This window comes from Salmo trutta, chromosome 34 (genome assembly GCF_901001165.1).
Source record: "Salmo trutta chromosome 34, fSalTru1.1, whole genome shotgun sequence".
Classification (NCBI taxonomy): Eukaryota; Metazoa; Chordata; class Actinopteri; order Salmoniformes; family Salmonidae; genus Salmo; species Salmo trutta.
In genome coordinates, this window is record NC_042990.1 from 11,031,228 (window position 1) to 11,081,869 (window position 50,642).

General features: G+C 41.7%; 1 protein-coding gene, 1 long non-coding RNA gene and 1 pseudogene across 2 annotated transcripts; 2 read left to right on the top strand and 1 right to left on the bottom strand.

Annotated features, from left to right (window-relative positions):
* The first annotated feature begins 12,842 nt into the window (after positions 1-12,842).
* On the top strand, positions 12,843-19,751 carry LOC115173567 (major histocompatibility complex class I-related gene protein). The gene is made up of 8 exons (XM_029731794.1): positions 12,843-13,056; positions 14,374-14,646; positions 14,777-15,070; positions 15,166-15,450; positions 15,648-15,770; positions 15,915-15,938; positions 16,291-16,338; positions 18,659-19,751. The coding sequence occupies exons 1-7, from the start codon at positions 12,987-12,989 to the stop codon at positions 16,332-16,334; spliced, it is 1,113 nt and encodes a 370-aa protein (XP_029587654.1). The 5' UTR covers positions 12,843-12,986; the 3' UTR covers positions 16,335-16,338; positions 18,659-19,751.
* A 100-nt stretch (positions 19,752-19,851) lies between these two features.
* LOC115173151 (major histocompatibility complex class I-related gene protein-like) lies at positions 19,852-26,979 on the top strand (annotated as a pseudogene).
* An 11,022-nt stretch (positions 26,980-38,001) lies between these two features.
* Positions 38,002-43,460, bottom strand: LOC115173578 (uncharacterized). The gene is made up of 2 exons (XR_003871626.1): positions 43,334-43,460; positions 38,002-38,294 (listed from the first exon to the last, which is right to left on the bottom strand). It is a non-coding gene; the product is annotated as an uncharacterized LOC115173578 (long non-coding RNA).
* Between the last annotated feature and the right edge of the window lie 7,182 nt (positions 43,461-50,642).

A 50,642-nucleotide genomic window follows, 5' to 3' on the forward strand; every position in this document is an offset into this window, starting at 1 on the left:
ATTTTTTATACATATAAAAATATATATTTTTTAAGTACATTTCTGACTTTAATAACCGATAGAGAGAGAAAGGATTACAGTGGGGAAAGATAGAGAGACATGACAGTAATATGATGTCATATTCTTCTTTATTATTTGTGATAATATAAGCATGATTGTCACGTTCGTTGGAATGAATGTCAGACCAAGGTGCAGCGAATGTTGAGTTCCACATTATTTATTAGAAAGTGGAACTAAGCAAAGACAAAAACAAATAAACTGTAAACTAACGGTGACTACAGCAAATGCTACGTGCACTAACTCAAATCAATATCCCATAACACACAGGTGGAAAAATGCTACTTAAGTATGATCCCCAATTAGAGACAACGATAGCCAGCTGCCTCTAATTGGGAATCATGCCAAAACACCAACATAGAAAAAACAAACTACAACCCCACATAGAAAATATAAACTAGACTAAACCCCTAGTCACGCCCTGACCTACTCTACCATAGAAAATAAAGGCTTTCTATGGTCAGGACGTGACAATAATAAGTTTATCACACTCTCTTTTTCAGGGAAGACCAATGAAAACCCCTCTCCTCTTGACTCAGGTAATGTTTAAAATGATTACCTCATTATGTTTTTTATAACATTGGTTTTGACTAGGTCTAACACGTAAACTGTGTAGGTGATGTGGTTGGACTGTTTTGCTGTTATTTTTTCAGGTCAGGGTTCTAGTGAAAGTTCTAGTGAAGGTTCTAGTCAGGAGGGATCTCCAACTGGCAGCCGTGAAGATATTGATGTGAACCAACAACTGTTACCTGGTTAAGGTCTGTATATATCAACCTTCCTCTCTGCATCAATTGCACCCTTTCAGGTTTGGGTCATCTAAATAATTAACTGATAAATAACTTTTCATTCAAAAGTAATTATCAATTGGATTTAGAATAAATGTATACATTAAAGTCTCTAGTTAATCTCTAGCACAGATGCAGGGCCTCTTTGTTGCCTATTAATAGTGTAAGTATATGTATGTAAACTGATGGTTTTATACAGGAAACTCTAAAGCAGGGGTGTTTAACATATGGCGTGTCCAATCCTGCCCCTGGGTGGTTTGAGTAAAAACAACATTTGTATCAATTATTTTTGGGGGGAGGCGGGGAAACAAACTCAATATACAATGCTCAAAAAAATAAAGGGAACACTAAAATAACACATCCTAGATCTGAATGAATGAAATTATCTTATTAAATACTTTTTTCTTTACATAGTTGAATGTGCTGACAACAAAATCACACAAAAATAATCAATGGAAATCCAATTTATCAACCCATGGAGGTCTGGATTTGGAGTCACACTCAAAATTAAAGTGGAAAACCACACTACAGGCTGATCCAACTTTGATGTAATGTCCTTAAAACAAGTCAAAATGAGGCTCAGTAGTGTGTGTGGCCTCCACGTGCCTGTATGACCTCCCTACAATGCCTGGGCATGCTCCTGATGAGGTGGTGGATGGTCTCCTGAGGGATCTCCTCCCAGACCTGGACTAAAGCATCCGCCAACTCCTGGACAGTCTGTGGTGCAACGTGGCGTTGGTGGATGGAGCGAGACATGATGTCCCAGATGTGCTCAATTGGATTCAGGTCTGGGGAACGGGTGGACCAGTCCATAGCATCAATGCCTTCCTCTTGCAGGAACTGCTGACACACTCCAGCCACATGAGGTCTAGCATTGTCTTGCATTATAGGAGCAACCCAGGGCCAACCGCACCAGCATATGGTCTCACAAGGGGTCTGAGGATCTCATCTCGGTACCTAATGGCAGTCAGGCTACCTCTGGCGAGCACATGGAGGGCTGTGCGGCCCCCCAAAGAAATGCCACCCCACACCATGACTGACCCACCGCCAAACCGGTCATGCTGGAGGATGTTGCAGGCAGCAGAACGTTCTCCACAGCGTCTCCAGACTCTGTCACGTCTGTCACATGTGCTCAGTGTGAACCTGCTTTCATCTGTGAAGAGCACAGGGCGCCAGTGGCGAATTTGCCAATCTTGGTGTTCTCTGGCAAATGCCAAACGTCCTGCACGGTGTTGGGCTGTAAGCACAACCCCCACCTGTGGACATCGGGCTGTCATACCACCCTCATGGAGTCTGTTTCTGACCATTTGAGCAGACACATGCACATTTGTGGCCTGCTGGAGGTCATTTTGCAGGGCTCTGGCAGTGCTCCTCCTGCTCCTCCTTGCACAAAGGCAGAGGTAGCGGTCCTGCTGCTGGGTTGTTGCCCTCCTATGGCCTCCTCCACGTCTCCTGATGTACTGGCCTGTCTCCTGGTAGTGCCTCCATGCTCTGGACACTACACTGACAGACATGGCAAACCTTCTTGCCACAGCTCACATTGATGTGCCATCCTGGATGAGCTGCACTACCTGAGCAACTTGTGTGGGTTGTAGACTCCGTCTCATGCTACCACTAGAGTGAAAGCACCGCCAGCATTCAAAAGTGACCAAAACATCAGCCAGGAAGCATAGGAACTGAGAAGTGGTCTGTGGTCACCACCTGCAGAACCACTCCTTTATTGGGGGTGTCTTGCTAATTGCCTATAATTTCCACCTGTTGTCTATTCCATTTGCACAACAGCATGTGAAATTTATTGTCAATCAGTGTTGCTTCCTAAGTGGACAGTTTGATTTCACAGAAGTGTGATTGACTTGGAGTTACATTGTGTTGTTTAAGTGTTCCATTTATTTTTTTGAGCAGTATACTTTAAAATGACTCAAACCAAATCGCTACTGTGTAGAAATGATAATGGACCTACTTCTTGACTGTCCAGCTCACTAAGAACCACTGAAATGAAAGCTAGACAGTCAGGGAGCATTGAAAATTCAAAAAACAGTGGATAGACTAATTTAGCACATTTTTACGGCGAGGAAATAAAACACATTTTCGGTGCAACCCTCCGGATCTCGTTGAAGACCGAATGTGTTAGTTTCACACACAGTGGGTGGGGCTTATATTCAGGTGCGCTTAATAGTCCGGAAATTACGGTATTAGTAACATCATGAAGACCAGTGGGTTTAGAACACACGGTTTCAGTATTAGTAACATCATGAAGACCAGTGGGTTTAGAACACATGGTTTCAGTATTAGTAACATCATGAAGACCAGTGGGTTTAGAGCACATGGCTTCAGTATTAGTAACATCATGAAGACCAGTGAGTTTAGAACACACGGTTTCAGTATTAGTAACATCATGAAGACCAGTGGGTTTAGAACACACGGTTTCAGTATTAGTAACATCATGAAGACCAGTGGGTATATAATATGTCTTCAGTATTAGTAACATCATGAAGACCAGTGGGTTTAGAGCACATGGTTTCAGTATTAGTAACATCATGAAGACCAGTGGGTTTAGAACACATGGTTTCAGTATTAGTAACATCATGAAGACCAGTGGGTTTAGAGCACATGGTTTCAGTATTAGTAACATCATGAAGACCAGTGAGTTTAGAGCACATGGTTTCAGTATTAGTAACATCATGAAGACCAGTGAGTTTAGAGCACATGGTTTCAGTATGAGTGTCACGTCCTGACCAGTTAAGGGGTTATTTGTTATTGTAGTTTGGTCAGGACGTGACAGGGTTGTGTTTGTTTAGAGTGTTTCGGGATTTGTTGGGTTATGTTCTTGTTAGTCTATTTCTATGTTAGTTCTAGTATGTCTATTTCTATGTGGTGTTTGTTGGGTTGACCTTCAATTGGACGCAGCTGCTCCTAGTTGCTTCTAATTGAAGGTCCTATTTAAGAGGGGTGTTTTTCTATGGGATTTTGTGGGTAGTTGTTCCTTGTTTAGTGTTTGTTGCACCTGACAGGACTGTTTCGTTTTGTTCTTTTTGTATACTTATTTGTTTCTCCTTCTTCAAAGTAAAAAGAAGATGAGTATACATATTCCCGCTGCGTTTTGGTCCAATCCATAAGACAACCGTAACAATGAGTCGTACTGTAGATATCCTTTTGACTGGTACCAAGTTTGGCCCAATCAGCTAAGTGTTCATTGAGAGAGGTTCATTAACTGAAATGTTTCAGTAACATTATGTTTCATGGCAGAGCTCTCCATTCCTTATGACATCTTAACAAATCATAAAGAAAAATAGCTCATGGTATAACTCATTAAATAATGATATCCAAGCACACAATTTAAAATATTGACCATCTTTATTATCTCAACATGTCAGAACCAACAGCCTTACAGTAATAAGGTTCAGAACACATGTGATATGAAAGCCAAGCAGATCTATTTGACATCAGAATCAGACATATATTCTGGTGTTTGTTCCACTATGCTAAAAGCTCCAGCTGGAGGAAGGATTCCCACACAGGATCCAGCCCAGCATTAGACCAGTGTGCTGGTATTGCTGGAACAGTAAGAAGGAGAGGTGCAGAGTAAAAACAGTGGAGTCAGAAGGGGGGAGCTCATTAATCAGAACACTGGTCTCTCCTCAGTGTCTCAGAGAGTGGAGACTGGGAGCCCTGGGTGGCCTCACAGACCACAGAGCCCACCTTCTTCCACTGGTCGACAGGGAGGGTCAGGGTGCTGCTCCAGCTGTAGTGGCCGTCCTTCTCCAGGTGTTTCCGTCATGCTGATATGCTGTCATCCTGATATGCTCTCTGAGCTCCCTCGGGCATGGCTACTTACTGGGCAAAGTATCATCAAAACTATGATCCTGTTAGAAAACTTAACAAAATATTCTCTTCATCCCTGGTATTTCCTACACAACGTAAAGGATGGAAACCTGACATACACCGTGTGAAAACTCTTCAAGTTACAATATTTTCGTTACGTCATTTTTATACCATTTTTAATGACATCACAAAATAGACATTCATTTCCCATATTCCATCTCTCATCATCCCCTACATTCGGATGTAAAAAATATTGTCCCAGTATTCACTCTTGGACGTTAGAGTTTTTGTGGGGCAAAACATCTCTGTAACAAAGAGATTCCAATCTCAATACTAAAGGGTAGAGAAAGAAAGTTTCCCCCTCTAGAGATTACAAAAATATTATTTTTTTCACCTTTATTTAACCATGTAGGCTAGTTGAGAACAAGTTCTCATTTACAACTGCGACCTGGCCAAGATAAAGCAAAGCAGTTCGACACATACAACAACACAGAGTTACACATGGAATAAAAAAACATACAGAGCTATATCTCCCATAACCTCTGACTGTTTTTTAAATGCACTGTTAACAAGTTTGGGTGCATTTCTGACCTTCGGGTGAGTTTGTTATTTTGTCAGTAGAAAAAAAAGTCTATATACAGTGTGTGCAAATGATAAGGGAGGTAAGGCAATAAATAGGCCATGGTAGCAAAGTAATTACAATATAACAATTAAACACTGGAATGGTAGATGCGCAGCAGATGAATGTGCAAGTAGAGATACTGGGGTGCAAAGGAGCAAGATAAATAAATAAATACAGTATTGGGATGAGATAGTTGGATGGGCTATTTACAGATGGGCTATGTACAGGTGCAGTGATCTGTGAGCTGCTCTGACAGCTGATGCTTAAAGCTAGTGAGGGAGATATGAGTCTCCAGCTTCAGTGATTTTTGCAGTTCGTTCCAATCATTGGCAGCAGAGAACTGGAAGGAAAGGCGGCCAAAGGAGGAATTGGCTTTGGGGGTGACCAGTGATATATACCTGCTGGAGTGCGTGCTACGGGTGGGTGTTGCTATGGTGACCAGTGAGCTGAGATAAGGTGGGGCTTTACCTAGCAAAGACTTGTAGATGACCTGGAGCCAATTTACCACCGGGCATGAGGTGTCATAAAACACCCACACCAATCCCTCCTCTCCTCTGCAGGTGAGAGGGGTCTGGTGGACGCTGATCCATTGTAACCTGATCTTTGGATCCTCACAGGAGAGTCATGACACCCTTATTCCTCCTCCGCCAAACTTTACAGTTGGCACTATGCATTGGGGCAGGTAGCGTTCTCCTGGCATCCACCAAACCCAGATTCGTCCATCAGACTGCCAGATGGTGAAGCGTGATTCATCACTCCAGAGAACGCGTTTCCACAGCCCTCCAGCTGATGCTTGGCATTGCGCATGGTGATCATAGGCTTATGTGCAGCTGCTCGGCCATGGAAACCCATTTCATGAAGCTCCCAACTAACAGGTATTGTGCTGACGTTGCTTCCTGAGGCGGTTTGTAGTGAACGCTTCAGCATTCGGCAGTCCCATTCTGTGAGCTTGTGTGGCCTACCACTTTGCGGCTGAACCGTTGTTGCTCCTAGTCGTTTCCACGTCGCAATAACAGCAGTTACAGTTGACCGAGGCAGCTCTTGCAGGGCAGACATTTTATGAACTTACTTGTTGGAAAGGTGGCATCCTATGACAGTGCCACCTTGAAAGTCACTGAGCTCTTCAGGAAGGCCATTCTACTGTCAATGTTTGTCTATGGAGATTGCATGGTTGTGTGCTTGATTTTATACACCTCTCAGCAACGCGTGTGGCTGAAATTGCCAAATCCACTAATTGGAAGGGGTGTCCACATATTTTTGTATATCATATATAGTGTATGTAGATATTATCTACTCAATACACTGTTTGGGGCAGGCTAACATCGATTAACTTTTCAGAAACTTTCAAGTTGAACTTTCACCATGCATGATTAAATAGCTAGCTAGTTGTCTCGCAGAAAACTGGTAGCTACTTAGGCATGTCTAAAGGCTTTAGCTAGCTAGCTTCTCTTCTTCCCTCATGACTCCCAGCAGCTCTCTCTCCCTGTCTCTGAAGAGGAGGTTCCCCATGAGCAGCTGCACTGTGAGCAGGAGTGGTGCTCCAGTCTGGGGCAGGAGGACCCAGAGCCCACACAGATTAAAGAGGAACAGAAGGAAGTCAAGACCAGCCCTGAGGAAGTGCAGCTTCAAGGGCAATAGGCTAATACCAAAGAGTTAATATGCATTTCTCGCTGTGTGAAAAGGGAATGAGATCAGGAGGACCCACTTCAGTCCTTGTCTCTTCTCAAAACCCAGACTGTGGAGAACAGAGAGTGACTCTAAACTAGTGAATCTAAAATATTTTGGCGCTGTGACCCAGCTAAAGTGTTTAGACATTCCCTGTGACCCTCCAGATAATCAAAACAATGCCTCCAGCTACATCTCAGCTGTAAGCAGCGACTCAGTAGGACTTTACAGCAGTGCACGCACCATTGGATCCCGACCCACCAGCGGGAGAACACTGTTCAAAATGTAGCACCACGTCTAAAAAATGCCACTGTGGCGAAGCATTTGCTCATGAAAGCTGGCTTACAGAGACATGTCACTCTTGCCAGGGAGAGACCCAGCAAATGCCCCTTCTGCAAAAACTGCTACAACTGCACCTGTCAACTCAAGGCCCATGTCCCACTCTGTTAGATAGCAAGCTCCTCAGTACAACCAAGAAGAGAATGTACTTCACCTATCACTGAACACAGCAGGGCAGGCCAAAACTAAACGGCGGGCACTGGTTGGACCACCTTTGATCATGCCGAATGTCTGTAATAAAGACCTTTTGTGGGGGGAAAAACTCATTCTGATTAGCTGGGCCTGGCTCCCCAGTGGGTGGGCCTGGCTTCCAAGTGGGTGGGCCTGGCTTCCAAGTGGGTGGGCCTGCCTCCCCAGTGGGTGGGCCTGCCTCCCCAGTGGGTGGGCCAATGCCCTCCAAGATCCACCCATGGCTACATCCCTCCCGAGTCATGTGAAATCCATAGATTAGTGCCTCATTTATTTATTTATTTATTTAAAGTGTAACTCGGTCAAATCTTTAAAAAATGTTCATCTTGCGTTTATATTTTTGTTCAGTATATAATAATGCTATGGTAAATTTAAGCATTTTATTATTATTCCTCGTGAATACTTGTTTTGTTCCACAGTTTGTCATGGTTATAATATCAGTATGTGCATGAAGTTTAGAGTTTCAAGTTTTAATGTCATGTGCACAAGTACAGTGAAATGCCTTTCTTGCAAGCTCTAAACCCAAAAATGCAGTAATCAATAACAAGATGTATAGATGTTTGTGATGATATTGTACACAGTAAGTGCCAGGAAATGTGTGTGTGCAATATCAAGTAACCCAATCCCACCCCTATTATGACAATATGAGGTCTTTGTATCTTTGTATCTTTAATAAATGGTCTGTATTAACTAATGGAAGTATAGGTTGTCTTTTATTTACTCGTTGTCTAAAAACATTATTCTACAGATCAGATTGCTCAGTCAAATCGGAGAAGTCGTACCTTACGATTTTTATGAACCAGTTTTTTCTCCCTCTCATCACTGCAACTCCCGTATGGACTCGGGAGAGGTGAAGGACGAGAAACGTGAGTCCTCCGAAACACAACCCAACCAAGCCGCACTGCTTCTTGACACAATGCCCACTTAACCTGGAAGCCAGCGGCACCAATGTGTCAGAGGAAACACTGTACACCTGGCGATCGTGTCAGCGTGCACTGCGCCCGGCCCGCCTCAGGAGTCGCTAGTGCGCAATGGGATAAGGACATCCCTGCCGGCCAAACCCTCCACTAACCTGGATGACGCTGGGCCAATTGAACGGCGCCCCATGGGTCTCCCGGTTGCGGCCGGCTGCGACAGAGCCTGGACTCGAACCCAGAATCTCTAGTGGCACAGCTAGCACTGCGATGCAGTGCCTTAGTAAGTCATGCCTTACTAGACTGCTTTTAACAGACCAGGTTTAGTTAGAATCATGCTACAATCCTCTTAGACATGCTCCAGAACTTTGGCAATTAAGAAGTATTTTTAAAACCTCCTGCTTTGGGCTGGATGTTTCAATGTGTAGTTCACACATGTGTAATCTATTAGCAGAATTACTGTTGTACCTCAATTGGCCACAAAGTCCCTAGTTTGAAAGCGACTGCTTTCTGTAAGATGTGCAGCACCATTTTCCCCCACATGGGCCAGCCCCCTAGCAATTAGAGTTTCAGCCAATGAGCTTCAGCCCATCGCCATTTGACTAACAGCCAGCAAGATGCACACACAGCAGAACAAGAGAGGGAGCACATAGCAAGCAATTTTCAGGGCCCACTTTTGGCTCGTGAGCACTATTTTCAGAACTACTGGCTAAAAAGTATACAAACGTACAGGAGAATCTCTTTAAAAGGAGAATTTACTAAGCACACAGGAATGTCCTCTGTGAGGATAACCTCTGTTTAGTCATTCATTTAATCTATAGTGTGGGAGTGACCTCAATAAACCACTTATGATTGGGTCGTGGAAATTCTTAAACAGTGTTGTGGAAATTTACACTAGGGACACTCAAAGTCAATCTTAAATTAATAATTGTTTATTGTCAGCGTATAGGAGAGGTTCCAAAAAAACGTAATGCACCATAGTGATTTTTACATGGCAAACAGAAAGCAAAAGAGAAGTTATCTTTTGTGTTGGAAAATCAGACATAGTTGGTGTTGTATGATAATTATAGAAGTCTGGTTGAATTACGTTTTTACTTGAATCGTTCAATTGGGAAAAGTGACTGATCCAGAGTATTTATGAACTATGTCTGTAATGATTGGGATTATGTCAGGAATCGGACAATGGAATTATTTCAGGTGTGTCTGTGTCCTCCCTGTGAGATGACCTTAATGACTGAGACCTTAAGGAGGTTTCTTCAAATCCTAATGATTCACTTCACAATCAAGCACAATAATTGGGCACTTTAGAGTCCATCAGTTAAGTAAGACCTGTTTCCAAGCCAGAAGAATGTAGATGTCAGAGTTGCGTTACATTTGTGCGTCAAGGGCCCGATTAACCAATCAGGGACAGAGGACACGATGCTGTCAGCTGATAAATAACTATTTTCATTTATGGGGTATTTAAAGGGTCAGGGGAATGTCAAGGCAGAAACACTGAAAACTCTACAAGGTAAGCCAATGGATATATCAATGCTTATGTGGTTGGTATTAGGTGTGGATGTTGATATTCTGTTTATTTCTGTGTAATAATATTGTCAACAGGTACATATGATTCAGTGCTTACATAGTAAATGGTTCTAAGTAAATACCTGTAGAAATCTGCATGTTAGGTGTGCATTTTGTGTGCTGCTGTCCTATCTTATCTAACACACTTAGTGCTATTTCAGGGTAAAATAATATTTTTGTGTGGGAAGAAGGAATGCTGTGTTATGACGTGAATCTTCTTTGTTGCGCCACACTTGAATAGGGCCCTAAGAATCAGGGCTTGCAAATATCTGGATAGGTTTGCAATTTAAGATGCATTCTCTTTTTACATTTTGTGATTTATTTCACAACTACTTTATCTTTCCAACAACCTATAGATGAGATTATCTTCATTCCTTCTCTGTGCCTCTCAGCCGATGATCACTCTTTTCTCACTGGCTCTGCTGGTTTCCATCCCTGGGGCACACGGGCACCCCCACTTCCCCCTTCGCATCCTATACCCAGGTTGGAGAACCCTGAGTGGGAAGCTGAATTGCTCCAGGCCTCCCTCGATGTCCCAGGGGCTGTAGCTCCAGCGGGCCTCCGCTCTTGGGGGCCGCTGCTGGAGCTGGGACCAGAGGACCCACATCTGGGCCTGCTCAGGGAGCTGGTGGCAGAGAACGGCTGGGGACAGAAGGGCTTGATGAGGGGGGATCTGGAGAGGAGGCCGCTGGATCCCTTCCCCAGCCACCCTATGGACACTCTGCACTACCAAGAGGGGGAAGAGGAAGGAGAGGAGGGAAGAAAGAGGAACGAGTCTATCACGTCCATCATCGGCGGGCTGCAGGCTTTCAATAGAGAGAAGGGAGGCTTCGGGTTTCGCTTTGGACGGAAGTAACAAAGGAGGGAGGGGTCGGGAAAAAGAGGAGGTGCTCGGACTTCTGGAGAACTTGGAAAACGGTAAGGTAGAGGGCTGGAGGATGAAGATGATGAAGGGAGGGATGAGTTGACAGTAGAGATGTACTGATTGACACTTATGTCAGAGCAATCAATCATTACATTATGATGAGATATGCATCATCAGAGAAAGTGACTGACAAACCAATAAAAAGAACGTTTGCCAAGTGGTCAGAAAATGTCTGTCTATGTAAAATAGAAAGTATCATAATTGTAACATAATATGATTATTGACTGTATGTGAATGTTTATTTTTTGTTGTCCATGATTTATGTTCTTCATTCCTACCTACAGTGAAAAATCACAGTATTTTGCTAGCCTTTATTTTTTATTTTAAATTAAATTCAAAATTGCAACACAATAAAAAATGAACATAGGACATCACTACAAGTATATTTTCTCTTAACAAACATAAAATAACATTAAAGTAAAGCAAATAAAAATCACTACACATGAAATGTCAGTTTCAAAACTTTAAGTACCTCATAAAATAAAGAGAATAAGGTCAGGGGTTAAAATTGCGTAAACCTATGAGAGTTGTAAGAATACATTTATTTATTTTTTGTTATTGACTTATTCTAGAGATTTGATGAAATATTTGATTTCAAGTTAAAAATGTATTATATTTCCATAGCCATAGCTATATTTTTCTTCAGTATGATGGCACAGCCTACATCCATGGAAACCTCCCACGCCCTATTTTACCTGACAACAGCCAGGTTAATTTCAACCCTCGAAAATCATTGGATAGAAATACTCTTCAAAGAACAAGGAACGCAACGCAGGGGGAAAAAAGTTGGCAGCATTTCAAACTCATAAAAGACACACCCTCCTCCACTTACCCTCGCCTTCCGCCCTTGGGGGAATCCCCGCGACCATCTTTGTCGTCGGTCCAAGTGTTTAGCCAAGAAAGGGAAGTTGGCAACGTAAGCCCCTCAGCCCTCGTGTTTTATCGAGTTTGTACACTCGCAATCAAATATGTTCTCATCTATCAGTGGTACAATTATGTCCCTTCAGTGTCTGAAACTAGTGATGGGTCTTTCGCGAATGAGTCGGCTCTGTCGGTGAACATTGCATATCAGAAGAGCCAAATCTATTTATTATTATTTTTTAAATTAAGATATGAATAATCATAAGATTTAAATGAATATAATTAACTAAATGCTCAAGTGTACACACATTCGTTCTGACTGTCTGCTCAGACTAACAGCCTCACCTGTTGTTCCTGTCAATCAGACACGCAGTGTCAACCAATGGAGGTTGGACAGCTGTGAAAACAACAGCTGGAAAATGAGTCGGAAGCACAGTAGCATTTGGATGCATTTTAATAATGTAGACAATGTTAGAGCACAGTGTAAAATTTGCCAAAACAAAATCTCATATAAAGCCAGTTCTACTCACAACCTACACCGGCATGCGAACTGTACACAACTGTGAAGCTAGCTGTAGCGGAACTTCGAGAAACTAGCGGGCCTGCTAGTGATAGTGGTGGACCCAGCACCTCCACACGTAAATGTCAGTTGGCTTTTCATATCCGATCATGTCAGGGCATTTCATATGCAGCAGCTGTTAAAAGTGTTGAGGGTTTGAATGGTGCACTTGAAGAGTAATATGGTTGTGGATAGGCCTTCACTGCAGGCTGCACGGGTTGCCTTTCACCAGGAGGATCCTGAGATTTTAAAGGTTAGGAAGGTGGACTTTGTGGCCTTTATAACTATTGTGATTAATGGCACTGCCAAGATGGTGAGGATGTCCAGGAAGATAGAAATCATTGTGGAAGCGGCAGAGCAGTTCCTGGGGTTGAAAGATTCTGCGAAGGAGTATGATGGGAGATATGGAGAATTGAAGGAAGTAGTGCGAGTTTTGTTTTGTCAATATAGCATTTTTATTTGGGTGGATTAGTTTCTCTATCACGTATGGATTTTCTTTTTACCTTGTTTTGGTTTCAAGCCGTCCACTTGGCGGCGGCAAAACACCGTTTTGGGTTGTAGTCAGCCATAAAACCCACTGAAGGAAGAAGGAACGCAACAGATATTTGTGAAGGAGCTTTCCATCGACATATACTATAATAGGGATATAGCTTAAGAAAACGGCCGTAGTTTAATTAGCAAGATGTATAGACCTAATTTGATGTTTTTTGTTTTATATTTTTCTCTTGAATGTATTTGCCGGAGTCAAAGCGGTAAGTTGTGTACTCGATGTGAAAGTGAAAGTAAACGTTTACGGCCAGGCGTGGCAAAAGAATAATAAAAAAATATAACTAAAATCGCTTACCATAAATACTGCTTTGGTATATTAACATAATAGTCTACTTGTTGTAATTGCATTGAAGCATTTGTAGTCGACCTTTATGCGCGTTCCTCCATCATTGTATCGGTTACTGGAAAACTTTTCACTTACAGGCCAGGAACTGTGCAATAACAACACACATTTGTAAGGAAACCGATAAAATACATTGCGCTTTTTTACTTTACTTAGAACAACAAGGCATAGCATTATCACAAAGTAAAACATGTGCCAAGAAGATTTTATATGTTTGTAATGTGTTTTCAGTTTTACAGTAACCTATATACTGATGACTATTGCAATTTTACACACATTTGTTTTAGCAGCAGCTACTCTTCCTGGGGTGCAACAAAAACATACCATGACAACTAACAAAACACTTATACACTCACTGATAGACAAGGACGGTCATACACATGTCTAATACGATATACAACAACAAAAGAACAATACATTAACAAAGGAAAGAGGAAATACATATGATTTATTTCCTTGATATGGTAGAGAATCCGGGGGATAGCCCCGACCGGGACTCAAACCTGGATCTAGCGACTGTCAAGCCAACAACTTAATCATTACACCAAGAGGTCCGAACTACTTGATGAGTTCGAGTTCGGTTTTGTCAATTATCTACTTCCCCAGAGGCAGATGAACTTGTGGATACCATTTTTTAGGTATCTGCGTCCAGTGTGGAGGAAGTTAGTGTTACTTTTTGAGCCAATGCTAACTAGCTGTACCCAAAGATTGTTAGTCATTGCGCTAACGCTAGTTAGCAGTTGCACTAACGTTAGTTAGAGGTAGTTTCACAAGCCAATGCTAACTTCCTTCATTCTGGACACAGCCATAAAAAAATTGTTCATCTGACTCTGGGGAAGTAGATAAAGGGCCTCATTGCCAAAATCGCAAAGTATCTCTTCAATATATTAACATGAAATAGGTTGATTTATAAGTTGCAGAATGTGTCCTAGTTCTCACTAATGCACTAGTGTGGGCTTATTTGTTATGTCACCTACTATTTAGACAACATCATGCAATGCCTCTCTGACACTATTAATTGAATACATTATTTTGTTGGTCGTTACAGACCTATGATATAGATAAATATTTAACATACAGTAATTTCCGTTTCAAGTTTTACAGCATTGTCTGAGTAACATGGAGTGAAGGCAGATTCAGACAAATTATCTCAATGTTTAAATGTTTTTCCCTACAGACATCTACTCCCTGAATTACATCTACACTGCCCTGTCAAAGCCAGTAGACTTGCCTGGTATCCATGAGTTCACTGCCATGGGTCTGATGAACAACCAACAGATTGATTACTATGACAGTGTGTCAAAGAAGAAGATTCCCAAACAGGACTGGATGAGGGAGAAGCTGCCAGCAGACTACTGGGAAAAAGGCACTCAGTCACGCAAGAGCAAGGAGCAGTGGTTCAAAGTTAATGTCAACATCCTGATGGAGCGCATGAGGCACAACAACACTGGTGAGGGAACACCTGCAATCTGTCCTACGCTCACCGTTAATCTTTTAAAGTTGTAGGTCATTAGTTATCCATGTATATTGTCATAGAGGCGTCATTCACCTTCTTTTTCAATATTGTTTTTTCCTGTCAGATGTGCATATCCTTCAGTGGAAACATGGCTGTGAGATTGACCAACAGAGTGACGGCACATTGAAATTCATAAAGGGCACTGACCAATACAGCTATGATGGTGACGACTTCCTGGCCTTTGATGATGCCACTATGCAGTGGGTGGCCCCAGTTGATCAAGCTCTGCCGACTAAGAGGAAGTGGGACGGGGTGCAGATCCTCAACCAGTACACCAAGGGCTACCTGGAGAAGGAGTGTGTAGACTGGCTGTCCAAATTCATGGAATATGGGGAGAAAGAATTCAGTAGGGCTGATTGTGAGTACTTAACTAGTATAGACTAACAAACAAAAACGACCATTTGTACATGTGAGATCAGAAATAATAATGTTCTCTGTTTATTCCCTCTTTAGCCGCTCCAAAGGTCTATGCATTTGCTAAAAAGGCCAAAACTGCAGGACATGTCCGACTGACCTGCATGGCCACAGGTTTCTATCCCAAAGATGTAGAAATGCGTATTAAGAAGAATGCTGTTCCATTGACCGAACATGATGGAGTGCAGTCTGCAGGAGTCCTACCCAATGATGATGAGACCTACCAGATCAGGATGAGTGTGCAGATCCCAGAGGCAGACAAGGAAACGTATGAATGTTATGTCCACCATAGAACTTTGAAGGGGCCAATTGTGGTAAAATGGGGTAAAGTATGGCTAATTTTGTTTAGTGTTATTATTGATGGTTAATATGGTTTAGTGTTATTAACACCGGAAGCAATCTTAATTTGAACTGAACACCATACTAACAACAGCTTTGCAAGTGAAGCAGGAACAAAACTGAAATTAGCTTCTGGTTACATATTGTTGCTTTGTCTAAATACTATGCCTTTTGTTTTGCAGATGGAATATGTTGTGATTGCAGTAGTGGCGGTGCTGTAGTCATTGGGGCAGTCATCATCATTATTGTAGTTCTGATCTTGGTTTCGGTGGTCCTGTTTGTTCTGCACAGAAGAGGGACAATTGGTAGGTCTTGATTTATATCAATTAAATTGTTTTTGTTGTTGTTAAATGTTAATACAAGTTTAATCAAAGGTATTGCTATGAAAGGTGGGCACTACGGCCTAGAATTATAAAATGTCTATTTATTTTTCTCTTTACACATTAAAGTGATTCCTGGCTTGAGAACTACAGGTTAGTATCAAAGCCTCTCCCTCGGTCTGTATACATGTCATTTATCAACATAATGGTCGATTGTTACATATAACATACTTTTGACACTAGTTGTAAGGACAACATGATGCTTTTATATCAAAACTAACTGTTCATCCAATTGTAAAGACACTATGTAACAATCAAGCATTTACTGTGTTCAGATATACTTTTTGGTTCTGAAAAAAAGGCCTATTTAAGACACTCGTTCCTATTACATTCTCCTCTTCTGAAGAGAGTGGTTGCATTCAATACATTGTGTTAAGTTAATTTTGAAAGTCACAGATAATTCTGTTTTTTCAATGTACTGAAACTTTAGATTGTGTTTTTCCAGCTATTGGCAATGGAGTGGCATTTTCTGGAGTGAACACTTCATAGTATGGTAAGGCAACAAAGTGTGTAATGCCACAACTAAACAAAATACAGTACATGAAGTTAGGCGTTTCCTCAAGGAAAGTTGCTTTTCTGTGACAGACATACAAACTCACAAAACTAACTAAAGGCTGCATTTTTTATTTTTCAACATTTTACAGATGCTCTTATCCATTTCTAGTACTGGTCCCCCGTGGGAATCTAACCCACAACCCTGGTGTTGCAAGTGCCACGCTTTACCAACTGAGCCATACGAGACACTGTAGAAGTGTATTGTAGCTATACATTCGAACATATACTGACATCTTCCTGTTTTTCTTCAGCTAATTTAAAAAATATATATATATATATATATATATATTTCACCTTTATTTAACCAGGTTGGCTAGTTGAGAACAAGTTCTCATTTACAACTGCGACCTGGCCAAGATAAAGCAAAGCAGTGCGACACAAACAACAACACAGAGTTACACATGGAATAAACAAACGTAGTCAATAACACAATAGAGAAAAAGTCTATATACAGTGTGTGCAAATGAGGTAAGATAAGGGAGGCAAGGCAATAAATAGGCCGTAGTGGTGAAATAATTACAATTTAGCAATTAAACACTGGAGTGATAGATGTGCAAAAGATGAACGTGCAAGTAGAGAAACTAGAGTGCAAAGGAGCTAAATAATAAATAACAGTATGGGGATGAGGTAGTTGGATGGGCTATTTACAGATGGGCTATGTACAGGTGCAGTGATCTGTGAGCTGCTCTGACAGCTGGTGCTTGAAGTTAGTGAGGGAGATATGGGTCTCCAGCGACAATGATTTTTGCAGTTCGTTCCAGTCATTGGCAGCAGAGAACTGGAAGGAAAGGCGGCCAAAGTAGGAATTGGCTTTGGGGGTGACCAGTGAAATATACCTGCTGGAGCGCGTACTACAGGTGGGTGCTGCTATGGTGACCAGTGAGCTGAGATAAGGTGGGGCTTTACCTAGCAGAGACTTGTAGATGACCTGGAGCCAGTGGGTTTGGCGACGAATGTGAAGCGAGGGCCAGCCAACGAGAGCATACAGGTCGCAGTGGTGGGTAGTAAATGGGGCTTTGGTGACAAAACAGATAGACTGCATCCAATTTGCTGAGTAAAGTGTTGGAGGCTATTTTGTAAATGACATCGCTGAAGTCAAGGATCGGCAGGATAGTCAGTTTTACGAGGGTGTGTTTGGCAGCATGAGTGAAGGATGCTTTGTTGCAAAATAGGAAGCCGATTCTAGATTGGAGATGCTTAAATGTGTCTGGAATGAGAGTTTACAGTCTAACCAGACATCTAGGTATTTGTAGTTGTCCACATATTCTAAGTCAAAACTGTCCAGAGTAGTGATGCTGTACGGGCAGGAAGGCGTGGGCAGCGATCGGTTGAAGAGCATGCATTTAGTTTTACTTGCATTTAAGAGCAGTTGGAGACCACGGAAGGAGAGTTGTATGGCATTGAAGCGCGTCTGGAGGTTAGTTAACACAGTGTCCAAAGAAGGGCCAGAAGTTTACAGATGGCAATGGCATACAAGTATACAGATGGCAATACTAATGGCAATGGAGTGGCTGTAATGGGGTAAAAAGGAAATAGCAAGGTAAGACAACAGTCTTCAATCACACAAATAAACTAAATCAATTAGGTTAGGTGTTGCTTCAGAAAGTTGATGGTAAATTACATATAAATGTATTCATAATGAGTTCTACAAGTATGTGTAAATACTAGCCAAATGATTGTAGATTTTGGTTTTGCTGTTCTCAATGGCTGACCCCAATATGAGAGATTTTCTGTGTGATCATTCACCATAGTCCAAAGGTTTCCTTGGTTACTCTATAAAACAAGCAATGTTATTATGATAATAAACATGCAGGGAAATCTGAGTCACAATATGCCAGAGAACAGAACAAGGCACTATTCTCAATCACATATACACAAAAAAAAATATTGTTTGCTTACCACACAATAAGCATATTTTTCATTAACAAATGGTTTCATGATATTTCAATCCTTATCTAGTTTTTGGGGTGGCCAGAGTTAGGGCAATATCGAATTACTATATCATCCTTATGGACAGTTATTTTACAAATGTATTATTTTATGGTTAAAATAAAAGCTATGTGGTACAAGTAACCCATAATTAATTTAGATTAAATAGGATTTTGCAGTACTTTAGATGACTGCTTTGCCTGAAATTGTTGATTGAGTTGTTTTTCCTTCTCAGTAATAATAATTAATCAGTGTAACTACATTTTGCACTGTAACTCGTGTTCAATCTAATAATGCCCATATTTTCCATGTTGTCTAATTATGTGCAGGTGGATCGATGACCATTGGTGGCCAAACTTCCTGACCGGACCACAAAGGAACCTCAATTAATTTTATAGGATGGCTATTGATAACGCTTGTTATTCAGTTACACGGTTTCAATCTTATAAGCTAGTGATGGAAATGATAGTTACTTTGATGCAATGTACTAAAAACTGCTGAATTGTATTGTTTTTGCTGTTCTTGAGTAAGTACTTGCTTCCAAATAGAGTCTCATGAGTGAGGTGGTTGGGCACCATTTGGATTGATGTATCTCATTCTGTCGTACATTTCATTGTTTTACTGTTACAGTGGATGTTACTGTATGGAGAGGCATCTTTAAGGTAATTGTATCATTCTTCAGGGATTATAACTAGACTTGTACTAGATCAGGGTTATATAAACCTAGAGGTATGTGCTGATATGTTTTATATCCCTGGCCAATCAATGACATACTCATATTTTAAGTAACAAGAGTTATAGACAAACATTGCAAATTTCCTAAGTATTAACAATGCTCTACCATATTAAACAACACACTTTTTACATATATTTGCAGGATCTTAAAACAAGATATACAATATGGTAAACACACTCATGAAACACAACAAATGTGTTAGAGAAAGTGTGCTTTTTTGTTAATCAAAATATTACTTGAAATATCATTTGTTATGATTTTTATTTCAACCTTGGGCCCATTTCATAACCGTTCACTGGGTTACCAGGCTAAGACAAACCTACACTCTTGAATTAATATGCAGTGGAGTTTCTTTTAATATCACATTTTAAACATTGATTCATGGAGGACACTAATAATTCCAACATGCAATCTTGAAGCTCAAGACAAAAATATTTTTTCTCTTATGCCAGAATTATAGTCAGTGTTTTTTAATGAATAGGGTCTCAGGTGTTATGCATGCTACCTGTGGACTAAATGCATTCACCAAGTTATTTCATTAATTAATGGCACTGCTGTTACTGTTTACTAAACCAGTATTTCACATGACTTACTGTATATAATACACACACTGTATATAATCTGTACTGCTTTTCAAACATCCTGAATGATTTGTTCTTCTGAAATAAATAAATAATAAAAGCCCCTTTTTTTCCACGTTCTGTAATTCAAAATAGGGTCTACCATATATTCAACAGTACAGGCCAAAATGGTGTTTAAAAGTTTGAAAAGTATAGCCTGTTGCACATGAATTTATCTGCAGGTTAGTGTTGGCTAATGATAACAGAATTGTAAGCAACAGCGCATTTGCACAGAGTTCTGATTATGAATGGTGTGCAAAGACAAGGTATTGACTATTGCTTATGAAGTACAGTTGTATCAGAGAAGAGACTTTGGATTTTGTGCAACACCTATTCAACTTAATGATCAGGATCAACACAGGAGTTTACTTGTTAGAGAAAGCTAAGAGCACACAGTCGTAGCATCGTGTGGCGGACCTGAAGTAGACACAGAATTTAGTATTTTTGTATATTTTAGGGTCATACAATACATGTGAGGGTTCAAAATGTATTTTGTTGTAATTTTGCTCTTGTTTGGGACACTTTCAACAGTGAACAGCATTAAGAAGGATTTTACTTCTAGAAAATGTATCATAAGTGAAAATGAAAGCTCTTGGCAGAGCCATATATATATATATATATATATATAGCCTACATTATTTTTCAAATCAATAATAAACTTAATTTTGAATTACTAGCCTATTATGTTGGTTGAATGAAATATAATGGTTTGTTCATATTATTTATATTGTAATGTTATGTTCATATTATTGATGACAACTCCAGCTTTTTGTTTAATGCTAGGCTAGTTTTGAAGGCCCTTATATTGCAATGTTTCCTTGTTGCTGCTGGCAAGTTCCATTGATTACACACCTGAGAAAATTATTTTTACCTGGCAACAAAACAGTTGGATTGGTTGGAACTGCCAGGTGTCAGATGACAAGACTATATAGTATGACTGGCACATAAAAGTGCTTAGTCTCTGTTTAGTCTTATTTAGTCTGTTTCGGAACAACAAATTAGTCTAATACATAATTGAATTAAACAAAGTTTCAATAAAATAATGGATTGATCAGGTAGTCTAGATTTCATACCAAGACAATGATTTTGATGTTACTATGTTTACAGTTATCAATACTCATACCTTGTTTTTAAATGCACATCACTTCCTCACTTCTTTTACATCTCTACCCAGGAGTTGTGACTAACCCATTTGCTGCATTTTGTAACCGCTAGAGACATGGGCGCTGAGCTACATCTACACTGCCCTGTCAAAGCCCATAGAATTGCCTGCTATCCATGAATTCACTGCCATGAGTCTGATGAATAACAAACAGATTGACTACTATGACAGTGTGTCAAAGAAGAAGATTCCCAAACAGAACTGGATGAGGGAGAAGCTGCCAGCAGACTACTGGGAAAAAGGCACTCAGTCACGCAAGAGCAAGGAGCAGTGGTTCAAAGTTAATGTCGATATCTTGATGAAGCACATGATGCATAACAACACTGGTGATGGACCACACCTGCATTTGTATCACTACATAGCCTACTATATTTTACTAAAACTCCAAGATAATTGATCAACTTCTAAGTACAATGCAAAGACTGGACTTGACCATACCATAAGTGAGTATATCCCGCAGTCTGTAGAGTACCTCAGCATGAATCACAATACTCATAAAACCTAGCATTCAAACAGGGAAATGGTTCCAATCGTTTTCCACCATTCATTTTCCCAATAGCGGATTTTATAAACACTTAACAGAAGGTCTGTGTTTTGTGTAGGCTTACCCTGGCATGATGTTTTGATAACTGTAAATCTCTCTTGGCAAGGTGACTTTTATCAGTATATTTGCCTGTATTTACCCCCAACAAATGAAATGCGAATTAGCTGCTAATGTGGCTATCATAAAACATGCAGCGATGATATGGACGAGACTGCTGAAAAGAATCTCTGGATTAACTATCTAATGTTAGCTAAATGTAGCAATGAATACATTTTCTACATTTCTTTACATTTGAAATGTAAAGAAATGTCATGAATCCCGCTTCCTGAGTCTGTTTTCTGACATTACATTACATCTCCGCTTGTCCCCAGCGCCCGTTAAACTGCCTGGCTCGCTAAAGTTGGGAGGTCTCTTAGCAAGTCAGTTTCCACCTCTCAAGAGTTCTGTTAGACCCCTTTTTCCTGCTACCCTCATGAACAAGAATCAGAGTTTAGCGATTAACGCTTTTATTGACTCAGGTGCCGATGGCAGCTTTATAGATGCCGACTTGGTGGAACAGCTGGGGCATTCCAAGGAGAAGTTACTGGAAGCCATTGAAGCAGCCACTCTGAACGGCAGTAGTCTGGCACGTATCACAATGAGGACTGAACCGGTTAAGATGCTGTTGTCAGGGAATCATTCAGAGGTTATCTCCTTCTTCATTTTGCCTTCTCCCCATGCTCCTCTGGTTCTTGGATACCCCTGGCTGAGAGAACACAACCCCACGTTCGATTGGGTGACTGGCAAGGAAACTAGTTGGAGCACTGAATGTCATGCTAACTGCCTTCAGACGGCCTGTTCCCATTCTGTTCCCAGTCAGGTCATTTATTCTACCCCCCCAGATTTGTTCCTGAAACATATCACGAATTGGGTGAAGTGTTCAGTAAGCAGAAGGCTCTGTCACTTCCTCCCCACAGACCTTATGATTGTTCCATTAACCTGTTCCCTGGAGCTGCCTATCCCAAGGGACGGTTATACAGTATCTCTCGACCTGAACGGGTAGCTTTGGAGACCTACATAAAGGAGTCTCTAGCTGCTGGTCTCATTCGTCCCTCGTCATCACCCCTGGGGGCAGGATTATTTTTTGTGAGTAAGAAGGATGGCTCTCTTCGACCTTATATTGATTATCGGGGGTTGAATGATATTACGGTCAAGAACAAGTATCCCCTGCCATTGATGAGCTCAGCTTTCGACTCCTTACAAGGGGCTACGGTGTTCACTAAGCTAGATCTACGCAATGCGTATCATCTGGTCCGGATCAGAGAGGGGGACGAGTGGTTGACTGGGTTCAATACACAACGATGGGTCTTTGAGTATCTGGTGATGCCGTTTGGACTGACCAATGCTCCAGCAGTGTTCCAGAGTATGGTTAATGACGTCTTGAGAGATATGATCGGTCTGTTTGTGTTCGTTTACCTGGATGACATTTTGATCTTCTCTAAGGAGCCTTCCAGCCACGTCCAGCATGTCAAGCAGGTTCTGCAGCGATTGTTGGAGAACCACCTGTTTGTGAAGGCAGAGAAGTGTGACTTTCACGCCCACACTACATCCTTCCTCTGGTACATCATCTCCCGGGGAGAGATTAAGATGGACCAAGAGAAGGTTAGGGCAGTTCTGGATTGGGCCCAGCCCGGTACGAGATTGCAGCTCCAGAGGTTTCTGGGGTTTGCGAATTTCTATCGTAGATTTATCCGTGACTACAGCTGTGTGGCCGCTCCATTAACTGCTCTGCCTTCTAGCACCAGGACCTTCAGTTGGAATCCTGAGGAAGACCGAGCATTTCTGGATTTGAAGAGTCGATTCACCAACGCCCCGATTCTCGCTCAACCTGACGCTGCCCGGCAGTTTGTCGTGGAAGTGGACGCGTCTGATGAGGGGGTTGGCGCCATCCTGTCCCAGCGAAGCTCCACTGACGGTAAACTCCATCCCTGCGCCTTCTATTCTCGTCGTCTTTCGTCTGCGGAGAGGAATTACGATGTGGGTAACCGGGAGCTTCTTGCGGTGAAACTGGCCTTGGAGGAGTGGCGCCACTGGTTGGAGGGAGCGGAGCAACCGTTTATGGTCTATACGGACCACAATAATCTTGCTTACGTGCAATCGGCTAGACGTCTCAACTCGCATCAGGCCAGGTGGGCTTTGTCTTTTGGACGCTTTAATTTTTCCCTGACATTCCGACCTGGGTCTAAGAACGGCAAGGCGGACGCCTTGTCCCGGATGTTCTCCAAGACGGAGGAGAGTGGGGCCAAGACCGAGACGATTCTTCCCCAAAACCTTGTCGTGGGAGCAGTTACGTGGAGGATTGAGGGGGTGGTTCTGGCAGCCCTTCGGACGCAGCCCGGTCCCGGTAACGGTCCACCCGGTCGGTTGTTTGTGTCTGAGTCTGTCCGTTCTGCTGTCCTCCAATGGTCCCACGCCAGCAAGATGGCTTGTCACCCGGGGGTGGCTCGGACGATGGCGTTACTACGCAGACGATTTTGGTGGCCTGCCATGGGAGAGGATACCCGGAGGTTTGTTGCTGCATGCCCAGTATGTGCCCAGAATAAGAGTGCCAATCGGGCTAGCTCTGGACTTCTTCACCCCCTACCTATTCCCCGGCGACCATGGTCGCATCTGGGCCTGGACTTTGTCACTGGATTGCCCTCTTCTGATGGGAACACGGTCATTCTGACTATTGTGGACAGATTCAGCAAGTTCGCCCACTTTGTGCCCATCTCCAAGCTTCCCTCGGCCTCTGAGACATCCGACATCCTGGTTAGGGAGGTTTTCAGGGTCCATGGGTTACCCAGTGACATAGTTTCTGACCGTGGTCCTCAGTTTACCTCTGCTGTCTGGAAATCCTTCTGCTTGGCCATTGGAGCTACTGTCAGTCTCACATCTGGATTTCACCCCCAATCTAATGGTCAGGCGGAGAGAGCCAACCAGAAGATGGAATCCACGCTGCGCTGCCTTGTCTCCTCCAACCCCGCCTCCTGGGCCTCTCAGTTGCCATGGGTCGAGTATGCCCACAATACTCTCCCTACATCTGCTACTGGGATGTCTCCCTTCCAGTGCCTGTACGGTTACCAACCTCCCTTGTTTCCTTCTCAGGAGAAGGATCTCTCGGTACCCTCTGTCCAGGCCCACATTTGTAATTGCCACCGGACCTGGCATCGGGCCAGAAGGGCTCTCCTTAGAGTTTCTGACCGGTATCAGCTCCAGGCGAATCGTCGCCGGATTCCAGCCCCAGCTTATTCCATCGGAGATAAGGTATGGTTGGCTACACGGGATCTTCCTCTGCGGACTGAGTCGAAGAAACTGTCACCGAAGTTCATTGGTCCATTTGTGGTGGAGAGAGTGATCAATCCTGTTGTGGTTTGACTCAAGTTGCCTAGATCGCTCAGAGTCCACCCCACCTTTCATGTCTCCTGCCTCAAGCCTGTGCACCTCAGTCCTCTGCTGCCCCCTCCTCCTCCTCCTCGGATGATCGGAGGTGGTCCAGTCTACACGGTGTGCCGCATCATGGATTCCAGACGGCGGGGTCGGGGTTTCCAGTATCTCGTGGACTGGGAGGGGTATGGTCCTGAGGAGAGGACTTGGATTCCTAGGTGTCAGATCCTTGATGATGCCCTCCTTCGTGACTTCTACCGCCTCCATCCTGGCGCTCCGGGTTGTCCGCCCGGTGGCGTTCGTCAGAGGGGGTACTGTCATGAATCCCGCTTCTTGAGTCTGTTTTCTGCCTGAGCTGCCTGTTTTCTGTTTTGGAGTTGTTCCTGAGGTTTCTGAACACACCCTGTCTGGTTGCCGGGCGACGAAGCTAGGCGGGAGATCTCTCGATTACCCGCACCTGCATCTCATCAGCCATTTGCACACCTGGTCCTGATCATCACCTCTTCTCTTCATAAGCCCTGACCTGACATCTATTCCCTGCCGGATCATTAGCAATGAACAGTATGTTGTGTCAGCGTATCAAGCCTCATATTACCAGAGTTAGTTTTGTTGTTCTGTACTTTTTGCCGGTTACTCATCCCCGTTTACTCTGTCTACAGTCATCCTCCCGGAACATTCACCCCCCTTGCCTGGTCGTCTGTGGTTTCAGTGACATCATTGGATCTACCTATTCACTCTCATCAACTCACCTCCGCTGCTGCTCCGTCTCCTGGATTATTCTAGTTTCATCTCGAGTCTGTAAGTAAATACTCACCTTCATTTTACTCACCTTGTCCTGGTCTGCTTCTGGGTTCAGCTTTAGAGAATCGTGACAAGAAATGTGTCGGGGGGCTAGGGTCAGTCTGTTATATCTGGAGTATTTCTCCTGTCTTATCCGGTGTCCTGTGTGAATTTAAGTATGCTCTCTCTAATTCTCTCTTTCTCTCTCTTGGAGGACCTGAGCCCTAGGACCATGCCTCAGGACTACCTGACATGATGACTCCTTGCTGTCCCCAGTCCACCTGGCCGTGCTGCTGCTCCAGTTTCAACTGTTCTGCCTGCAGCTATGGAACCCTAACCTGTTCACCGGACGTGCTACCTGTCCCAGACCTGCTGTTTTCAACTCTCTAGAGACAGCAGGAGCGGTAGAGATACTCTCAATGATCGGCTATGAAAAGCCAACTGACATTTACTCTTGAGGTGCTGACTATTTACACCCTCGACAACTGTGAATATTATTATTTGACCATGCTGGTCATTTATGAACATTTGAACATCTTGGCCATGTGCTGTTATAATCTCCACCCGGCACAGCCAGAAGAGGACTGGCCACCCCTCATAGCCTGGTTCCTCTCTAGGTTTCTTCCTAGGTTTTGGCCTTTCTAAGGAGTTTTTCCTAGCCACCGTGCTTCTACACCTGCATTGCTTGCTGTTTGGGGTTTTAGGCTGGGTTTCTGTACAGCACTTTGAGATATCAGCTGATGTAAGAAGGGCTATATAAATACATTTGATTTGATTTACCTGTTAGCAAAGGTGTCAGTTAGAGATGACGTGCAGGAGTTTGCAGGGATTTGTAGTCTTGCATGATGTCTACTTTCATGCTAATTAGCATTTAGAATCTGAGAGTAAATAGAGCTGAATATATTGATAAAAATCATCTTGTCCGAGAGAAATTTCCATGGATATCAAAACGCCACGCCAGGCTAAGCCTATACGAAACATAGCCCTTATTTTAAGTGTGTCTAAAATCCCCTATGGTAAAAATGAACGGTTGAAAAACGATGGGAACCATTTCCCTGTCTGACCGCTAGGTTTTATGGGTGTCATGGCACCTCCACTGTGGGGCTCTATTCTGCTTGTTTTTCTTCTTATGTCCATATTCTTCAGTGGAAACATGACTGTGCGGTTGCCCAACAGATTGACGGCACATTGAAATTCATAAAGGGCACTGACCAATACAGCTACGATGGTGACGACTTCTTGGCCTTTGATGATGCCACTATGCAGTGGGTGGCCCCAGTTGTTCAAGCTCAGCCGACTAAGAGGAAGTGGGACGGGGTGCAGATCCTCAACCAGTACACCAAGGGCTACCTGGGAAGGAGTGTGTGGACTGCCTGTCCAAGAATTGAGGACGATTGTTTTAAGGCAGGTTTTCCCAAACTTGGTCCTCGGGACCCCAAGGCGTTCACATTTTGTTTTTTGCCCTAGCAGTACACAGCAGATTAAAAAATGAAGTAATAATCTAGCTTTGATTATTTCAATCAGCTGTGTGGTGTTACTGCGAAAAACAAAACGTTCACCCCTTGGGGTCCCGAGGACCGAGTTTGGGAAACGCTGTTTTAAGGAATATCAAATTAATTGGAATTCTAAATGAAGGAATGATGGTGATAAAATGTACCTTAATCAATCTGTTACATTTTTTATATTATTTGTATTTAATAATCATTCCATTTTTTGTTCATCACTTAGCCTACAATGGTTGTTGAAAGAGACCAAACAAAAAAAAACGATATTTGATCAACGAAATTGGACACTAGGCTAGTCGGCAGCATAGCATTTCCAACCAATCAAACGGTCCTTTTCTGTTGCCAGGTGAGATAGTTTTCACAGGTGTACAGTCAGGTATAGTCAATGTACTTGGCAGCAACAGGCGAATAATACAATTGTAGCTTAATTATCAATACAGTTTTAAGAACTAAATCAAATGTTGAGACGTTGTAGTTATTAAGTAACAAATTATTATTTTTGGCAGTTCACGCACATTTTTCGGGTCAACAGAACAATAAATAACATAACAATTTCACATGATACAATAATTGAACATGAATTGTCAAAATAATAATTACTCCATATACATTTTTTTTTTTACTTAGCAACTCAGCAAAAAAACATTTCACTTACAGAAATAAATATTCTTACCGCTGTCCACCGTCGAAAGTGTCGCAAAAAGGAACAAAAGTAATACATTTTGAACGCACACATGAATGTTGAACGGCCCGAAAATAAGAAGACTAATATGCCTAAATAAAGTCTGCTTCCAATTTCCAGGTGAACTGGACATTGTGACATCAGTGCACCTTTCACAACCAGGTGAGCTCCAGGCTTTCCTCATGGAACGTGGTCAAACAGGTCAAACAAGTTTGGTTTGTTATGTAAACTGTACAATAGAAATCGAATTATGGTTCCAGCATCAATACATCTGGTAAGAAAAACATGAACACATGTTCATTTTCTATATCTAAAATGTGATTCACAAAAATGTTATTCAGGTGAAAACACATTTATTTTGGCACATCTTATTCTCACAAGGAATCCCACTGCGATTTTCAAAAGATCAAAATGATCATAAACTAAGAACTTCATATCCAAACATATCTGATCAGAATGGTAAATGCTTGGAAATGAATACATCCAGATTCACAGTATTTGTTGATTAAAAAAACAGAATCACACATTCTTTGGTTTGGATGCGCTGTCAGTCACTTTAAAGTCTGAGAGAATAGAGAGATAGTCATTATGGGAATGGCTGCTTGCTTTTAATACTCAGGGCTATAGCTGCAGTAACAGTAGGATTTCTAATAACAATAATTTAGATAACTCTATGAATTACAATAGAAGTTCAATATTACCAGAGTCGTGGGTGGACAAGGACCATTTCATGAAATAAATAGTAGTGGTGTGTTAGTATTACATGTCCATGTAGTCTCTTGATGTTGATATTTGTTGGGATGTTGGTTAATATATGGTTTGTAGTGTCAATGCCTGTAGTTGGATGCAGGGTGGTATGGCTGCTGGCACCAAATCTGTTAAGTGCTCAGACACCGTGTAACGGCTGTCGGAAGGAGCGGACCAAAGCGCAGCGTGTTGAGTGCTCATAATCAATATTTATTTAAACTTAGAACACTAAAGAAGAAATAAAAAAGGGAAACCGAGCGCGCACAGTCCTGTAAGGATCATAAACTACACAGAAGACAACAACCCACAAAACACAAGTGGAAAAAACCCCTACTTAAGTATGATCTCCAATTATAGACAACGAGGACCAGCTGCCTATAATTGGAGATCAACCCAAAAAGCCCCAACAAAGAAATAGAATACAACATAGAAATAGAAAACATAGAACCAAACACAAAACACCCCGTCACGCCCTGACCAACTCTACCATAGAAAATAACCTCTTACTATGGTCAGGACGTGACAGTACCCCCCCCCCCCAAAGGTGCGGACTCTGACCATACCTACACAAAACAAACCCCCCCCCCAAAAAAAACCCACAAAGGGAGGGTAGGGTGGGTGACTAATGTCTATGGCAGCGCATGTGCAGTACCCAGAACCTTCTCATCCCGCGCATTCCCCAGTGGAGGAGGTGGCTCTGGTTCGGGGAGTAACCCCCGCTCCGCCCGCTGATCCCTCTGCTTCTGTGCCACTGGACCGTGGATCATCGCCGGAGTATCTGTACTGCGGATCGTCGCCAGAGGCTCTGGGCTGCGTCTCAGTAGGTTCCGGACTGTAGAGCATCGCTGGAAGCTCTGGACTGGGAACTGTCGCCGGAAGCTCTGGACTGGGAACTGTCGCCGGAAGCTCTGGACTGGGAACTGTCGCCGGAACCTCTGGACTGGGAACTGTCGCCGGAAGCTCTGGACTGGGAACTGTCGCCAGAAGCTCTGGACTGGGAACTGTCGCCGGAAGCTCTGGAGGCCTGATGTGTGGGGCTGGCATAGGGGGCGCCAGACTAGTAACACGCACCTCAGGGCGAGTGCGGGACGCAGAAACTGGACACCCCGGACTGGGCAGGCGCACTGGAGGCCTGATGCGTAGGGCTGGCATAGGAGGCGCCAGACTGGTAACACACACCTCAGGACAAGTGCGAGGAGCAGGCACAGGACATACTGGGCCGTGGAGGCGCACTGGAGATCTCGAGCGTAGAGCTGGCACCACCCGTTCTGGCTGGATGCTCAACCTAGCTCGACCAATGCAGGGCGCGGGCACAGATTGCACTGGCCTGTGAATGCGCACTGCTGATACAGTGCGCATCACCGCAGAACTCGGTCCTTGCCTCGTCACCTGCTCCCCACAGTAAGCACGGGGAGTTGGCTCAGGTCTCCAACCTGACTCCGCCAAACTCCCCGTGTGCCCCCCCAATTTTTTTGGGGGGCTGCCTCTCGCACTTACCTATAGGCGGATATAGCGCCTCGTAGTATCGCCGCTCCGCTCTTGCTGCCTCTATCTCCCATTGCGGACGACGATACTCCCCAGGCCTTGTCCAGGGTCCTGCCCCATCCAGGATCTCCTCCCAGGTCCACTCCTCATCACGCTGCTTGGTCCTTTTGTGGTGGGTTGTTCTGTAACAGCTGTCGGAAGGAGTGGACCAAAGCACAGCGTGTTGAATGCTCATAATCAATATTTATTTAAACTTAGAACACTAAAGAAGAAATAACAACAAAAAAAGAAAGGGAAACCGAGCGTGCACAGTCCTGTGAGGATCATAAACTACACAGAAGACAACAACCCACAAAACACAAGTGGAAAAAACCCCTACTTAAGTATGATCTCCAATTATAGACAACGAGGACCAGCTGCCTATAATTGGGGATCAACCCAAAAAGCCCCAACAAAGAAATTGAATACTAGAACACAACATAGAAATAGAAAACATAGAACCAAACACAAAACACCCCCTGTCACGCCCTGACCAACTCTACGCCCTGACCAACTCTACCTCTTACTATGGTCAGGACGTGACACAGCGTTTGTTATACACGCAACATCAATTGACACCAGAAAAAAAGGCAACTTTCAAGAATGAGATTAGGAGGCCATGATTGTATAAAAAAATATATATATTAATGAAAAATTATGTTACCTCCATTAGTCAGCATTGCCTCCCTCTCTAGACGTTCGTTGCTGCCTTGACCTGGAACATCAGAACTAACATCTGTACTTCCATAGTTTAAACTGCAATCACTATGTACTTAAGAAATATATAATAAAATAACTGACAATACTTTTTAATAACATTACCAGTCAGTGCTGCTAGTGTCATAATTTATCACTGGGAAAAGATAATATTATCATTCTTTAATTAGATACAGATATACAGTATTGAGTGTTATATATGCTCATAGTCTATTGGCACATAGCCGCGTGAAGTAGGTCTGCTGAGGGTGCTGCAGAACCCAGATTAAAAATAAATCATACAAATTGTGAACTTGGCCTTTATTTATGAGGCATTTATAAGTTATATTTTTGAAGGATCAATGGGTATGTATAATGAATTTATAAGTCCAATAATGCATATAGCAACGACAGATTTCCCCTTTAATTGTGAACTGCTTTACAACGCTGATATTCTGCATGATCGCTACAGATTGAATCGAGCTCTTAGTGTTAATGTCTAAAAAGGTGTCCAATAATTCACTGCAAAGAGATTTTCTTTACCTCAGAACAAATCACATGGTAAACTTGATAACATATTAATCTTAGTTCGTACATCAACCCATGAAACAATGAGTAGTTTACATGCGCACTAATAATTCGATATTAAGCTGATTATGGCAGAAGGCCGAGTATGGCTTTAGTCATGTAAACACCTTACTCTGCTTATCTTAATAGGCAAAAATCATAATCGGAGTAAGCATACGCCGATAAAAACACCTGTTTTTCTGAGCAATCTTTCGAATTATTAGGACATGTACAGCTTAATCAGCATTCCAGCTGTGTATTTGACCTGCACATGTGCAGAACCGGGTAGCGCAACACCCCTCTATTATGCCCGAGTGAAGTGAATGTTCCCTGAGACTGTTGTCTTGGGGAGAGCAGTTAGTGATATTCGTCAGTTTTAAGTATAAAAGTATCTGGATTAGGCCAGAAACGGAGTTCCCAGATAAGTAAGGCCTGTTCATGTGTGTTTTTGACCTACGATTTACCACACACACCAGCACGCATGCACAATTTACCGGATACCATGGGATTTATTTTGTGGGATCTTTTCAATTTGGTTTTAAATTGGGTATGCAGAATGATGGAAATGTTTGAAATGTTTGTAAAGGGTTTCGGAAGGACAGGGGAAAAAAAGGGATAGGAAATATTTAACGGTGTCGAATGCCCTGTATCCTGACTTTCTGGTGAGGCCTGATCAATCTCATTAGAAATGAAATAGAAATCGAAACAGGTGGGATTTAATTATAAAATGAATAAGAAACACAAGTCTCTATTCTATTTAACCATTACTTTATGAGATACTATTATTTCCTTATGGAGTTGTAAATCTAAGTTGATTGGTTATTCTATTTAATTATTTTTGAGTTAACATGCAGTGTTTGTTTTTGAATCACGATGTGAATCATGTGTTCAAAGGGGAAATTACCAGTTCCCTGGGGCCCTGGTCTTTGGGTAAATACACACATGTATTTTGTTCAGTCTGCATATAGAATGGAAAATATGTTAATAAGAGTTGACAGTTACTCCAAATGGATTGTGATATGTGTATTACTGATTTCACTTTTGTTTTGTTTCAATACAAATTTCACCAGATTGGGTCTGCTGGATTGTTGGGATACCCCCATAGGTTAGGGTGCTACCTCCCTGATCTGGTAACTCTTCCGAGAGGTCGCCAGTAAAACAAGGGAGTATGAACTACATTTTGAAATGGTTTCAACAGTAACCGTATGTTGTTATGCTCTTTGACATTTGTCGTAGAGATAAGGTTATTAAGAAAATTGGGAATGTAATAATTTGTCATATAGTCAATGCTTGTCTGGATTTCCTGAATCAGAAACGAATTGAACTAAACTTTTGTTCTATCTGTCCTCTCTTGAGGTTATCATGGAAGGTGATGTCAGATTGTGTCTTAATGCATGGTAGGAATAATTTGACCACAAACAGTGTGTGTGAGCCTCAAAACCCTCCCTAACCGGCTGAAGAAAGAGCGACAAAGGCGTTCAATGCGATAGTAACAACCCTCCTATCTGAGTCCGAGTCATTAACCTGGGTACGGGCGGCAGGAGTGCGAGAGGAGTCCTGAGACCGTGCATGTGGAGTGAGCATGGAGATATAACATTCAAACTTCCCTCAAGCTCCTGGTGTACTGGTGGGAGAAATGGACCAGACAGAATGGTGGTAGCAGCTCAGGTGAGAGACTCGTATGTGGGAAAAACTGATTACTTTATATTGAAATCGAGGCATTACCAAGGGCCATCAAATGTGACACGCAAGAGTTACAAATGTGCCGTTGGGAAGGAGGAAGAGCCGGGAGGGGGGGTGGTATTAAGGAAGGTCTACACACTGTGAACAATTTAGACTAAGAATGCATTGAGATACCGATCTTTCATTACCAAGCCACTCGAGACAGGAAAACAGGGACAAAGGGGGGTTGTAATGAGGAGTGTTATTACCGGAAATAAAAGGTCCCGTTTATAAATGTACATTCTAACCGTGATGATGTGTGCTAGGTTGAGAAGCTCGCATTAAAGTGATAGACTCAAAGTAAAGCACTAAAGACTGTCATTCTAAATTTGGGTTGGATAATTTCTAAAATGTTTTATCTATGATTCGGCTACAGCGAGAGAGTTGCTCTCAAACTGTTGAGGGGTGGGTACACTGCCCAAATGTATTAGGCCTACGGAGGCTCTATAAACCTTATCTTTAAGTGTCCTCCAATAGGGAGGTTGCTAGAGAACTCACTGGATGATAGCTTGGGTCAACAATTTTTTATTTCATTATAAAAATCATTTTTACCATGTCATCAGAATTTTTATGTTAAATCGCATCGATACATATAGATTGCTTGATGATGCGGTACAATGAATTGCACACAAGGCTCATAGTCTGTGTCTTGTGTTAACACCCAAGGATGAAAATGAAGAAGACGGGCATGGAGACCAGCATGACATGGGCATAGCACGTAAAGGATGGGCGGTTCTGTCCCCAGTTGTAGTAGCATCAAGGGTGGTGTGAAATTATTAAACATGTATTTTCTCTCTTCCCTGTTTAAGTCAATATGTTTTTAGGTTTCGTGGAACATAGAGTAATCATTGTTCCAGAGGAGGGACTGACATATATTGCCTAATTGATTTGAGAATATTTTTGTATATTTATAACTTTAGAAGTGCATTAGGAGTAGTGACCATGTGTTATGGGTTAGATGGAATGATATATGTGCAAATGTATCTGTAGCAGGAGGCGAGGTACACATGAGGTCTGCGTTTGAGACAGAAGGTTTACATAAGGCTGTTAAGTGGGGTCGAATGTGACTGAGGTGGAGATCTGTGGGGGCTTAAAAATTGAGGTCGGGGTGATAGTGGTATCATTCCCAGGGACTATGTATATTGTTACAGGAGATAGCTCGTAGGAGAGGGAGGACAGCTAACTGCACAGTATAGGGACTATTACACATACCCAGATCATGGTGGAAGTAGCAGAGATAGTGTTGGCGTTTCAGACACTTTCAGGAAACCTGTGACTCAGAGTTTTGTTAGGTTTGATATTCTTCCAACGTCATTGATCTCTTTCCCATTTATAACAGCCAAACAGACAGCGAACACTTGACAGATTCCATGCAGTAGTTATTCTCACGGCAGTCGCTATAGGGACAATAATTGAAGGAGGCTATAGTAACCGCATGGAATTGGACTACGGCGCAAATTGGGGATTTTGAGGTGTGCGTCATGGGCAGTGTTAGTAGTAGCAGGGGTTACTGTAGTAGCATTGTAGGGAGAGTCTATGTTGTCAGGAAATGACCCATGCGTTGCAGTGTGTATATTCCCAGGTGAAAGCGGCACATGAGGAGCAGGAGATAACCGAGAGAACGGGCTGAATTCTGGAGATTGAGTGTACATCAAGATACACCTGGAGGGGGTGTTGGGACAGCGTTGGTCCGGTCTACACACAGTACTCCTTACAGCACCTGCAGTGGTAAAGATCGTCTCTCCTCGGTGGGTTCACCCTTCTCACGTGAAGTGAGGTCCAGCTGCATAGTGGGTGAGCTTGAAGACGCAGTGACAGAGGAAGCGGAGCTAAAGAGAGAGAGAAAGAGTAGATTCCACTGTAGACATGCAGATGGGTTGGGTCTTGGAGCTACTTTAACCACCATAGTTGGGTTGAGTTAGTTGCTTTATTGGTTAATGCATCAGATGGAAAGATAGATGTTGGGGTAATTGTACTCTGGACAACATTCTGGAGGCATTGATGTGAAAGCATATACAGTGCTGGGTTACCTCAAGAGGATGTAGCGTTGATTAGGGATACGCATTCGCCTATCAGGTGACGTGCCTATCAGGTGGCAATGGAGGAGGAAAGAGATGAGGAACAAAGTGAAAATGACATGGCTTGGGAACACCTCTTGGATCCTGTGGTCGGACGGGGAAGACTGGGCGAAAGCATGAGGAGGGTTTTTATGGCTTTCATTTTTGCCAAACTCAGCAGAAAAGTATCCTGAAGGCATAGTCAGGTGAAGAGAGAGTGGGAATTGTCATGTTATCAAACTTTGGGTTTTCTTTGCATGTATAATTATGCATAGATTACCACATTGTTAATACTGTTATGTTTTGTGTTTCTTGTTGCTTTGAGGTCAACAGCTCCAGTGGACACGTTATTATCAGTGTTCTACGAGAAATGGAAATACGATTGTGCTTGGTATGACTATAGAATAGAGGCCATAAGTCTCTGAGTTTGTAAACCTCACTGTGAATGTTAATTATGTTTTGTTTTTTGTTCATGTTTTGTTATCATTGTTTGTTCATGTATAAGTCATTTCCAAGTTTATGTAAGATGAACAGCAGGAAGCTATTGTTCAAGAGGAGGGACTGTTGGGTTCTGAGAATATGAAATATACTTATTCATGTCACTGAGGGAGAGAAGGTAATGTATAATGTTCACATTATGTCAGAATATGTTGTTGTTAGCCAGCAGGGATCCTTTGGGAGGGATCCTCTGGGAGGAGAATAGACACAGTCTGGTACCAGTCACCATGACAGCTGTGAGTTGGGGAGGAGTGAGCACTTGGGAGCTGCTTTTCTTTATCTTAGGAATTTAATGATAGGATTTAGTGTAAATAATATATCATTTTGATTTACTTATTTTTCTGCTGACGACAGGTAGGGTTGTGAGGTGCTAAAAAGAGGCAGGGAATTTGTAACATTTAATTGCCACCTTTCATCCAGCCTATGCGGCGATCTCATTGTGCTACACTCTATGAACTACCCGTGTGCAATACATTCTGAATGTTATTAGGAAGCAATTTAGATTGAAAATGTATGTCGTGTGCTCTCTTTAAATGACCCGCCCTTTGTGTCTAATCCAGAGACATCTGAACCTGAGGAGCAGCGAGTTCTCCACAGAGAGCTTCAGGGTCACCTGGGAACACTCAGCCAAAGACGTGGTCCTCTACAGACTCACCTGGACCCCAACCAGAGGAGGAGCACTAATGAGGTATTTCTGTCTGTCTGTCTAGTTTTCCGTCTGTCTGTATAGTTTTCTGTCGGTCTGTATAGTTTTCTGTCGGTCTGTCTGGTTTTCTGTCTGTCTGTCTAGTTTTCTGTCTGTCTGTTTGGTTTTCTGTCTGTCTGTCTGTCTGGTTTTCTGTCTGTTTGTCTGATTTTCTGTCTGCCTGTCTAGTTTTCTGTCAGTCTGTCTGGTTTTCTGTCTAGTTTTCTGTCTTTTTATTTTTCTGTCTGTCTGTCTGTCTGTCTGTCTGTCTGTCTGTCTGTCTGTCTGTCTGTCTGTCTGTCTGTCTGTCTGTCTGTCTGTCTGTCTGTCTGTCTGTCTGTCTGTCTAGTTTTCTGTCTGTCTAGTTTTCTGTCTTTCGGGTTTCTGTCTGTCTCTGTTTGTCTCTGTTTGTCTCTGTTTGTTTTGTCTTCTTTTCCCTACTGAAATTAATCTCTCTCTCTCTCTCTCTCTCTCTCTCTCTCTCTCTCTTTCTCTTCATGGTGAAGACGCAGGTGAATGGTAACATGAACACCTACCTTCTGACTGGACTGATTCCCAACACTGAATACAAGGTGGGCGTGTCCGCCATCTTCAGAGACAAGTTTGAAAGTGACGCCATGACCATCAAAGAGTCAACAGGTAAATTACAGGATATATAGCTAATCTAACCACTCTCAAGGACTTACACACCTACTGCAGACCTACAATTACAAAGTCGCATTCACTTTGTAATTGCACTGTTGAACTTTCAACATAACAAGGCCAACGTAGTTGATTATAGCTGAGTATGTATAGTGATACTATTAGGTAACTTTAGGTGAAAAAGGTCTAACAAACAATTATACAAAAAGACAGCAGGGTTTACCAAACAATTATACAAAAAGACAGCAGGGTTTACCAAACAATTATACAAAAAGACAGCAGGGTTTACCAAACAATTATACAAAAAGACAGCAGGGTTTACCAAACAATTATACAAAAAGACAGCAGGGTTTACTAAACAATTATACAAAAAGACAGCATGGTTTACCAAACAATTATACAAAAAGACAGCAGGGTTTACCAAACAATTATACAAAAAGACAGCAGGGTTTACCAAACAATTATACAAAAAGACAGCAGGGTTTACCAAACAATTATACAAAAAGACAGCAGGGTTTACCAAACAATTATACAAAAAGACAGCAGGGTTTACCAAACAATTATACAAAAAGAAAGCAGGGTTTACCAAACAATTATACAAAAAGACAGCAGGGTTTACCAAACAATTATACAAAAAGACAGCAGGGTTTACCAAACAATTATACAAAAAGACAGCAGGGTTTACCAAACAATGACACAAGGAACCATTTAGAAATAACTAATGTTTGTTTTCATTGCAAAGGTTTCTTTTATCACTTATCGTAAATCACGTGGAACATTAGTCATAAACAGGACAGACAGAGGAGTCACTGTAGTTCTGATCCAGAACAGGATTGTCAAGGAAGTAAAACACTGAAGAATAACAAGCATGCTGTTTGACACAATGAACCTAGGTGTACTTCACATACTTTCAAGGTATACTTCACATACTTTCAGCTTTAGTATGAAGATCGACAAGGATGAGATCATCCTTCAAGATCAAAACAACTTACTGAAAGATGTTGTCATGTTCCCACACAAGAGCCACATACAGTAGAGGAGCATTATTGTGACAGAATACAATGACTTTGGAAAAAGTCTAAAATTTTGTTTAAGTTCAATTTTTGTTTTTGGTGCTGCTCTATGGACATCAATGAAGACCGAACGCCCACAATGATGACGCCATCCCCATTGAACCCATTTTTTTACAATCACATACCTCCACACTAACACACAGGCATTGATGGTCGTGTTATTGGACACGTTTAAACATATCCATTACAAAGCTTAAGTGTCCCACTTAACCAAAACTCACCCGAATGGGGTATGGTTTATCTAACCATGGGTGTATATTGCTGTATCCATATTTTTTTTTACCTCAACAGAATGGGCTTCTTTCTAGTTATTTTACCACCTGAATTTAAGGGGATTTGTCGCTACACAAATACACTCAGAAAGAAAACAGTTGTAAGGCATTTAATGTTTGCCATAGATCAGGGGTGAAAGTAAGGCGGTAAGGTCCAGTATGACGTCCCCGCAAAATAAATATTGGGGGTACGCCGTACCTGTAAAACATGAGCCTATCACAATTAATACAACATGCCCTCAAAAATATAGGCTATTACACCATTATTTAACATTACTACATGTCTGAGGCATGAAACATGGTGGTCTATGCTCCAAATTGCATTGTGGTTTGAGGAGAATACTTACATTTTGTAAAGGTGGAGATGAGAGGCCGAGACGCTGGAGGTCAATTCGGAGTCTGAGGACCGCGTGGACAACAGTGGATGCATCAATTCAGGCTAGGCTAAGTGTAGGCCTAATGACAATGGCAGAATGTCATTACAATACATGCAGGTGTTTAGTAACAGGTGTCTCTTTCCATTCATCACATTGCGGCTGCTCAGTGCACTGTTGGGGTTTGGATGCTGAAACTATTTAGTGAGTGGACGAATGTGCGCAGATAGCCTTTGTTAAGCGATTGTTTGGCAGTCAGATGAAAACCTCCTGACTGGTTGTGTTTATTCCACATTAAAAGGCATAGGCGGCGTATCCATAAGGCTAGAAGAAGCTACGCTTTCACTAAAGTAAATATAATTAAATTGCTAAAATTATATAGCCTAATTAGCTTACTCCTGTCTATACAGAAATAAATCAAATCATTGAAAATCGGATACTACACCAGAAAGCATGATTTGGCCTACAGTTGGAAGAGCCCGCATGTTGGGCAGCACGTGCTGCAAATACAAAATAGATTGTTGTTGAGTTGCGACTGTCAGTGAAAAGCAGAGACCCAGCAATGCATATCATATTATTTATTTCAATGATTTCCTTATATGAACTGTAAGTCGGTAAAATCTGTGATATTTTTTCATCTTGTGTTTATATTTTTGTTCAGTATATAATAATGTTATGGTAAATTTAAGCATTTTATGATTATTCCTCGTGACTACTTGTTTTGTTCCACAGTTTGTCATGGTTATAATATCAGTATGTGCATGAAGTTTAGAGTTTCAAGTTTTAATGTCATGAGCACAAGTACAGTCAAATGCCTTTCTTGCAAGCTCTAAACCCAACAATGCAGTAATCAATAACAAGATGTATAGATGTTTGTGATTATATTGTACACAGTAAGTGCCAGGAAATGTGTGTGTGCAATATCAAGTAACCCAATCCCACCCCTATTATGACAATATGAGGTCTTTGTATCTTTAATAAATGGTCTGTATTAACTAATGGAAGTATAGGTTGTCTTTAATCTACTCGTTGTCTAAAAACATTTTTCAACAGATCAGATAGCTGAAGTAAATTCCTATCAGTCAAATCGGAGAAGTCGTACCTTACTAGACTGCTTTTAACAGACCAGGTTAAGTTAGGATCATGCTACAATCCTCTTAGACATGCTCCGGAATTTTGGCAATTAGTGAGTATTTTTTAAACCTCCTGCTTTGGGCTGGATGTTTCAATGTGTAGTTCATACATAATCTATTAGCAGAATTACTGTTTTACCTCAATTGGCCACAAAATCTCTAGTTTGAAAGCAACTGTTTCCTGGAAGCTGTGCAGCACCATATTCCCCACATGGGCCAGCCCCCTAGCAATTAGAGTTTCAGCCAATGAGCTTCAGCCCCTTTCCCATTTGAGTAACAGCTAGCAAGATGCACACACAGCAGAGCAAGAGAGGGAGCACATAAATTCAGCAAAAAAAGAAACGTCCCTTTTTCAGGACCCTGTCTTTCAAAAATAATTCGTAAAAATCAAAATAACTTCACAGATCTTCATTGTAAAGGGTTTTAACACTGTTTCCCATGCTTGTTCAATGAACCATAAACAATTAATGAACATGCACCTGTGGAACGGTCATTAAGACACTAACAGCTTACAGACGGTAAGCAATTAAGGTCACAGTTATGAAAACTTAGGACACTAAAGTTTCTACAGACTCTGAAAACCCCAAAAAGAAAGATGCCCAGGGTCCCTGCTCATCTGCGTTAATATGCCTTAGGCATGCTGCAAGGAGGCATGAGGACTGCAGATGTGGCCAGGGCAACAAATGGCAATGTCCGTACTGTGAGACGCCTAAGACAGCACTACAGGGAGACAGGACGGACAGCTGGTCATCCTTGCAGTGGCAGACCACGTGTAACAACATCTGCACAGGATTGGTACATCCGAACATCAAACCTGCGGGACAGGTACAGGATTGCAACAACAACGGCCCGAGTTACACCAGGAACGCACAATCCCTCCATCAGTGCTCAGACTGTCCTCAATAGGCTGAGAGAGGCTGAACTGAGGGCTTGTAGGCCTGTTGTAAGGCAGGTCCTCACCAAACATCACCTGCAACAACGTCGCCTATGGGCACAAACCCACCGTCGCTCCACCAGACAGGACTGGCAAAAAGTGCTCTTCACTGATGAGTCATGGTTTTGTCTCACCAGGGGTGATGGTCGGATTCACGTTTATCGTCGAAGGAATGAGCGTTACACCGAGGCCTGTACTCTGGAGCGGGATCAATTTGGAGGTGGATGGTCCGTCATGGTCAGGGGTGGTGTGTCACAGCATCATCGGACTGAGCTTGTTGTCATTGCAGGCAATCTCAACGCTGTGCATTACAGGGAAGACATCCTCCTCCCTCATGAGATACCCTTCCTGCAGGCTCGTCCTGACATGACCCTCCAGCATGACAATGCCACCAGCCATACTGCTCATTCTGTGCATGATTTCCTGCAAGACAAGAATGTCAGTGTTCAGCCGTAGCCAGTGAAGAGCCTGGATCTCAATCCCAGTGAGCACGTCTGGGACCTGTTGGATTGGAGGGTGAGGGCTAGGGCCATTCCCCCCAGAAATGTCTGGGAACTTGCAGGTGCCTTGGTGGAAGAGTGGGGTAACATCTCACAGCAAGAACTGGCAAATCTGGTGCAGTCCATGAAGAGGAGATGCACTGCAGTACTTAATGCAGCTGGTGGCTACACCAGATACTGACTGTTACTTTTGATTTTGACCACCCCTTTGTTCAGGGACACATTATTCCATTTCTGCTAGTCACATGTCTGTGGAACCTGTTCAGTTTATGTGGCAAATGTTGAATCTTGTTATGTTCATACAAATATTTACATGTTAAGTTTGCTGAAAATAAACGCAGTTGACAGTTTGTGTGACAGTTTGTGTGACAGAGCAAGCAATTTTCAGGGAACACTTTTGGCTCGTGAGCACAACTTTCAGAACTACTGGCTAAAAAGTATACAAAAGTACAGGAGAATCTCTTTAAAAGGAAAATTTACTAAGCACAGAGGACTGTCCTCTGTGAGGATAACCGCTCTGTTAAGTAATTAATTTAATCTATAGTTTGGGTGTGACTTCAATAAACCACGACTGTGTCTTGGAAATTACCACGAGGGACACTCGAAGGCAATCTTAAATGAATCATTGTTTATTGTCAGCGCGCTGGAGAGGCTCCAACAAACTTAATGCACCATAGTGATTTTTACATGGCAAACAGAAAGCAAAAGAGAAGTTATCTTTCGTGTTGGAATTTCAGACATAGTTGGTATTGTATGATTGTAATAGTAGTCTTGTTTTATGACGTTTTTACTTGAATAGTTCAATTGGGAAAAGTGACTGATCCAGAGTATTTATGAACTATGTCTGTAATGATTGGGATTATGTCAGGAAACTGTCACGCCTGCTCCCGCTCTCCCTCTCTGGCGCTCGAGGGCGACAGACTGCCTACATTACGCACACCTGTCACCATCATTACGCACAGCTGCGTAATTTTGGACTCACCTGTACTCCATTACTTAGTTGATTACCCCCTCTATATTGGTCTGCTCCTCACTTTATTCCCGGTGTCAGCATTAATGTCGTTATGTGTTCTTGTCCAGAGGCATTCCTGTCCTGTTCCGTTCCATGTCCGATAATTATTAAATGTTAACTCCCTGTACCTGCTTCTCGTCTCTACCACCGTCGATCCTTACAGAACCGGACAATGGAATTCTTTCAGGTGTGTCTGTGTCCTCCCTGTGAGATGACCTTAATGACTGAGACCTTAAGGAGGTTTCTTCAAATCCTAATGATTCACTTCACAATCAAGCACAATAATTGGACACTTCAGAGTCCATCAGTTAAGTAAGACTTGTTTCCAAGTCAGAAGAATGTAGATGTCAGAGTTGCGTTACACTTGTGTGTCAAGGGCCCGATTAACCAATCACGATGCTGTCAGCTGATAAACTCTTTTCATTTATGGGGTATTTAAAGGGTCAGGGGAATGTCAAGGCAGAAACACTGAAAACTCTACAAGGTAAGCCAATGGATATATCAATGCTTATGTGGTTGGTATTAGGTGTGGATGTTGATATTCTGTTTATTTCTGTGTAATAATATTGTCAACAGGTACATATGATTCAGTGCTTACATAGTAAATGGTTCTAAGTAAATACCTGTAGAAATCTGCATGTTAGGTGTGCATTTTGTGTGCTGCTGTCCTATCTTATCTAACTCACTTAGTGCTATTTCAGGGTAAAATAATATTTTTGTGTGGGAAGAAGGAATGCTGTGTTATGATGTTTATCTTCTTTGTTGCACCACACAGTTATGTTTTTCTTATTCTTGAACAGGGCCCTAAGAATCAGGGCTTGCAAATATCTGGATAGGTTTGATTTATTTCACAACTACTTTATCTTTCCAACAACCTATAGATGAGATTATCTTCATTCCTTCTCTGTGCCTCTCAGCTGATGCTCACTCTTTTCTCACTGGATCTGCTGGTTCCCATCTCGGGGGCACACGGGCACCCCCACTTCCCCCTTGCCATCCTGCCCAGGTTGGCGAACCCTGAGTGGGAGGCTGACTTACTCCAGCTCCAGGCATCCCTCGCTGTCCCAGGGGCTGTAGCTGCAGCGGGCCTCCGCTCTTGGGGGCCGCTGCTGGAGCTGGGACCAGAGGACCCACGCCTGGGCCTGCTCAGGGAGCTGGTGGCAGAGAACGGCTGGGGACAGAAGGGCTTGATGAGGGGCCAGAGGGGGGATCTGGAGAGGAGGCCGCTGGGTCCCTTCCCCGGCTACCCTATGGACACTGCACTACCAAGAGGGGGAAGAGGAAGGAGAGGGGGGAGGAAAGAGGCTCTTACATCTATCACTGGTGGGCTTCAGGCTTTCAACAGAAAGAAGGGAGGCTTCGGGTTCTGCTTCGGAAGGAAGTAACAAAGGAGGGAAGGGTCGGGAAAAAGAGGAGGCACTCGGACTTCTGGACTGTGGGGAACTTGGAAAACGGTAAGGTAGAGGCCTGGAGGATGAAGATGATGAAGGGAGGGATGAGTTGGCAGTAGAGATGTGCTGATTGACACCTATGTCAGAGCAATCAATCATTACATTATAATGAGATATGCATCATCAGAGAAAAAGAGAAAGAGAATGACAAGCCGAGAAAGAGAAAGTTTACCAAGTGGTCAGAAAATGTCTGTCAATGTAAAATACAAACTCTCATAATTGTTACATAATAAAATGATTGAGGGTATGTGAATGTTTATTTTATGTTGTCCATGATTTAAGCTATCCATTTCAACCTACAATGAAAAATCACAGTATTTTGATAGCCTTTTAATTTTTTTTTTAATTAATTGCATTACAATAACAAATGAACATAGGATATCACTACAAGTATATTTTCTCATAAGAAACATACAATAACATTAAAGTAAAGCAAATAAATAAATATCACTTCACATGAATTGTCAGTGACAAGTTTCAAAAGTGTAAGTACCTCATAAAATAAAGATAAGGTCAGGGGTTACAATCAAGTAAACCTATGATAGAGTTGTAAGAATGTATTTTTTTGTTATTGACTCATTATAGAGATTTTATTAAATATTTGATTTCAAGTAAAAATATGTTCGAATATTTTCATAGCCGTGGCTATACTTTTCTTCAGTATGACGCCACAGGCCACAGCCACGGAAACGTCCCACGCTCTATTTTACCTGACAACAGCTAGGTTTATTTCAGCCCTCAAATCATTGGATAGAAATACTCTTCAAACTCCTAGGAAATACACCATATTCAAAGGACATTTGTGAAGGAGCTTTCCATAGACATATTCTTTTAAAAATAGTGATATATCTTCAGAACACGTCTGTAGTGTAATTAGCAAGATGTATAGACCTAATTTGATGATTTTTGTTGTATATTTTTTCACTAGAATGTATTTGCCAGAGTCAAAGCGGTAAATGGTGTACTCGAATATCAAAGTGAAAGTGAAAATGTACTGCCAGGCGTGGCAAAGAATAATAAAAAATATATACTTTTAAAATCGCTTACCATATAAACTGCTGCGGTCTACTATCATAATAGTCTACTTGTTGTAATTGTATTGTAGCATTTGTAGTCTACTTTTATGCTCGTTCCTCCATCCATTGTGTCGATGACTGGAAAGCTATTGCGCACTTACAGGCCAGGAACGGTGTAATAACACACACATTTGTAGGGAAACCGATCAAATACATCAATTAGCTTTTTTACTAGCCAGACATAGCATTATCTACTTGTTTTTTTTATCACAAAGTAAAAGATGTTCAAAGAAGATGTATGTTTGTAATGTGTTTGCAATTTTACAGTAGCCTATATACTGATATTGACTATTGCAATTTTACACACATTTGTTTAGCAGCAGCTACTCTTCCTGGGGTCCACAAAAAAAAATACACATATTTAGCAGATGTTATTGCGGGTGTAGCGAAATGCTAGAAGCAAAGCTGCCATGTCTGTCGGCACAATCTTGCCTCTTCATTCTCTTCAATTTATGTATTCTGTCGTACATTTCATTGTTTTACTTTCACAGTGGATGTTACTGTATGGAGAGGCATCTTTAAGGTAATTGTATCATTCTTCAGGGATTATAACTAAATTTGTACTAGATCAGGGTTATATAAGCCTAGAGGTATATGCTGATATGTTTTATATCCCTGGCCAATCAATGACACTCATTTTTTATAATATTTCAAAAGAGTTATAGACAAACATTGCAAATACCCAAATAACCCAGTGAATGGTTTTGAAATGGGCCCTAGATTGAAATAAAAATCATAAATTATATTTTAAGTAATATTTTGATTAACTTAAAAGCATACATTCTCTATATCACTTGTGTGTTTCATGAGTGTTTCTACCGTATTGTATATCTTGTTTTAAGATCCTGCAAATATATGTACAAATTATGGTGTTTAATATTGTAGAGCATTGTTAATACTTGGGGCATTTGTAATATCATTTGTTATGATTGTTTATTTCAACCTAGGGCCCATTTCATAACCGTTCACTGGGTTACCAGGCTAAGACAAAGCTACACTCTTGAATTAATATGCAGTGGAGTTTCTTTTAATATCACATTTTAAACATTGATTTATGGAGAACACAAATAATTCTAACATGCCGTTTTGAAGGTCAAGACAAAAATATTTTTTCTCTTATGCCAGAAACCTAGTCAGTGTTTTTTAATGAATAGGGTCTCAGGTGTTATGCATGCTACCTGTGGACTAAATGGATTCACCAAATTATTTCATTAATTAATTGCATTGCTGTTACTATTTACTAAGCCAGTATTTTACACGACTTATTGCATACATACATGCCCACGGATGTACACACACGCACACAATGTATATGTATGCTTTTCAAACATCCTGTATGATTTATTTGTTTTTCTGAAAAAAATACAAAATAAATAATAAAAGCCCCTTTTTTTCCACGTTCTGTAATTCAAAATATGGTCTACCATATATTCAACAGTACAGGCCAAAATGTTGTTTAAAAGTTTGAAAAGTATAGCCTGTTGCACATGAATTTATCTGCAGGTTAGTGTTGGCTAATGATAACAGAATTGTAAGCAACAGCGCATTTGCGTTCTGATTATGAATGGTGTGCAAAACCATGATTATGACTATTGCTTATGAAGTACAGTTTCATCAGAGAAGAGACTTTGGATTTTGTACAACCCCTGTTCAACTTAATGATCAGGATCAACACAGGTGTCACGTTCTTCATCGTCTGATAATGAGAAATCACTGTCGGAGAAAGTGGACCAATACGCAGCGGGTTGCGTGCTCAACATCATATTTATTAAATACGTTGAACACGGAAAAAACAAGAAATGCAGAAAACACGACAGGAGACAGTTTCGCAGGCTAAATAACTAGCAGTGCAAAAGACAACTACCCACAAAACCCCAGGTGAAAACAAGCTCCTTATATATGACTCTCAATCAGGAACAACGAAGTACAGCTGTTCCTGATCGAGAGCCACACAGACAACAAAGAAATACACAAACCAGAAAACCCTAGAATATCAATAACCAGAACATACACCCAAAACCCTGGAACACATAAATAAAACACCCCTTTACAATACACACAACCCCTGAACCCCATAAAACAAATACCCTCTGCCACATCCTGACCAAACTACAATAACAAATACTCCCTCTACTGGTCAGGACGTGACACCAGGAGTTTACTTGTTAGGGAAAGCTAAGAGCACACAGTCATAGCATTGTGTGGCGGACCTGAAGTAGACGCAGAATTTAGTATATTTGTATATTTCCGGGTCATACAATACATGTGAGGGTTCAAAATTTACTTTGTCATAGTTTTGCTCTTGTTTGAGACACTTTCAACGGTGAACAGCAGTAAGAATGATTTCACTTCAAGAAGCATTCAGACCCCTTGACTTTTTCCATATTTTGTTACGTTACAGCCTTATTCTAAAATGGATAAAAAATATATACAAATATCCTCAGCAATCTAAAGACAATGAAGGTCCCCAAGAACACGGTGGCCTCCATCATTCTTAAATGGAAGATGGTTTGAACCACCAAGGCTCTTCCTAGAGCTAGCTGCCTGACCAAACATTAATCGAGGGAGAAGGGCCCTGGTCATGGAGGTAACCAAGAACCCGATGGTCACTCTGACAGAGCTCTAGAGTTCCTCTGTGGAGATGGGAGAACCTTCCAGAAGGACTAACATCTCTGCATCACTCCACCAATCAGTGGCCAGACGGAAGCCACTCCTCAGTATAAGGCACATGATATCCCGCTTGGAGTTTGTCAAAAGGCACCTAAAGACTCTCAGACCATGAGAAACAAGATTCTCTGGTCGGATGAAACCAAGATTGAACTCTTTGGCCTAAATGCCAAGCGTCACTTCTGGAGGAAACCTGGCACCATCCCTACGGTGAAGCATGTTGGTGTCAGAATCATGCTGTGGGGATGTTTTTTAGCAGCAGGGAATGGGAAACTAGTCAGGATAAAGGGAAAGATGAACAGAGAAAATTACAGAGAGATCCTTGATGAAAACCTGCTCCGCCCCGCTCAGGACAATGTCACAAGAGTGTGCAAAGCTGTCATCAAGGCAAAGGGTTTCTACTTCGAAGAATCTCAAATATAAAATATGTTTTGACTTGTTTAAAACATTTTGGTTACAACATGATTCCATATGTGTTATTTCATAGTTTTGATGTCTTCACTATTCTACAATGTAGAAAATAGTAAAAATAAAGAAAAACCCATGAATGAGTAGGTGTGTCCAAACTTTTGACTGGTACTGTGTGTGTTTTAACTGTTAAGTGTTGCATTATCCATGTGTCTCTTTTTATTGTAGCCTGTTTCTAGGTTTTGGAAACTTGGCCAGGCAGTTATTGTAAAGAAAAACTGGGTCCAAGGAAAGAAATCATTAAGCTGTGTTGCCTGTGGAGAAGGGAACTTAAACTAACATATACGGACTCACACAAGAGAAAAACCATTTAGCTGTGGTGACTGCTGAAAAAGCTTCAATCACAAGGCTCCCCTGAATGATACTGACTCACGCAATGTTAGCCAGTGAACAATTCCTGGTCAGTTGTTTTGGGATGTCTCTCAGGGTGATAGAAAAAAAATTGGTCAGACTCATGTTATTGATAACATTAAAGAATATTATATACATTCCAGGAGAGGTCTGCTTGTATTTGTCTTAGAGTATTTCTCATCCATTTTCACCTAATGTTGTTCATTCATGATGTACAGTAAAGTGCAAACTCTTTATGTGCAGTGCAGTTGTTCAGTTCCAATTAAATTACATTCACTTTAATTTCTTCTGATAAACATTAATTCATTATTTCAGTTCAGGCATAATGATGATCCTTTGTTCGATTAGATTTATTTGACCATTTAAAAGCGCACTACAACCACACATGGATACAATGCATTTAACAACACACTACAACCTCCCCTGGATACAATGCATTTAACAACACACTACAACCTCCCCTGGATACAATGCATTTAAAAACACACTACAACCACACATGGATACAATGCATTTAACAACACACTACAACCACACCTGGATACAATGCGTTTAAAAACACACTACAACCTCACCTGGATACAATGCATTTAAAAACACACTACAACCACACCTGGATACAATGCATTTAAAAACACACTACAACCTCCCCTGGATACAATGCATTTAACAACACACTACAACCTCACCTGGATACAATGCATTTAACAACACACTACAACCTCACATGGATACAATGCATTTAAAAACACACTACAACCACACCTGGATACAATGCATTTAACAACACACTACAACCTCCCCTGGATACAATGCATTTAACAACACACTACAACCTCCCCTGGATACAATGCATTTAACAACACACTACAACCACACCTGGATACAATGCATTTAACAACACACTACAACCTCACCTGGATACAATGCATTTAACAACACACTACAACCACACCTGGATACAATGCATTTAACAACACACTACAACCACACCTGGATACAATGCATTTAACAACACACTACAACCTCACCTGGATACAATGCATTTAACAACACACTACAACCACACCTGGATACAATGCATTTAACAACACACTACAACCTCCCCTGGATACAATGCATTTAACAACACACTACAACCACACCTGGATACAATGCATTTAACAACACACTACAACCACACCTGGATACAATGCATTTAACAACACACTACAACCTCCCCTGGATACAATGCATTTAACAACACACTACAACCTCCCCTGGATACAATGCATTTAACAACACACTACAACCACATACAATGCATTTAAAGTCATAGAATACATAAAAAATAAATGTATTCATAAAAAATTTAAAAAAGCATTTCCATTGTGGCCCTTTTGAGGGAAGTTATAGAAATGTATTTATTGATGTCTGCATATGTTTTTGCCACATTTATTATTTATTACAGGCACCTTAAATAATTGTATGTATTATGTGAGCTAAAGAATAAATAAAAAATGTAAGTATAATTTTCATTTTATTTCTAATGTTACTGTCCCCACTACAAAAAAAACCAGCTTAAATACATATAATTGTGTCATTTCATTGAAATACTGTAAGAATTCTATTCATTCCTATGGAGGACTGCTCCTATTGGGGAGTACCAATATGTCCGACCAGGAGCTTCAAAGCCTCTCAATGACCAATACATAGCATTAGCAATTCAGGGTTTATATTTACTGAACAAAAATATAAACGCGTGATACATCGTGATAGATCAGAACATTAAAATAATCATAAAAAATGATTGGGGAATCATCCAAAGTGATACGCTACTACACCAAGTCTTCCCTGAGCCACCAGTCACCAGCTTTAAGAGATGTCCTACCCTACATGACAAATTAGTCCACAGCTATCTTCCTGGTGACTCTCAAAAAACATGGCTTGACCACAAACCCAAGGGATCTTTTAAATGTAACCAGTGCAACCATTGCAGAAATATTGCACAGAAAAAGCATTTTGATGACACAGCTTCTAAAATGGAGTATTACGTCAGGCATTTCATTAACTGCAAAACCACTCATGTCATCTATAGATTGGAATGTCCACAGTGCAAGGTGTTCTGCATTGGACAGATAAAGAGATGCCTTCAAGATCGTTTAGCAGAACACAAGTACGTGATACGGGTAGGCAATGAAGACTACCCCATGGCAAGGCACTACAAGTCCTTACACCATGGCAACCCTGCCTCCCTACAAGCTATGGGTATTGATCATGTTCCGGCCTCAATTAGAAAAGGGGACCGTCTTAAACAGTTAAACCAAAGGGAACGTTTTGGGATTTACAAGCTACAGGCCACTAAGTACCCTGGTTTAAATGAAGATATGGATTTCTCACCCTTCCTGTAGGGTCGTGATGGGTACATTTGCTGTCATCTAGTGGACATTT

Bases quoted from the DNA above. Each gene is read 5' to 3' on its own strand.
- LOC115173567 (XM_029731794.1), top strand. From the start codon at position 12,987: ATGTATAGACCTAATTTGATGTTTTTTGTTTTATATTTTTCTCTTGAA. The intron at 14,647-14,776 runs GTGAGGGAACAC...TTTTCCTGTCAG, and splicing joins CATGAGGCACAACAACACTG to ATGTGCATATCCTTCAGTGG. The intron at 15,939-16,290 runs GTTAGTATCAAA...GTGTTTTTCCAG, and splicing joins TCCTGGCTTGAGAACTACAG to CTATTGGCAATGGAGTGGCA.